This window comes from Oncorhynchus tshawytscha, linkage group LG34 (assembly GCF_018296145.1).
Source record: "Oncorhynchus tshawytscha isolate Ot180627B linkage group LG34, Otsh_v2.0, whole genome shotgun sequence".
In the NCBI taxonomy this organism is placed as follows: domain Eukaryota; kingdom Metazoa; phylum Chordata; class Actinopteri; order Salmoniformes; family Salmonidae; genus Oncorhynchus; species Oncorhynchus tshawytscha.
Window position 1 is genome coordinate 11,991,522 of NC_056462.1, and position 72,089 is coordinate 12,063,610.

General features: G+C 43.5%; 1 protein-coding gene across 2 annotated transcripts; it reads left to right on the top strand.

Annotated features, from left to right (window-relative positions):
• Positions 1–605: 605 nt before the first annotated feature.
• Positions 606–59,326, top strand: LOC112246255 (vascular endothelial growth factor C). 2 transcript variants are annotated; one of them, XM_024414552.2, is made up of 7 exons: positions 606–1,220; positions 25,366–25,585; positions 25,880–26,070; positions 39,024–39,163; positions 48,191–48,303; positions 54,542–54,932; positions 58,030–59,326. In XM_024414552.2, exons 1-7 carry the CDS (start codon positions 1,092–1,094, stop codon positions 58,139–58,141), a joined length of 1,296 nt encoding a protein of 431 aa, XP_024270320.1. In that variant the 5' UTR covers positions 606–1,091; the 3' UTR covers positions 58,142–59,326. The 2 variants fall into 2 exon arrangements, with proteins under 2 accessions (XP_024270320.1, XP_042167787.1); XM_042311853.1 differs by lacking the exon at positions 606–1,220 and adding an exon at positions 23,931–24,198.
• Positions 59,327–72,089: the final 12,763 nt, after the last annotated feature.

Genomic DNA, 72,089 nt, shown 5'->3' on the forward strand with positions numbered 1-72,089 from the left:
CCAAACTGCGCTGATCTCTCTGTCTATTCAATTGCAATTCAAGTGGCTTTATTGGCATGGTAAACATATGTTTACATTACCAAAGCAAGTGAAATTTCTAAACAAAAGTGGAGAAAAAAAAGAATAAAAAGTGAACAGTAAATATCACACACAAGTTCTCTCTCTCACGCTGATGACGCTATACTCATGTTGGACAGCGTTTCTGTAAATGATTTCGTTCTAAATTACCACACCGAACCCACACAAATCTGGTTAAATTAAGTATAAAGCTTAAGACATATGGCAGTGCCCCGTGGCGTGGATTACATAAATAACTCGTAAATATATTATATACTTAATATGTCAGGCTTGAGATTATAAAACCCCACTTGCATTATGAAATTGATTGTTATGGGTTAAATAAAATCTGTAAATCTTTAGTAGCGACCACAGAATGCACCTTGCAAAAGTTTGTAATAATGACAATACAGGGAAATGAATCGTATCCTTGGGGTTTGATAATTGGTAAAAGTGTTGACTCATGGCGATTTTTAGCATAGTTCTGCTATATAAATATGCAGTACAGTCAGTGTACAACCACTGAAATACAGCAAGGACATTTCACTCTGTATGTTGAGTCCACAAGGGATTCGTCTCCAAGAGAAGGTGCGCGTGTCCCAACTCATGTTTCTAGTAGTAAATTGCAGCTATTCGGTGGAGAAACAGACTGAGCTGCTGGAAAGAAAAAACGCATGCAGGGGGAGGAGGAAAATCTAGTGACACCGTGAAATTGCATTAAACATGCCATTCTCTGCTCCGAGGACGTTCATGCTGCCCAAACTCTCATCTGCTCGCTGGATGGATGCCGCCGCCGACACAGAAGTTTGACGCAGAAAGCTCTCCAGCAGCTTTCGTTTCACGGAGAAAAGAACGGCCTTATTTACCTGTCACCATCTCACCATCATTTCTATGACAGTGGTCTCACGAACATTCGGATATCTGATGCGCTATTAATTTTCTTTTGAGGAAAAAGAACTCGAGAAAGAGCGCTTGACCAAAAGAGGTCAATAAATAAGGAGTACGTTTTTTTGCTCCGGATAAAGACATTTAAAATGCACTTATTTGGAATATCTGTTCTCCTTGCCAATTCAGCGATTCTCTACGCAAATCTAGCCAGTGAATCGAGTCATGAATTCAGTCATGACTATTATGATTATGATCAGGATCAAGGGGATGCACCGGTACGTATTTGGATACAAGTGTTCTATTTAACGCATGCCATTTACATGACTATTATGCATTACTATTATGCATTACTATTATGCATTACTATTATGCATTACTATTATGCATTGTAAATTATTCAATTGATATTCAAACACACTTGAACATTATATTGGGGAATGTGGGAAGGAGTGGAGGGTAGGCAAGTCACAATATTTGACATAATAAGTCAAGCCATAATGCAAGTCACAATATTTGACATAATAAGTCAAGCCATAATGCAAGTCACAATATTTGACATAATAAGTCAAGCCATAATGCAAGTCATAATATTTGACATAATAAGTCAAGCCATAATGCAAGTCATCACCAGTAATAAGTTGGTGATGATGTAAGTTACTGAACATTCACTACCGTACAGCATGTAGTGAACATAGACATCACTGAAACAAGGGGGCACATCAACAGGAGGTCCTTTAATCTGAACTTTTAATGGGGAAATGGGGAAAAGGCTCAAAATACATGGCATTTGATTTACTAAGCATGTACCTTTTCAATGAATAAAATCATAGACAGGATAATATTTATCTCCAGTATGTTCCCTCTCACAGCTGAGGGGGAGGGGAGGGGGGGAGTCGGCTATCATGGATGAGAGGGAGCGAGAGAGCAGTGAGAATTCCTCACAGTGAAAGGATGAAAAGGAGATTAAAGAAAAGCACTTTCAAATTAGCAGAAGAAAGGGGGGTGGAGGCAGGTGTCACTGTGTGTGTGTGTGTGTGTGTGTGCCTCAGTGTGTGCCTCAGTGTGTGTGTGAGCCTCAGTGTGTGTGCCTCAGTGTGTGTGTGAGCCTCAGTGTGTGTGCCTCAGTGTGTGTGTGTGTGTGTGCCTCAGTGTGTGTGTGTGTGTGTGCCTCAGTAAGTGTGTGTGTTCCTCAGTGTGTGTGTGCCTCAGTGTGTGTGTGCGTGTGTGTGTGTGTGTGTGTCTTGGCGTGTGTTCCTCAGTGTGTGTGTGTATGTGTGTGCCTTGGTGTGTGTCCCTCAGTGTGTGTATGTGTGTGTGTTCCTCAGTGTGTGTATGTGTTCCTCAGTGTGTGTACGTGCGTGTGTGTTCCTCAGTGTGTGTGTTCCTCAGTGTGTGTATGTGTGTGTGTTCCTCAGTGTGTGTACGTGTATGTGTTCCTCAGTGTGTATATGTGTGTGTGTTCCTCAGTGTGTGTATGTGTGTGTGTTCCTCAGTGTGTGTGTGTGTATGTGTGTGCCTTGGTGTGTGTCCCTCAGTGTGTGTGTGTTCCTCAGTGTGTGTGTGTGTTCCTCAGTAGCAGTAGGAGATAAGGAGACAGGGATAATCTTAAACACGTGTCTATTTGATCCTATAATATGACACTTAGTTGGAGGGATTAACACTGCTACTAGTTGACTTTTAGTGTCTCAAATGAGCCTGCAGCTGTAGATGATGCACTGAAAACACAGGTTCTCATTCTTAAACTCTCTTCTCCTTTCTCTCTCTCTCTGTCTGTGTGTGTGTGTGTGTGTGTGTGTGTGTGTATTCAGTAATGATCTTGTTATGTACTCCCATTGGCTCATAAAGGTTATTTACAGTAATACGTCTGTATGACCTGAAAAAACAAGATTTCCTGTCAAGTAGTATCATAATGACTTATGAAATTCACTGTGTAAATAAATGACCTCATATGCCATACATTTAGAAAATCTAATGAAAACATTAAACACCTCCCATAGGGACTGGTGTGATTGGTCTGAGTGTGTGTGTGTGTGTGTTTGGGTGTATGTAATCACAGTTATGTTAACCCCCTGGAGTCGTTATTAAATTAAATGTAATTAAGATAAATTTCAGCGGAATTCAAGGACAACATGTTCAACCTTACTTTAAAAAAAATGCAAGTGGGAGGTATTTATCCTACGATGACTATGGTCAGGATACAGCGGTGAATGTTTGTCCAATAACTACACTGGAACCCAGACCATGTGTGATTTTATAGTAAGAAACACATCCTGTGCAGGTTCAGTGTGTCTACCTCTTCAGTATTGTAACTACACTTTAACTCACCACACGCACACACACACACACGTCGAAGTGAGACATCCACTTCGAAAGAGTACTGAGGATGAATGGCTGTTCTAATGGGGCTGGAGAGTAGAACAGGGCTGGGTTGAGAGGGTTGAGAAGGGGTACGCCCATGGTGGGTGAATAGGAGTAGGGTAGGTGCTGTTAGGGATAAGAGGGGCGGCTGTAATTTGTGGTCACCTTGAGGTTTGGATCAGACCTCAACCCAACCGTAGCGTAGACCTTTGTGCATGCCGGTGGGTCTGTCTCAATAGTCTGGTCTGGATAATTGGTCTGGAGCTATTTCATGTTGAAATGTTGATTGCTTTGTGACTGTTTGCTTTATCACACACACACACACACACACACACACACACACACACACACACACACACACACCTCTGTAAGGGGGGCTCTTGGTGGTGTAAGTACAGGAGGCCTGGGTGTTTGTGTTACAGTTGGTGAAGAATGCAGGGTGAAAACCTCCTGAGGCGATGAAGCGTACGGACCTGGAGTGTCAGAGTGGCTGTGGGATAGGGTCCATTACCTACTGCTCCCTAAGACAATGGACCTGACCTGGACTTAGCACTTAGCCTAGCTTCCCACTGTGTTGTTAAGGGGAATCCCTCTGGACATTGTAAGATAGGGCCCCTGTATAGACATCCCCTAGCTCCTAGCCCAACATTTACCCCCTAGGCCAGTACCCCCTGTATAGAGACATTCCCTAGCTCCTAGCCAAAACATTTCCCCCTAGGCCAGTACCCCCTGTAGAGACATTCCCTAGCTCCTAGCCCAACATTTACCCCCTAGGCCAGTACCCCCTGTAGAGACAACCCCTAACCCAACCTTCTTCTCCATGACAGTCAGTGTACTATGTGAAGAGACTAGGTAGGGAGTAGGGGTTAAAGGCTGTTTCCTGTCTTCTCCATGACAGTCAGTGTACTATGTGAAGAGACTAGGTAGGGACTAGGGGTTAAAGGCTGTTTCCTGTCTTCTCCATGACAGTCAGTATACTATGTGAAGAGACTAGGTAGGGACTAGGGGTTAAAGGCTGTTTCCTGTCTTCTCCATGACAGTCAGTGTAGTATGTGAAGAGACTAGGTAGGGAGTAGGGGTTAAAGGCTGTTTCCTGTCTTCTCCATGACAGTCAGTATACTATGTGAAGAGACTAGGTAGGGAGTAGGGGTTAAAGGCTGTTTCCTGTCTTCTCCATGACAGTCAGTATACTATGTGAAGAGACTAGGTAGGGAGTAGGGGTTAAAGGCTGTTTCCTGTCTTCTCCATGACAGTCAGTATACTATGTGAAGAGACTAGGTAGGGAGTAGGGGTTAAAGGCTGTTTCCTGTCTTCTCCATGACAGTCAGTATGCTATGCGAAGAGACTAGGTAGGGAGTAGGGGTTAAAGGCTGTTTCCTGTCTTCTCCATGACAGTCAGTGTAGTATGTGAAGAGACTAGGTAGGGACTAGGGGTTAAAGGCTGTTTCCTGTCTTCTCCATGACAGTCAGTATACTATGTGAAGAGACTAGGTAGGGACTAGGGGTTAAAGGCTGTTTCCTGTCTTCTCCATGACAGTCAGTATACTATGTGAAGAGACTAGGTAGGGACTAGGGGTTAAAGGCTGTTTCCTGTCTTCTCCATGACAGTCAGTATACTATGTGAAGAGACTAGGTAGGGAGTAGGGGTTAAAGGCTGTTTCCTGTCTTCTCCATGACAGTCAGTGTAGTATGTGAAGAGACTAGGTAGGGAGTAGGGGTTAAAGGCTGTTTCCTGTCTTCTCCATGACAGTCAGTATACTATGTGAAGAGACTAGGTAGGGAGTAGGGGTTAAAGGCTGTTTCCTGTCTTCTCCATGACAGTCAGTATGCTATGCAAAGAGACTAGGTAGGGAGTAGGGTTAAAGGCTGTTTCCTGTCTTCTCCATGACAGTCAGTGTAGTATGTGAAGAGACTAGTAGGGACTAGGGGTTAAAGGCTGTTTCCTGTCTTCTCCATGACAGTCAGTATACTATGTGAAGAGACTAGGTAGGGACTAGGGGTTAAAGGCTGTTTCCTGTCTTCTCCATGACAGTCAGTAACTATGTGAAGAGACTAGGTAGGGACTAGGGGTTAAAGGCTGTTTCCTGTCTTCTCCATGACAGTCAGTATACTATGTGAAGAGACTAGGTAGGGACTAGGGGTTAAAGGCTGTTTCCTGTCTTCTCCATGACAGTCAGTATACTATGTGAAGAGACTAGGTAGGGAGTGGGAGTTAAGGAGTGTTTCCTGTCTTCTCCATGACAGTCAGTGTAGTATGTGAAGAGACTAGGTAGGGAGTAGGGGTTAAATGCTGTTTCCTGTCTTCTCCATGACAGTCAGTATACTATGTGAAGAGACTAGGTAGGGAGTAGGGGTTAAAGGCTGTTTCCTGTCTTCTCCATGACAGTCAGTATACTATGTGAAGAGACTAGGTAGGGAGTAGGGGTTAAAGGCTGTTTCCTGTCTTCTCCATGACAGTCAGTATACTATGTGAAGAGACTAGGTAGGGAGTGGGAGTTAAGGAGTGTTTCCTGTCTTCTCCATGACAGTCAGTGTAGTATGTGAAGAGACTAGGTAGGGAGTAGGGGTTAAATGCTGTTTCCTGTCTTCTCCATGACAGTCAGTATACTATGTGAAGAGACTAGGTAGGGAGTAGGGGTTAAAGGCTGTTTCCTGTCTTCTCCATGACAGTCAGTATGCTATGCAAAGAGACTAGGTAGGGAGTAGGGGTTAAAGGCTGTTTCCTGTCTTCTCCATGACAGTCAGTGTAGTATGTGAAGAGACTAGGTAGGGACTAGGGGTTAAAGGCTGTTTCCTGTCTTCTCCATGACAGTCAGTATACTATGTGAAGAGACTAGGTAGGGACTAGGGGTTAAAGGCTGTTTCCTGTCTTCTCCATGACAGTCAGTATACTATGTGAAGAGACTAGGTAGGGAGTGGGAGTTAAAGGCTGTTTCCTGTCTTCTCCATGACAGTCAGTATACTATGTGAAGAGACTAGGTAGGGAGTAGGGGTTAAAGGCTGTTTCCTGTCTTCTCCATGACAGTCAGTATACTATGTGAAGAGACTAGGTAGGGACTAGGGGTTAAAGACTGTTTCCTGTCTTCTCCATGACAGTCAGTGTAGTATGTGAAGAGACTAGGTAGGGAGTAGGGGTTAAAGGCTGTTTCCTGTCTTCTCCATGACAGTCAGTATACTATGTGAAGAGACTAGGTAGGGAGTAGGGGTTAAAGGCTGTTTCCTGTCTTCTCCATGACAGTCAGTATGCTATGCAAAGAGACTAGGTAGGGAGTAGGGGTTAAAGGCTGTTTCCTGTCTTCTCCATGACAGTCAGTGTACTATGTGAAGAGACTAGGTAGGGAGTGGGAGTTAAGGAGTGTTTCCTGTCTTCTCCATGACAGTCAGTGTAGTATGTGAAGAGACTAGGTAGGGACTAGGGGTTAAAGGCTGTTTCCTGTCTTCTCCATGACAGTCAGTATACTATGTGAAGAGACTAGGTAGGGAGTAGGGGTTAAAGGCTGTTTCCTGTTTTCTCCATGACAGTCGGTGTAGTGTGTGATGTAATCCGTTGTTCTCGTAAGCCCAACAGTTAGAACCCAGGTGGAAGAGATTACCTCACAGCTGCTTTCCTCAGCTTGATGTTATCTCTAGGTTATCTCTGTTACACAACCCACCTGTCCCAACTCCTGGTCTTACGACTGGATATCACTTTCAGCACTTTATCCGTTTTCACCAAGAAAAAACACCGGGTCAGAGTATCAAATAGGAGCTAGATGAGTCGGTGACATACGGTTGTAGGGTTTGTATGTGGCTTAGGCAAAGGGAGAGAGGGTCAAAGTTCAGCCGTCCTTTGAGTTAGGACACTGTTGCAATTGAAGTCAGTATTACAAGAGAGCTGTCACTTTTATGGACAAACTAGCCATTTCAATGTGGTTATGAATTGTCTACAATGGCAAGTATTTGAGTGCCTGCCAAAATGAAGAGGGAAAAACCATGTCAAAGGTTCAGTGGAGTATATAGGAGTCCCAAGCACTGGAATACAATAAGAGGACAAACATATAAACACATACAGTATATACAAGGCATTTTTCTTTAGAGGATGTTGATGTTGCTTTAACAATTGAGTTAATGCTTAGACGCCTTAATGTATACATGCCTGTACCCACCCAGGAGTACAATGCTCTCACTCTCTCCATCTCTCTCCCACACAAACACGTTATTCGCCTCTCTCTTCTCTCTCTCTTTCTGCCTCATTCAGTCTGTGCTACTAAAGCGCCACTAACGACCCCCTCGTAAACCCAGGCCGTATGGTGAACCTTATGAACAACAAGCAGTCAATGATCCTCAGTTGAATCCTCAGTATGTCCATATGTCTGTGACAGTAGCACAGTGGGAAGCCTTTGACTACCAGTACTGTCTGCATGTCTGCTACTGAACCCTCCAGCTCCCTCACACAGCAGCCAGCAGGTGGTAGCTCATAACAAAACTAGAGCTGACATACCGTAAGCTAGGATCAACATCACTGTCAGATGTATAGCTGTGTGCTAACTCTGTCTGGTTAATGTAAAGCTGAGAACAGAGAGAAGAATGTATTCCCATGGTCCTCCAGGACAACTAATGGTGCCTCTCTGACACTCTCTTGCCCTCGCCTCACCAACTTCCTGGAAACAGTGCAGTCAAGAAGAGGCCAAATGAGTTCACGGTCCTCAGAAGAAGTTCTGGACGTTTTCAAAACATATTTATCTGCAGTGGAGACCCTTTAGTTCAGCTCACGTGAGCTGGAAATGAATGGTAGCCACAGTGCCAGGTGCTTAGGGTGTAATGTGACCAAACAATGCTTAATTCATATTGTTAAGATGCAACAACTGTTTCATGATTTAATGAAGGCTGAACACATTTTCTCTTGAAATGCCCCCTACAAATATGGTGCCTAATTGGTGCGACAACAAAAAAACAGCAAATGACTTTGTGTTTGCTGTTTGATGTTAGCACCAGCTAGCAGTGATGTTATGCAAGTCTCATTTCTTCCTAACATCAAACATCTGCCTTCGTGGGGTTACTGACAGGGGCTGTCACTGCGTACAGGTGTAATCCTATCAGGGCAAACATTAATTCACTAATCTGCCTCTTCCCCCACGTTTCCTGTACCGTGTTTGACAAAGAACAGAACATCCCATAATAATGGAGGTACTGAACCGCCAAGGACCGTTCCATTCTTTTCACAAGCTATTTGGATGAATGCTTTAACTAATAAACGCAAAATCTCTCACAACACAAAAACAACAAACCGGGGCTAGAGAGTGTCAGTATAAATATGGACCTTTTAGCACGGTATCACCTACCACAATACTACACCGCGTGTCACTACAAAGCTTCAGCGTTTATTTGTCACGTGCACAGGAGACAGCAGGTGTAAAACGGTACACTGAAATGGTTACTTGCGAGCTACTTCACAGCAAATCAATATCAAGGTGAGGGAAAATAATGTTAAGGAAATAATACAAGTCAGAATGAAAAAGGTAAGAAAACACACGAGAAATACAGAGAAAGTAACACAGCAATAGAAGCTATATTTGCCCAGTTAAATAAAGGTCAAATAAATATTAAATATATACATACTGAATGTACAAAACATTTAGAACAACTTCCTAATATTGAGTTGCATGGACTCTACAAGGTGTCTAAAGCATTCTGTAGGGATGCTGGCCCATGTTGATTCCAATGCTTCCCACAGTTGTGTCAAGTTGGCTGGATGTCCTTTGGGTGGTGGACCATTCTTGATACACACGGGAAACAGTTGAGCGGGAATAAAACAGCAGCGTTGCAGTTCTTAACACAAACCGGTACGCCTGGCACCTACTACCATACCCTTTTCAAAGGCACTTAAATCTTTTGTCTTGCCCATTCATCCTCTAAATGGCACACATACACAATCCATGTCTCAATTGTCTCAAGGGAAAGTAAAAATCCTTCTTTAACAGGTCTCCTCCCCTACATCTACACTGATTGAAGTGGATTTAACAAGTGACATCAAATAGGGATTCACCTTGTCAGTCTATCTCATGGAAACAGCAGGTGTTCTTCATGTTTTATACATTCAGTGAATTGAGCCTGTAGCTTAAAGAGACCGATTTTGATGGGGATTTCTGTATTATGTTACCTAGATTGATGTAGGGGTGTGTCAATAGACTCTTAATGATTAATTAGATATGGCAAAAGAGGAAATGTATTATAGTAAATGAAGCAAACACAGATTTTTACAATAATTCCAAATATTTATCACGAGCTGAACCATTTAGAGATAATTTAAAAAATGTTCCTAAGCACAATTGAACCAGGCGCTGTAGACTGGAGCGTCCGTAGAGTCAGTGCAGCAGGCTGAACGCTTGACGTTCCTAGTATACCTAACATCTTCAGACTGAAGAGTAAAGAGTTGGATTAGACTCACAAAGGACATACAAAACTCCCAACTCCCATTCTCTGCAGTGGGGAGATTGAATGGGGGAAAGTGAGGTTAGAATGCATCGTGAACAGGCTCAGTTCAGGCTACTTGTTGGTAGCAGACATTGTATAAAGCGGTGCTCCTGAGCTCTTCAGGTGTTAACATTTAACCTGTTTCTCATTGTTATACTGACCCTGGCTCTCTACAACAGGTCTTTTCTGACTAGGAAAATGAAAGCAGATTAAAGAGGACGTGAAAGGTGCCCAGTTTGTTTTTCTGTGGTGATTAGATAATCAGATCCAACTCTCTGTAGTCAGAAATGTGTGCTAGACATGGTCATGGTCCTTGATTTCAAGCAATTTTGCTACGATAACATCTTAGTGTTTGAGAATATCTTCTGGAACGAGATATTACATATTATGCAGCATTTCAAAGCTGGACAAATGGGACCAATTTCATATGGGAGACGAATTCTAACAGAATCACAACAGCTAAGATGAGAGACCGCGCTAGTCTACAGAGACCGCGCTAGTCTACAGAGACCGCGCAACTCTACAGAGACCGCGCAACTCTACAGAGACCGCGCAACTCTACAGAGACCGCGCAACTCTACAGAGACCGCGCAACTCTACAGAGACCGCGCAACTCTACAGAGACCGCGCAACTCTACAGAGACCGCGCAACTCTACAGAGACCGCGCAACTCTACAGAGACCGCGCAACTCTACAGAGACCGCGATAGTCTACAGAGACCGCGCTAGTCTACAGAGACCGCGCTAGTCTACAGAGACCTTGCTAGTAAGATGTAGCCGGAGCAGAAGGCAAACGTTTTACGTGCCCCCAACCGATTGTGTTTTTTTGTTCATTTATCTGCGTTGTTTGTAACTTATTTTTGCACTATTTTTGTACATAATGTACATAATGCTGCCGCTACCGTCTCTTATGACCGAAAATAGCTTCTAGACATACGGACTGCGATTACTCACCACGGACTAGCAGAATCCTTTTTCTCTTTCACTACTCTGACGGAGGATATACGGCTCCCTCGGGAACAGGCCCCGACCCCAGTGATCTGCGTGAAGAAGAGGTGGAGAAAGAGAGGCCGGAGGTCGGGCTTGCCTTCTGATGAGTCGGAGGCAATCGAACTCCCCTCAGTTCTGCTTGTTACATGCAATCTTTGGACAATAAAACGGATGAGTTATTGGGAAGATTAAACTACCAACGGGACATTACAAACTGTAAACAACAGCTGGTGCACAATATCTAAGGAAGTCTTGAGCTTGTGCTAGCCTGAGGTAGAGTATATCTCATGATAAGCTGCAGACCACATTAACTACCGAGAGAGTTTTCATCTATATTCCTTGTAGCTGTTTACTTAACACCACAGTCTTAGGCTGGCACTAAGATAGCATTGAATGAGTTGTATTTCGCCATAAGCAAACAAGAAAATGCTCACCCAGAGGTGGCGCTCCTAGTAGCCGGGGACTTTAATGCAGGGAAACTTAAATCAGTTTCACCAAATTTCTGCCAGCATATTAAATGTGCAACCAGAGGGAAAAGAACTCTGGACCACCTATACTCCACACACAGAGACACATACAATGCTCTCCCTCGCCCTCCATTCGGCAAATCTGACCATAATTCCATACTCCTGATTCCTGCTTACAAGCAAAAATGAAAGCTAGAAGCACCAGTGACTAGATAAAATAAAAATGTGGTCAGATGAAGCAGTTGATAAGCTGCAGGACTGTTTTGTTAGCACAGACTGGAATATTTTCCGGGAGTACACCACATCTGTCATTGGCTTCATCAATAAGTGCATCAATGACGTAGTCCCCACAGTGACCGTACATACATACCCCAACCAGAAGCCATGGATTACAGGCAACATCCGCACTGAGCTAAAGGCTGCTGATTTCTAGGAGCAGGACTCTAACCCGGAAGTTTATAAGAAATCCCGCTATGCCCTCTGATGAACCATCAAATAGGCAAAGCGTCAATACAGGACTAAGATCGAGTCGTACTACACCGGCTCTGACGCTCGTCGGATGTGGCAGGGCCTGCAAACCATTACAGACTACAAAGGGAAGCACAGCCGAGAGCTGCCCAGTGACACGAGCCTACTGGACGAGCTAAACTACTTTTATGCTCGCTTCAAGGCAAATAACACTGGAACATGCATGAGAGCACCAGCTGTTCTGGAAGACCGTGTGATCATGCTCTCCGCAGCCGATGTGAGTAAGACCTTTAGACAGGTTAACATTCACAAGGCCGCAGTGCCAGATGGATTACCAGGACGTGTACTGCGAGCATGCGCTGACCAACTAGCAAGTGTCTTCACTGACATTTTCAACTTCTCCCTGTCTGAAATACTGTAATACAAACATCTGTAATACAAACATGTTTCAAGCAGACCACCATAGTGCCTGTGCCCAAGAACACTAAGGTAACCTGCCTAAATAAATACCGACCCGTAGCACTTACATCTGTAGCCATGAAGTGCTTTGAAAGGCTGGTCATGGCTCACATCAACACCATCATCCTAGAAACAATAGACCCACTCTAATGTGCATACCGACCCAACAGATCCACAGATGATGCAGTCTCTATTGCACTCCACACTGCCCTTTCCCACCTAGACAAAAGGAACACATATGTGAGAATGCTATTCATTGACTACAGCTCAGCGTTCAACACCATAGTCCCCTCAAAGCTCATCAATAAGTTAAGGACCCTGGGACTAAACACCTCCCTCTGCAACTGGATCCTGGACTTCCTGACGGGCCGCCCCCAGGTGGTAAGGGTAGGTAACAACACATCTGCCACACTGATCCTCAACACAGGGGCCCCTCAGGGGTGCGTGCTCAGCCCCCTCCTGTATTCCCTGTTCACTCATAACTACATGGCTTGGCACAACTCCAACACCATCATTACATTTGCCGATGACACAGCAGTGGTAGGCCTGATCACCGACAACAACGAGACAGCCTATAGGGAGGAGTTCAGAGACCTGGCCGTGTGGTGCCAGGACAACAACCTCTCCCTCAATGTGATCAAGACAAAGATGATTGTGGACTCCAGGAAAAAGAGGACCGAGCACGTCAACCATTCTAATCGATGGGGCTGCAGTGGAGCAGGTTGAGAGCTTCAAGTTCCTTGGTGTCCACATCACCAACCAACTAACATGGTCCAAGCACACCATGGCAGTGATGAAGCGGGCACGACAAAACCTATTCCTCCTCAAGAGACTAAAAAGATTTGGCATGGGTCCTCAGATCCTCAAAATGTTCTACAGCTGCACCATCGAAAGCATCCTGACTGGTTGCATTACTGCCTGGAATGGCAACTGCTCGGCCTCCGACCGCAAGGCACTACAGAGGGTAGTGCAAACGGCCCAGTACATCATTGGGGCCAAGCTTCCTGCATCCAGGACCTCTATGCCAGGCGGTGTCAGAGGAAGGCCCTAAAAATTGTCAAAGACTCCAGCCACCCTAGTCATAGACTGTTCTCCCTGCTACCACATGGCAAGTGGTACCCGAGCGCCAAGTCTAGATCCAAGAGGCTTTGAAACAGCTTCTACCCCCAAGCCATAAGACTGCTGAACATCTAGTCAAATGGCTACCCAGACTATTCGCATTGCCAACCCCGTCCCCGTCCCCCACAACACTGCCACTCTCTGTTGTCATCTATGTATTGTCATTTAATTAACTCTACCTACATGTACATACTACCTCAACTATCCGGTGCCCCCACACATTGACTCTGTACCGGCACCCCCCTGTATATATTGTTATTTTTTACTGCTGCTCTTTAATTACTTGTTACTTTTATCTCTTATTCTTATCTGTATTTTTTTAAACTGCACTGTTGGTTAAGGGATAGTAAGTAAGCATTTCACTGTAAGGTCTTCACATGTATTCTGCGCATGTGAATAATACAAATTTGATTTGATTAGTCGACAGAGACCACAATAGTCTACAGAGACCACACTAGACTACAGAGACCACAATGGTCCCGGAAAACATCAATAGCAGGTGACGAGATCTGTCTTTCATAACTGCACCAGTTTTCAGCCCGTCTCATTTTCTTCTCTTCCCTGTTCAGCCTGTTCTGTTCACATATGGAAGTACATCTAATCTCCTACATGTGTTTTACCACTTCTCAAACAGTAGCGTAGAAGAGCATCCATCAGCTGAAGTTTAATTAGAAAAGAGAGAGCCTAGAGAGGGAAGGAGAATGAGATGTGGACTTTAACCTCCCAGCCTCTCCTCCTAAACTCTTGGCCTCTCTGCGTTGACTTTGTGCACGCGCCTTTATATGCAGTCCTACAGAACCGAGGTGATTGGCGGTTTTATTCATACCGCCAACATAAGGACTTGCCATTTGGAAGTGCACAAAGGTGGTAGAGGTGCAGAGAGAGGAGAAATCCCCCATTCATTCTTAGCCTGGTTTCCTTAAGCTCTGCCGGCTTAAAGAAAGGGTTCATTTCAAATGTCCTGGACCTCAAACAGAGGAACGGAGCAGTCAGAGGCAAAAGATTTACCGGTCGACTGGAGAAGACCCAGGCTCATATTAGATAGTATCTCTTGATTGTGGCAGTATTACTTTCGAAATGGAATTCAACCAATAATTTCTCTGTCTACTGCTTTATAACCTAAGCCTGTCATGGTACATGTGACATACGAAGTCCTCCATAGTGATAATTTCAGTGGGTACACCAATTTGATTGACTTTTGTTACAAGTTTCACAATCAACTGTTCTGTTTGACTAATCTCTATTGTTCTGTTTGTCATACCCCTCAGAAAGCAAAGGGTCCTCACAAGCTTCCCTGTTTGTCATGGGTACATGTTTAGGGGCCCCAGTAACTCTGAATGCACTGACACCGTGACTAAACAAGAGGGCTAGATAGGTGGTCTCCTCATCAGGAGTAGCAGAGTGTGCATATAGACTATCTGTAAACTGGTTTGGAGACAACAGGTTAGCTTAGAAGTCTTTGATTAATTGAGAACTCACTGAGGCAAGACGTTTGTTTAGAAGAGGAGTGTGAGCTGCATGCCTTGTCTGAAGTTACGACAGTGACACACCCGTACTCACAAATGAGCGCACACACACAACAACACACACACGGCTCTGCGCTCCTAAGTCAGCTTACACCACGACTGCCGGCGTGCAACCGCAGCACTCCAAGCGCTAAAACAACAAGTCGTGACGTAATGCCCTCGCAGCCAATACCGCTAAAAGCGATGAGCTCTGGGGAGCGGGCTCCCTCTGTACTGTATCAGCTTAGCGCTTCCAACTGCTCTGTGAAAACAATTACAATTAGACATCTGTGAGTGTAGTTCAAATTTTCACACAAGTCTCTTGACAATACACGAAATTCAAGTTATTCAAGTGTATCTCAAGGATTTGCACATACAGGACCTGCCCTTTCAAGCGAAACCAACAGGTTAACTCTCAGAATCGAACGAGGACAATTAGCATAGAACAGTGCAGGCTAGCTAACCCAGTGCAGGCTAGCTAACCCAGTGGTGGCTGGAGGCTGATGTGTGGGGATGTAAAGTCGGCCAGGCAGAACACCCTGGAAGGGGAGCTCAAAAGGTGGGCTATGCTACATCAGGCTCTAGTTCCCGGTGGTCTTATAGAGCCAGATAAATAGGCTGAGCTGATTGCTTTATTGCTCCGCAGAAACCCTAAAGCAAGCAGCCATTCACAGATAAACATGTCTAATCCCACTAAAAACACATCCCTCATGTCTGTCAGATATCTGCGAAACGAATCTGCAAATCTGTCAAAGAGGAAGGGTGACAAAATGGAAGCCAGTTGAGGATTACAAGATCAGTGTTCAAAATCCATTTTCCTCCAAGTTCTTCTGCAAAGCTGATTGTATCTGGGCAATTACTCAATAATAGTTTATTGGGGTTTTCAAGGCTAATCCTATACTATGTACATTAACACTGACTATGATATTTGATTGGCTCAGACTTTGCACAGTGCCAGTTTTACATCTAATGACTATAGCAGCTCTAGCGCTAGGAATGGCAAAGCCATTCCCCCAAGGAAGAAGGCAAGTGGGTGAGAGAGTGTGGAAGAAGGAGGGTGGAATGATGCTGGCCTTGGGATGAGCTGTAGCGTGATGTACATGAGGAATTGTTGGAGTCTTCCTACCTACCGGGAGACATTTCAATCACGCCAGGTCTGCATCCCAAATGGCACCCTATCACCCAGTGATGACAGGGTTCCCATAAGGCTCTGGTCAAAAGTAGTGCACTAAAAAGGGAGTAGGTGCCGTTTGAGATGCAGCCCAGGAAACGATTAGTGATGAATAGCATTATTCAAATGAAACCTGCGGTCTGTCTGGGTTCAGGTCTGCTGAGCGGTCCCTACATGATGATTTGTATCTCAGTTCATTTCGGGTCCATATCAGTAGAATAGGACAGATATCCCTGATATTGGCTAACCCTGCACACCAGATGGATGGAGGCATGGCGGTGCATGGGGCCCTCTCTTCCCCTTCCAACTCCTTCCATCTATATTGTGGTGGGAGTCTGCTCAGCCATCCAGAGCTGGTGTTTGTGCTGTGTAGCTAGGTCAGTGGAGTCTGGTGTGTGTCCTGTCTTACTGTAGCAAGGTCAGTGGAGTCTGGTGTTTGTCCAGACTTACTGTGGCTAGGCCAGCTCCCCCAGTGCAGTGTTCTCTAAACCTGTCCTGTCTTACTGTAGCTAGGTCAGCTCCACCAGTGCAGTGCTCTCTAAACCTGTCCTGTCTTACTGTAGCTAGATCAGCTCCTCCAGTGCAGTGCTCTCTAAACCTGTCCTGTCTTACTGTAGCTAGATCAGCTCCTCCAGTGCAGTGCTCTCTAAACTTGTCCTGTCTTACTGTAGCTAGATCAGCTCCCCCAGTGCAGTGCTCTCTAAACCTGTCCTGTCTTACTGTAGCTAGATCAGCTCCCCCAGTGCAGTGCTCTCTAAACCTGTCCTGTCTTACTGTAGCTAGATCAGCTTCCCCAGTGCAGTGCTCTCTAAACCTGTCCTGTCTTACTGTAGCTAGATCAGCTCCTCCAGTGCAGTGCTCTCTAAACCTGTCCTGTCTTACTGTAGCTAGATCAGCTTCCCCAGTGCAGTGCTCTCTAAACCTGTCCTGTCTTACTGTAGCTAGATCAGCTCCCCCAGTGCAGTGCTCTCTAAACCTGTCCTGTCTTACTGTAGGTAGGTCTGCTCCGCCAGTGCAGTGCTCTCTAATCCTGTCCTGTCTTACTGTAGGTTGGTAAGCTTCCCCAGTGCAGTGCTCTCTAATCTTGTCCTGTCTTACTGTAGCTAGATCAGCTCCCCCAGTGCAGTGCTCTCTAAACCTGTCCTGTCTTCCTGTAGCTAGGTCAGCTCCCCCAGTGCAGTGCTCTCTAAACCTGTCCTGTCTTACTGTAGCTAGATCAGCTCCCCCAGTGCAGTGCTCTCTAAACCTGTCCTGTCTTACTGTAGGTAGGTCTGCTCCGCCAGTGCAGTGCTCTCTAATCCTGTCCTGTCTTACTGTAGGTTGGTAAGCTTCCCCAGTGCAGTGCTCTCTAATCTTGTCCTGTCTTACTGTAGCTAGATCAGCTCCCCCAGTGCAGTGCTCTCTAAACCTGTCCTGTCTTCCTGTAGCTAGGTCAGCTCCCCCAGTGCAGTGCTCTCTAAACCTGTCCTGTCTTACTGTAGCTAGGTCAGCTTCCCCAGTGCAGTGCTCTCTAAACCTGTCCTGTCTTACTGTAGCTAGGTCAGCTCCCCCAGTGCAGTGCTCTCTAAACCTGTCCTGTCTTACTGTAGGTAGGTCTGCTCCGCCAGTGCAGTGCTCTCTAATCCTGTCCTGTCTTACTGTAGCTAGATCAGCTTTCCCATTGCAGTGCTCTCTAAACCTGTCCTGTCTTACTGTAGGTTGGTAAGCTTCCCCAGTGCAGTGCTCTCTAATCCTGTCCTGTCCTACTGTAGCTAGATCAGCTCCCCCAGTGCAGTGCTCTCTAAACCTGTCCTGTCTTCCTGTAGCTAGGTCAGCTCCCCCAGTGCAGTGCTCTCTAAACCTGTCCTGTCTTACTGTAGGTTGGTCAGCTCCCCCAGTGCAGTGCTCTCTAAACCTGTCCTGTCTTACTGTAGGTTGGTCAGCTCCCCCAGTGCAGTGCTCTCTAAACCTGTCCTGTCTTACTGTAGGTTGGTCAGCTTCCCCAGTGCAGTGCTCTCTAAACCTGTCCTGTCTTACTGTAGGTTGGTCAGCTTCCCCAGTGCAGTGCTCTCTAATCCTGTCCTGTCTTACTGTAGCTACGTCCGGAGTGGTATACAGTTGAAGTCGGAAGTTTACATACACCTTAGCCAAATACATTTAAACTCCTGTTTTTTCACAATTCCTGACATTTAATCCAAGTAAAAATTCCCTGTCTTAGGTCAGTTAGGATCACTACTTTATTTTAAGAATGTGAAATGTCAGAATAATAGTAGAAATAATTATTTATTTCAGCTTTTCTTTCTTTCATCACATTCCCAGTGGGTCAGAAGTTTACGAACAGTCAATTAGTATTTGGTAGCATTGCCTTTACATTTTTAACTTGGATCAAACGTTTTGGGTAGCCTTCCACATGCTTCTCACAATAAGTTGGGTGAATTTTGGCCCATTCCTCCTGACAGAGCTGGTGTAACTGACTCAGGTTTGTAGGCCTCCTTGATCGCACACGCTTTTTCAGTTCTGCCCAGACATTTTCTATAGGATTGAGGTCAGGGCTTTGTGATGGCCACTCTAATACCTTGACTATGTTGTCCTTAAGCCATTTTGCCACAACTTTGGAAGTATACTTGGGGTCATTGTCCATTTGGAAGACCCATTTGCGACCAAGCTTTAACTTCCTGACTGATGTCTTGAGATGTTTCTTCAATATATCCACATAATTTGTTCCCCTCATGATGCCATCTATTTTGTGAAGTGCACGAGTCCCTCCTGCAGCAAAGCACCCCCACAACATGATGCTGCCACCCCCGTGCTTCACTGTTGGGATGGTGTTCTTCGGATTGCAAGCCTCCCCCTTTTTCCACCAAACATAACGATGGTCATTATGGCCAGTTCTATTTTTGTTTCATCAGACCAGAGGACATTTCTCCAAAAAGTATGATCTTTGTCCCCATGTGCAGTTGCAAACCGTAGTACGGCTTTTTCTATGGTGGTTTTGGTGCAGTGGCTTCCTTGCTGAGCGACCTTTCAATTTATGTCAATAAGGGACTCATTTTACTGCGAATACAGATACTTTTGTACCTGTTTCCTCCAGCATCTTCACAAGGTCCTTTGCTGTTGTTCTGGGATTGATTTGCACTTTTCACACCAAAGTACGTTCATCTCTAGGAGACAGATCGCATCTTCTTCCTGAGTGGTATGATGGCTGCTTGGTCCCATGGTGTTTATACTTGCATACTATTGTTTGTACAGATGAACGTGGTACCTTCAGGCGTTTGGAAACTGCTCCCGAGGATGAACCAGACTTGTGGAGGTCTACAATTGTTTTTCTGGGGTTAATTTATTTGTATTTTCTCATGATGTCAAGCAATGAGGCACTGAGTTTGAAGGTAGGCCTTGAAATACATCCACAGGTACACCTCCAGTGGACTCAAATGATGTCAATTAGCCTATCAGAAGCTTCTCACGCCATGACATATTTTTTCTGGAATTTTCCAAGCTGTTTAAAGGCACAGTCAACTTAGTGTATGTAAACTTCTGACCCACTGGAATTGTGATACAGTTAATTATAAATGAAATAATCTGTCTGTAAACAATTGTTGGAAAAATTACTTGTGTTATGCACAAAGTAGATGTCCTAACCGACTTGCCAAAACTATAGTTTGTTAACAAGAAATTTGTGGAGTCGTTGAAAAACAAGTTTTAATGACTTCAACCTAAGTGTATGTAAACTTCTGACTTCAACTGTATATGTAGATATATGAATATGGTTCTGGCTAGGTCCGTTTCCTCAGTACAGTGTTCTCTAAGCCTGTCCTGTCCTACACTAGCTAGGCCTGTTCTAGGTCCATTACCTCCTGTTCTCTGTCTCTAAGCCTGTCCTGTCCTACACTAGCTAGGCCTGTTCTAGGTCCATTACAACCTGTTCTTTGTCTCTAAGCCTGTCCTGTCCTACACTAGCTAGGCCTGTTCTAGGTCCATTACCTCCTGTTCTCTGTCTCTATGCCTGTCCTGAGGGTCTAATAAATATGGATCAAAGTAATGGCTGTAACAGATGCTACACATGTAATTCCTGTGTTTGTGCAGGTAGCTAGTAGTGGGATCAGGCTATGGAGAAAAATACCATATCCTGCTTTAGCAGCCTTCTGTTCCACCTTGCCTTTGGCTACATGCCATTCCATAATCTCTTATCCCCATTTAGCAGTAATGGTTCCTCCTCATGTACAGACCGTGGATGATATGCAGACATCAGAGATATTATGGTTCGTCATGGATCTGTTTTGGTTTGAATATTTAGTGGTTTCACATCTGGGGCTATAACATAATGTCGTCAGATCAAACTACAGATGACTGAATGTTGGATCTGACTTGACCCAAAGAGGATATGCCTTGGTTTTAAAGGATCTGTTTTGTGAGTTTTGTCCTGATGTACAACAGCGAATACAATTCTTTGTTTGGTTTCAAATAAAAATACTTTTATTTGGGAAGTCGAAGACTATTCAGTTTTAAATTGTTGGATGGAGTTAACAGAGTAAGTTACTATCACAAGTTAAGGACAGGAATAGTTTGAGGTTTTCCTGTCACTCCGTTGACATCAAATACATCATTGTAAATAAGCATTTGTTCTTAACTGACTTGCCTAGCTAAATTTAGGTTAAATTTTAAAAATTACAGAATAATTTGTTGAGTAACTATCAGACCTATTACTTATTGGCCACTGCTATAGCATTTTTTCCAAACCAGGATGCTTGTTTGTTCTTAAGGGAACCATTTTCAATTGGTTATTTTACTTTCAATATGACTCATATCATTAGATTATGCGGTTTGGACATATTAGGAAATCTTTAATTCACTATTTTTGCAATATCGATGAGTCACTGTCTGACTTTGGCAGTATTTTGACTGTGTTTTTATTGATTATGACATCACTTTTGGGAATGGATAAATCTTGTCAGGCGGTTTGCTCACTAAATGTCACTCTAATGCAGAACATGCCATCAGGCTCCGTCTTTAGGCAGTGTTAAACAGATACAAATGGACTATACAGTATCATATACTCCCCATGGCAATACATTCATGGTAATATATTTGAAGAGGTAGATTCTAGTTGATTCCTGGCAACACGGATTAAATCCTTGGCCCTGCAGGTGAAGGGAAGAGAGGAATTCCAGGCTCAGATTGAAATGATTGTTTTGGGCTGCTGGATCCTGGATTTTAGAGGGGAGGGGGGACAGGGGCTTGCCTGGTACCCATAAACCTGCTCTGCTCTGCTTAGTCAGAGGAAGCACACACACTGCTCCTTCACCGTCCAGCCCAGGCTCAGGCTGTGGTTTATACCTGTCATCATAGGAAATACCTAGAGCCGTACTGTACAAGATGTAGCAGCCTTCCAGTAACTCAGTACTGAGGCCATTACTTCGGCCACAGGTTGCTCCTGTTCGTTACAGAAAGTAACTCCCACGCATATGATTCCATCTTGACATTGTTTAATTGTCCATTTTCCCTGACTAGGGGAATCTCACAGCCCTGGTTGTAATCTATGCAACCAGGGACTGGAGTTTTTCCTGGTCATATCACATGGTCAGGGAAAACTCCTGGCCCTAGCCACTCCCTCCTAATGGTGTCAATTGAACAATTGAAAGTCAGTTAAATTTGCAATACTGTTAAGAGGTAATTCAAGTGAAAAGACAACAGCTTTTATGTTTGCCTGGTAATTGGAACCACACATGCTGATGATTAAACCACACTGGCATGTTATTACTGTCATAGTGTTCAGGAGGATTTCCTGTGCCTGCTTGTAGTGTGGCAATACTGTTCCATGACCATCCCTCAGTCATACATTCACCTTCCTGTGCCCGTGGCAGTGCATTCCACTAACAGCAGAGATTCGTCCAAAATGGCACCATATTCCCTATATAGTGCACAACTTTACTGCACTATGAAGGGTATACTGTGCCATTTTGGATGAAGACCAGGACTGACAAAAAATGAACTTTGGCTGAGGTTTTATGTGTTACATTTTGAACATTCTTTTATCCGGACTGTATGTCTGTCCGAGCGGTCATTCATATCCTGTGACTTCCAACTTTCACCGCATGAACCCTAGTCAAAAGTAGTTAATGTAAGTGTCATCAGTGGGATTGTTTGGCAGATTTCTAAACTGCATGGAACAAATGAAAGTGATGTGTTTTGTGGTGGACATGATTCATTTGAAGCTTTTTACTGCAGTGGGCTAAATCAAGGTCACACAGTGTTTCTTGGTAGTCTTAAACAAATCTACTTTGAAACAAAGTATACACCTCACACACATGGTTATGGGCTTAAAAAAAAGAAGTCACCTGTACCATGTCAGATATAGAGTTGAAACATATTACATTTTGAGTTTGCATCCCAATAATATACTTTATATACATCAAAATAGACTGAAATATAACACAACTGTTTGACATAGAAACACCGGAATTATTGGCGTGATTTAAAAACAAAAGTGTATTAATTATGAAAAATAATAATAACAGTCCACCCATGAGTCATTTGACTGCAGGAAAGGGCTACCTAACGAATGTTCTGCCTTTCTACTGTACTATACTGTCAAGTGTCTACTGCCTGGTGGATGCATTCCACTGTGGATCCTTACTCTCTGTTTCCATATTGGTCTTCTGTACTCTGTGCTCCCAAGTCAATAGTAAAACAACAATAGGTTATATTTCTAGGTAACGGAATGTTTAGTTGGAGATACGTTTGTTCATTGTTTGCCTTACTTAAAATTGATTTAAGACGTCAGATGCCTCTTTCCCTAGCGAAAGAACGTGAGGGTGGACCAAGGTGTGAATAAGCTTACACACACACGCACACACACACACACAGTGTCTATTGTTTCTGTTAGGAAACAGACCATTGCGTGTTATCTCTAGAACCATTGACAACTAACACATGAAAGGAGTCTAATACAATAGTCTTGTTCAGGCTTTCTCTGGTGTTTGAGTTTCCTGAATAAATCAAGGGGAAAATGGCCGCTTCCTACAAGGAATTGAATTCTACCTCTTCAACTGATACTTTGATGAGGAAGCAGTGCTCGGGAGAGAGATGTTGCATGTCTAGAGGACCAGAGTTGAGCACCACCCGCTGTACAGGCGGTACACTATAGATTCCAATATATGAACGACTCTAAGGTTCCACTTTAACCTGATAGAAAGGTCAAGCTCTTTCGCTCTTTGTTTCTGGATAATGTCAATTACAGAGGAGCTGAGGTCGTATTGTCAGTTAACTGTTGGCGATACAGGAGTAAAAGATGGAACTACCATCCCGTCATCTGCTCTGCCTTGTTTATTAAGTCATGACATCTGATGTCAAAGCAAAGGCTTGAACCCGTGTCTTAGATGGGTATCAGAGTCCAACAAGCATTCCCTGGACTGAATAATACAGCCAGTATGTTTACAATCTGTCAATTGTCTGCGAACTGCAAAACACGTCCCCTTTCAGTTCAACCCTCTTCCTTATCGTTTGGGTGAAATGTTTGCAAACAGCGCATGGCTCATCTTCCAAGACAAGATGAACTAGACAAATCAACATATTATTAAGTAACCTTCTCTGGAAACAACTCAACTAGGGAAAACATAATGGTTCATGTCTTTGTTGAATTTGCCTATCCTGTCAACGTGTTTTAAAACACTCAACATCCCACAAGCTTTAAGGCAAACACATGTCATGTGTATTTATAATTTATCATGTTCTCCAAGCCAAGCATTTAAGAGACGTGTTCTCTATAAATTCAAGAACCTTACATATCCATGGTTGTCAGCACAGAATAAAATGTAATGTCTATTTAATAATCCCAGCTCGTTCTTGGATAATAAACTTTGATGAATTACCCAGATAGTCTGTCTGAAATTTTAAAAAACATTTATCGTCCGCTTTTTTTCTTACTTTCGCTTTTTGACACCTTGAAGGGAGACGAATGTGAGGGAGGGAGGGTTTCTCTTTCTCTCTCTTTTTCGGTTATCATCGGGGGTGATCAGTCATGACTCATGAGGGTCACTGGGCATGTTTCCTGGAATGTTCCAGGCAGCAGTATCACTTTTCATCTGCGACTCCTGTACACTCTGTTAGACAGTGCTCATGTTTTCACACTTTGCAAACTCGTATCCCCCAAGGAGTGGCTGGGTGGAGGGAGGGTTACGTGAGAGGGGGAGGCACGGCTGCACGATGAAACATTCTCGCTGCGGACGCTGCTTCAGCTCAAGATCTCAACTCCCGGGCCGCGTTTAACACCCTGCTCGGCTTACTGAGTAAGCAGCCTGTCAATTGTTTGGCCGGTGAGGGACGACCGGGTGCTGAAGGTGTCCTAGACGATTCGGATACAGATGTCTTCCCGGGGTTGGTTGTACTGTTGAAGGAGAACAGGTCATTAGCTATAGTAGCGCCTCCCTACCCGTTCAGACTGTATTGGCCTGCCTCTCCACTGTGTAGACACCCCGAAGGCGTAACCGATACGTGTTGGTGTATTTTAATCATGTCTTAGCCCGTACGTTAAAGGATTTTTTCATCGCACCTATTTGTGGTTATCATTTTTATTTATTTTTTCATTTCAATACTGGTCTGTGGTTTGATACAACTGATAAAGGCGGCGCAATACAAAGGGATTCTCAGCATTGAATGAGAATTATGTTTTGGAATGAATAGTAAAACTGATAAAACTGTAATTGAACTGATTCATGGCAGGTCATGGCAGATCAACAAGTACAGGAGCCTACTAAGGCCTGGTTTGCAGTCCGTGAATGAATGAGTGGCTGATTGTTCAAAGAGCTTACATACGGTGTGGCAGGTAGCCTAGCGGTTAAGAGCATTGGGCCAGTAACTGAAACGTTGCTGGTTCGAATCCCCGAGCCAATTAGGTGAAACATCTGTCGATGTGCCCTTGAGAAAGGTACTTAACCCTAGCTGCTCCAGTAAGTCACTCTGGATAAGACTGTATGTAAAATGCATATCACCTGATTCCACTGCATCTTTGTTGGCCGTCAGGACAGGAAATGCTTTACCAATGCAATTGAAATGGTTTAATCTAAAAGGCCAACACCAGCACACAGCCGAACCCAAACTATATCAACCAATGAAAAGGCTCAATATGGCTAAACAAGCATGTATTGCACTTTCTAGGGGGTTAGTGACATGTCTATGTCCGTGAGCCAAAACCATCACCATGAGATTCCTTTCTAAAACACTCTTCCTCCTCCTAACAAATAACAATAAGATCTAAGTCAATTCATCAGATCATAATATTGTCTCCGACTGAGTTGACTCTGGTAACACAGTTCCTCGTGAACTATCATTCACCACACTATTGTGGGAGGTCTCCTCAAACCAAACAACCTTCATGTCTTCTCCCCAGTCCTTAATGTGTGATAACGGTACCAGTACATCAGTCCTTATAGGGTCTCTCTGTTCTTTCCATCCAGGAGCCGTCGGAGCCAGACCTTGAGCAGCAGCTGCGCTCCGTGGCCAGTGTTGAGGAACTGATGAGGATAGTGTACCCTAACTACTACAGAGTGCTCAGTTGCCGGTCGAAGCGGGGCGCACGCTTCCCCCTGAGAGAGGAACACACAGCCACGGAAACGCGGTCGCGCAGCGAACTGCCGGCGTACGCTGGTGCTCCCTTCAACCCTGACACACTGAAAAGTAAGTGTCTGTTTTCAGGAGATGCTTTTTCTGTCACTGTTTGGCCTGTCTAGATTTGTTGGGTGTTGACCAACTGACCTTGTAGGATAGTAGCACTTGACTATAACAATTAGATCAGTGCTTAGTTTTAGCGAACAAATTTATATCACCTAAAAAAGAAAAGACATTTGATTGGCCACTTGCCTTGACTGACGTCAATACAGGAAGTGCAATACAATACATGGTTTGTCGAATGATGATGTCATTTTAATGCTCTGGTCTTCCTGTCTGATTTTCTCAACGTGCATCCAACAGGTATTGAGTCAGAGTGGAAAAAGACCCAGTGCATGCCACGAGAAGTTTGTTTAGATGTGGGGAAAGAGTTTGGGGCGGCTACAAACACCTTCTATAAACCACCCTGCGTGTCTGTCTACAGATGTGGGGGCTGCTGCAACAGCGAGGCGCATCAGTGTTTGAACATCAGCACCTCCTACATCAGCAAGACGGTGAGTTACACACTGGGGACGGCAAGAGGGAGGGGTGGACTGTGGTGTGTGTGTGTGTGTGTGTGTTGGCTAGTATGTTGGAGTGGGGTTCTTAAACAGCGGCGGCACTCAACTTCAGTCCTCACAGGCCACAGTATCGTCAGGTTTGCTTTGTCCCCAGGGGCTTAATCAATCAATCAAAGTCATTGATTGACCACAGATCACCTCACAGATCATCATTTTACTAGTTGAACGGCAAGACCTGAAAACCGTTAGACACACAGGCCCCTGAGGACTGGAGTTGGGTTAAAGCCTTGTTTCATATGATTTAGAAATGGTTTAGTTGATTTGCATGAAAATGCCAAAACAACGCATTGTTTTTACCGAGTGTGATCTGTGGAAATTCCGATGACGTACTGGATGTACTCTGATGTGCTTATAGCTTCTTTAAAGCCTGCGCTTAGTTTTTCTCTACTAGACTTAGGGCAGTAAGGGGTTCATTCTCAGTGTCCCACCTTGATTCAGGGGGTAAACGGCAGGCAGGGGGTCTTCCACGAGGTTGTGTGTGTGTTGGAGTTATTAGCGGCTAGGCCTCTTTTAATTGTCCACTTATTTTGGGTGGGCTGACCCCAGCCTGGCTGTTCTGAGTCTGTGTGATTTAAAGCATGACACACTCACAGTCAGGGGTTTGAGTCTGAGTCCTCCTGGTCAAGGCCATAACATTTCAACTGTTGTTAGACTGCTAATGTTGCTATGGAGACTTACCACAGCCTCTTTAAGTGTAGCTCAATGACCTACGGGACTTAATCCTGGTCACCCCTGGAACCTAAGGGCTTCGCGTTCCTAGGAAACTATGCAGTTTTTTGTTTTTTTACGTGTTATTTCTTACATTAGTACCCCCGGTCATCTTAGGTTTCATTACATACAGTCGAGAAGAACTACTGAATATAAGATCAGCGTCAACTCACCATCAGTACGACCAATAATATGTTTTTCGCGACGCGGATCCTGTGTTCTGCCTTACAAACAGGACAACGGAGTGGATTCCATGCAGCGACCCAAAAAAATGACTCCAAAAAGATGGAAACGAGGCGGTCTTCTGGTCAGACTCCGGAGACGGGCACACCGTGCACCACTCCCTAGCATTCTTCTTGCCAATGTCCAGTCTCTTGACAACAAGGTTGATGAAATCCGAGCAAGGGTAGCATTCCAGAGGGACATCAGAGACTGTAACGTTCTTTGCTTCACGGAAACATGGCTCACTGGAGAGACGCTATCCGAGGCGGTGCAGCCAGCGGGTTTCTCCACGCATCGCGCCGACAGAAACAAACATCTTTCTGGTAAGAAGAGGGGCGGGGGCGTATGCCTTATGACTAACGTGACATGGTGTGATGAAAGAAACGTATAGGAACTCAAATCCTTCTGTTCACCTGATTTAGAATTCCTCACAATCAAATGTAGACCGCATTATCTACCAAGAGAATTCTCTTCGATTATAATCACAGCCGTATATATCCCCCCCAAGCAGACACATCGATGGCTCTGAACGAACTTTATTTAACTCTCTGTAAACTGGAAACGATTTATCCGGAGGCTGCATTCATTGTAGCTGGGGATTTTAACAAGGCTAATCTGAAAACAAGACTCCCTAAATTTGATCAACATATCGATTGCGCAACCAGGGGTGGAAAGACCTTGGATCATTGTTACTCTAACTCCCGCGACGCATATAAGGCCCTGCCCCGCCCCCCTTTCGGAAAAGCTGACCACGACTCCATTTTGTTGATCCCTGCCTACAGACAGAAACTAAAACAAGAAGCTCCCACGCTGAGGTCTGTTCAACGCTGGTCCGACCAAGCTGACTCCACACTCCAAGACTGCTTCCATCACGTGGACTGGGAGATGTTTCGTATTGCGTCAGACAACAACATTGACGAATACGCTGATTCGGTGTGCGAGTTCATTAGAACGTGCGTTGAAGATGTCGTTCCCATAGCAACGATTAAAACATTCCCTAACCAGAAACCGTGGATTGATGGCAGCATTCGTGTGAAACTGAAAGCGCGAACCACTGCTTTTAATCAGGGCAAGGTGTCTCGTGACATGACTGAATACAAACAGTGCAGCTATTCCCTCCGCAAGGCTATTAAACAAGCTAAGCGTCAGTACAGAGACAAAGTAGAATCTCAATTCAACGGCTCAGACACAAGAGGCATGTTGCAGGGTCTACAGTCAATCACGGACTACAGGAAGAAATCCAGCCCAGTCACGGACCAGGATGTCTTGCTCCCAGGCAGACTAAATAACTTTTTTGCCCGCTTTGAGGACAATACAGTGCCACTGACACGGCCTGCAATGAAAACATGCGGTCTCTCCTTCACTGCAGCCGAGGTGAGTAAGACATTTAAACGTGTTAACCCTCGCAAGGCTGCAGGCCCAGACGGCATCCCCAGCCGCGCCCTCAGAGCATGCGCAGACCAGCTGGCCGGTGTGTTTACGGACATATTCAATCAATCCCTATACCAGTCTGCTATTCCCACATGCTTCAAGAGGGCCACCATTGTTCCTGTTCCCAAGAAAGCTAAGGTAACTGAGCTAAACGACTACCGCCCCGTAGCACTCACATCCGTCATCATGAAGTGCTTTGAGAGACTAGTCAAGGACCATATCACCTCCACCCTACCTGACACCCTAGACCCACTCCAATTTGCTTACCGCCCAAATAGGTCCACAGACGATGCAATCTCAACCACACTGCACACTGCCCTAACCCATCTGGACAAGAGGAATACCTATGTGAGAATGCTGTTCATCGTCTACAGCTCGGCATTCAACACCATAGTACCCTCCAAGCTCGTCATCAAGCTCGAGACCCTGGGTCTCGACCCCGCCCTGTGCAACTGGGTACTGAACTTCCTGACGGGCCGCCCCCAGGTGGTGAGGGTAGGCAACAACATCTCCTCCCCGCTGATCCTCAACACTGGGGCCCCACAAGGGTGCGTTCTGAGCCCTCTCCTGTACTCCCTGTTCACCCACGACTGCGTGGCCACGCACGCCTCCAACTCAATCATCAAGTTTGCGGACGACACAACAGTGGTAGGCTTGATTACCAACAACGACGAGACGGCCTACAGGGAGGAGGTGAGGGCCCTCGGAATGTGGTGTCAGGAAAATAACCTCACACTCAATGTCAACAAAACTAAGGAGATGATTGTGGACTTCAGGAAACAGCAGAGGGAACACCCCCCTATCCACATCGATGGAACAGTAGTGGAGAGGGTAGCAAGTTTTAAGTTCCTCGGCATACACATCACAGACAAACTGAATTGGTCCACTCACACAGACAGCATCGTGAAGAAGGCGCAGCAGCGCCTCTTCAACCTCAGGAGGCTGAAGAAATTCGGCTTGTCACCAAAAGCACTCACAAACTTCTACAGATGCACAATCGAGAGCATCCTGGCGGGCTGTATCACCACCTGGTACGGCAACTGCTCCGCCCTCAACCGTAAGGCTCTCCAGAGGGTAGTGAGGTCTTCACAACGCATCACCGGGGGCAAACTACCTGCCCTCCAGGACACCTACACCACCCGATGCTACAGGAAGGCCATAAAGATCATCAAGGACATCAACCACCCGAGCCACTGCCTGTTCACCCCGCTGTCATCCAGAAGGCGAGGTCAGTACAGGTGCATCAAAGCTGGGACCGAGAGACTGAAAAACAGCTTCTATCTCAAGGCCATCAGACTGTTAAACAGCCACCACTAACATTGAGTGGCTACTGCCAACACACTGTCAATGACACTGACTCTACTCCAGCCACTTTAATAATGGGAATTGATGGGAAATGATGTAAATATATCACTAGCCACTTTAAACAATGCTACCTTATGTAATGTTACTTACCCTACATTATTCATCTCATATGCATACGTATATACTGTACTCTATATCATCGACTGCATCCTTATGTAATACATGTATCACTAGCCACTTTAACTATGCCACTTTGTTTACATACTCATCTCATATGTATATACTGTACTCGATATCAGCTACTGTATCTTGCCTATGCTGCTCTGTACCATCACTCATTCATATATCCTTATGTACATATTCTTTATCCCCTTACACTGTGTATAAGACAGTAGTTTTGGAATTGTTAGTTAGATTACTTGTTGGTTATTACTGCATTGTTGGAACTAGAAGCACAAGCATTTCGCTACACTCGCATTAACATCTGCTAACCATGTGTATGTGACAAATAAAATTTGATTTGATTTATAATATTTTCTGCCCTAACACATTTTTTTTGTATAGTATTAACATGGACCATCAATATATTTGAATCTCTATTTTAGGGGATCAGAAAAAAATACCGTAATAGTTGAGCAATTGTTTTCGTGCAAATCAACAGTGTAGTGTTTTTTATGACCAGTGAACTAGACTCATAAGGCCCTGAGATGTGATCTGCTGGGGGGGGTGTTCTGCTCTGTGTGGTACAGTAACTGATGTCTCTGTTTATGCTGTGTTTGCGTCAGAGAATAAGTATGTGTCAACATTCAAGGAGACACTGGGGGAGCATAGATGTTAGATTAGGACCCGTCTGTACAATTCAGTTGAGTGCTGGTGTGCCCTGATCTATGCAGATAAAACATATGTTCTCCATCCAAAGGGTTCTATATTTCTACATAGCTCTCATTAGCAAGACGCACGGCACCAAGAATGAAATTGAAACCTGCAGTTCAATAACACAGCTAAGTAATATAGCCTACATGTGTTTGGTAACGTAACTACTTGTTAAACATTGGCGGTTGGATACAAACTAAGTTTCATTGGATTCAGATTGAAAATTGAAGCATGTATTTTCCATGCTATTCTGTCCATACAGATTTGATTGATAACATGCCCAACTACAGCTCCCATGACTCTTTGATAGGCTTACTCAGCGACTCATAGCTAAATCACTGACTCATGTTACTACTGGGTATCCTCAGAGAAAGGCTAGCTTGTTGTGTTTACTCCCCGACATCACCCACAACCTTTGGATTATCTGTCGGTCTGTAGCCAGGCAGGCTGGTCTGTGGCCAGGCGGGTTGTTCTGTGGACAGGTGAATTGGGCCTGGCGGGTTTGTCTGTGACCAGGCGGGTTAGTCTGTAGCCAGGCGGGTTGGTCTGTGGCCAGGCGGGTTGGTCTGTAGCCAGACGGATTTGTCTGTGGACAGGTGGGTTGGTCTGTGGACAGGTGGGTTGGTCTGTGGACAGGCGGGTTGGTCTGTGGCCAGGCGGGTTGGTCTGTGGCCAGGCGGGTTGGTCTGTAGCCAGGCGGGTTGGTCTGTGGCCAGGCGGGTTTGTCTGTAGCCAGGCGGATGTGTCTGTGGACAGGCGGGTTAGTCTGTGGCCAGAGGATTTGTCTGTGGCCAGGCGGGTTAGTCTGTAGCCAGACGGATTTGTCTGTGGACAGGCGGGTTGGTCTGTAGCCAGGCGGGTTGGTCTGTAGCCAGGCGGGTTGGTCTGTAGCCAGGCGGGTTGGTCTGTAGCCAGGCGGGTTGGTCTGTAGCCAGGCGGGTTGGTCTGTAGCCAGGCGGGTGGTCTGTAGCCAGGCGGGTTTGTCTGTAGCCAGGCGGGTTTGTCTGTAGCCAGGCGGGTTTGTCTGTGGACAGGTGGGTTAGTCTGTAGCCAGAGGGATTTGTCTGTGGCCAGGCGGGTTAGTCTGTAGCCAGACGGATTTGTCTGTGGACAGGTGGGTTGGTCTGTGGACAGGTGGGTTGGTCTGTAGCCAGGCGGGTTTGTCTGTAGCCAGACGAATTTGTCTGTGGACAGGTGGGTTGGTCTGTAGCCAGGCGGGTTTGTCTGTGGACAGGTGGGTTGGTCTGTAGGCCTACTGTTTGATTTCCACTACCAGATCTAATGGCCAATCAAAAGTCTCTCTAGATACCTCAAATTTTATGCCCACCTTATTTAATGCTCACCAACTCATGTGTTTGACAGATCCGGCAGTCAGACAGAATAACTCGCTGAATAATTAAGATTAACTTAATTTAATTAACAGTTTACCTGACTTTTACTTTACATGACCTGCAGTATCATGGCGCCGACAGAGATGGTCTCCTCGCTTCAGGTCCTTAAAAAACTATGCAGTAAATAGTTTTTTATGTATTATTTCTTACATTGTTAGCCCAGAAAATCTCAAGAGTGATGTTGTACCCACTGTGACTATTGAAACCTTCTCTAACCAGAAACCGTGGATTGATGACAGCATTCGCACAAAACTGAAAGCGCAAACCACCGCATTAAATCATGGCAAGGCGACTGGAAACGTGACCGAATACAAACAGTGTAGCTATTCCCTCTGCAAGGCATTCAAACAAGCAAAGCGTCAGTATCGAAACAAATTAGAGTCGCAATTCAACGGCTCAGACACGAGACGTATGTGGCAGGGTCTACAATCAATCACGGATTACAAAAAGAAAACCAGCCTCGTCGCGGACATCGACGTCTTGCTCCCAGACAAATTAAACAACTTCTTTGCTCGCTTTGAGGACAATACAGTGCCACTGACATGGCCCACTACCAAAGTCTGCGGGCTCTCCTTCACCGTGGCCAACGTGAGTAAAACATTTAAACCCTCGCAAAGCTGCCGGCCCAGACGGCATCCCTAGCCGCGCCCTCAGACCAGCTAGCTGGTGTGTTTACGGACATATACAATCAATCCCTATCCCAGTCTGCTGTGCCCACATGCTCCAAGATGGCCACCATTGTTCCTGTTCCCAAGAAAGCTAAGGTAACTGAACTAAATGACTATCGCCCTGAAGCACTCACTTCTGTCATCATCAAGTGCTTTGAGAGACTAGTCAAGGATCATATCACCTCCACCATACCTGATACCCTAGATCCACTCCAATTTACTTACCGCCCCAATAGGTCCACAGACGACGCAATCGCCATAAGACTGCACACTGCCCTATCCCATCTGGACAAGAGGAATACCTACAGTGCCTTGCGAAAGTATTCGGCCCCCTTGAACTTTGCGACCTTTTGCCACTTCTCAGGCTACAAACACAAAGATATAAAACTGTATTTTTTTGTGAAGAATCAACAACAAGTGGGACACAATCATGAAGTGGAACGACATTTATTGGATATTTCAAACTTTTTTAACAAATCAAAAACTGAAAAATTGGGCGTGCAAAATTATTCAGCCCCCTTAAGTTAATACTTTGTATTAATACTTTTTGCTGCGATTACAGCTGTAAGTCGCTTGGGGTATGTCTCTATCAGTTTTGTACATCGAGAGACTTGCAAAACAGCTCGAGCTCAGTGAGGTTGGATGGAGAGCATTTGTGAACAGCAGTTTTCTTTCCACAGATTCTCGATTGGATTCAGGTCTGGACTTTGACTTGGCCATTCTAACACCTGGATATCTTTATTTTTGAACCATTCCATTGTAGATTTTGCTTTATGTTTTGGATCATTGTCTTGTTGGAAGACAAATCTCCGTCCCAGTCTCAGGTCTTTTGCAGACTCCATCAGGTTTTCTTCCAGAATGGTCCTGTATTTGGCTCCATCCATCTTCCCATCAATTTTAACCATCTTCCCTGTCCCTGCTGAAGAAAAGCAGGCCCAAACCATGATGCTGCCACCACCATGTTAGACAGTGGGGATGGTGTGTTCAGGGTGATGAGCTGTGTTGCTTTTACGCCAAACATAATGTTTTGCATTGTTGCCAAAAAGTTCAATTTTGGTTTCATCTGACCAGAGCACCTTCTTCCACATGTTTGGTGTGTCTCCCAGGTGGCATGTGGCAAACTTTAAACACACTTTTTATGGATATCTTTAAGAAATGGCTTTCTTCTTGCCACTCTTCCATAAAGGCCAGATTTGTGCAATATACGACTGATTGTTGTCCTATGGACAGAGTCTCCCACCTCAGCTGTGGATCTCTGCAGTTCATCCAGAGTGATCATGGGCCTCTTGGCTGCATCTCTGATCAGTCTTCTCCTTGTATGAGCTGAAAGTTAGAGGGACGGCCAGGTCTTGGTAGATTTGCAGTGGTCTGATACTCCTTCCATTTCAATATTATCGCTTGCACAGTGCTCCTTGGGATGTTTAAAGCTTGGGAAATCTTTTTGTATCCAAATCCGGCTTTAAACTTCTTCACAACAGTATCTCGGACCTGCATGGTGTGTTCCTTGTTCTTCATGATGCTCTCTGCGCTTTTAACAGACCTCTGAGACTATCACATTGCAGGTGCATTTATACAGAGACTTGATTACACACAGGTGGATTGTATTTATCATCATTAGTCATTTAGGTCAACATTGGATCATTCAGAGATCCTCACTGAACTTCTGGAGAGAGTTTGCTGCACTGAAAGTAAAGGGGCTGAATAATTTTGCACGCCCAATTTTTCAGTTTTTGATTTGTTAAAAAGTTTGAAATATCCAATAAATGTCGTTCCACTTCATGATTGTGTCCAACTTGTTGTTGATTCTTCACAAAAATACAGTTTTATATCTTTATGTTTGAAGCCTGAAATGTGGCAAAAGGTCACAAAGTTCAAGGGGGCCGAATACTTTCGCAAGGCACTGTATGTACGAATGCTGTTCATTGACTACAGCTCAGCATTTAACACCATAGTATCCTCCAACCTCATCATTAAGCTCGAGACCCTGGGTCTCGACCCCGCCCTATGCAACTGGGTCCTGGACTTTCTGACGGGCCACCCCCAGGTGGGGAGGGTAGGAAACAACATCTCCAGCCTGCTAATCCTCAACACTGGGGCCCCACAACGGTGCATGCTCAGCCCTTTCCTGTACTCCCTGTTCACCCACGACTGCGTGGCCATGCACGCTTCCAACTCAATCATCAAGTTTGCGGACGACACTACAGTGGTAGGCTTGATTACCAACAACGACGAGACGGCCTACAGGTAGAGGTGAGGGCCCTTGGAGTGTGATGTCAGGAAAATAACCTCTCACTCAACGTTAACAAAATAAAGGAGATGATCGTGGACTTCAGGAAACAGCAGAGGGAGCACCCCCCCATCCACATTGACAGGAAAGTAGTGGAGAAGGTGGAAAGTTTCAAGTTCCTCAGTTTACACATCACAGACAAACTGAAATGGTCCACCCATACAGACAGTGTGGGGAAGAAGCGCCCTTCAACCTCAGGAGGCGGAACAAATTTGGCTTGTTACCGAAAACACTCAAACTTTTACAGATGTACAATCGATAGCATCCTGTCCTGTCGGGCTGTATCACCTCCTGGTATGGCAACTGCTCCGCCCACAACCGCAAGGCTCTCCAGAGGGTAGTGCGGTCTGCACAACGCATCACCAAAGGCAAACTACCTGCCCTCCAGGACACCTACAGCACCCGATGTCACAGAAAGGCCAAAAAGATCATCAAGGACAACAACCACCCGAGCCACTGCCTGTTCACCCCGCTAACATCCAGAAGGTGAGGTCAGTACAGGTGCATCAAAGCTGGGACAGAGAGACTGAAAAACAGCTTCGATCTCAAGGCCATCAGACTGTTAAACAGCCATCACTAACATAGAGGGGCTGCTGCCAACATACAGACTCAAATCTCTTGCCACTTTTATAAATGTAATTCATGGATATTAAGAAATGTATCACTAGTCACTTTAAACAACGCCACTTTAAAAATGTCTACATATCCTACATTATCCATCTCATATGTATATACTGTATTCTATAACATCTACTGTATCTTGCCTATGCCGCACGGTCATCCCTCCTCTATATTTATATGTACAGTTGGAAGTTTACAGAAGTTTACATACACTTAGGTTGGAGTCATTAAAACGTGTTTTCAACCACTCCACAAATTTCTTGTTAACAAACTATAGTTTTGGCAAGTCGGTTAGGACATCTACTTTGTGCATGACACAAGTCTTTTTTCCAACAATTGATTACAGACAGATTATTTCACTTATAATTCACTGCATCACAATTCCAGTGGGTCAGAAGTTTACATGCACTAAGTTGACTATGACTTTAAAAAGCTTGGAAAATTCCCGAAAATTATGTCGTGGCTTTAGAAGCTTCTGATAAGCTAATTGACATCATTTGAGTCAATTGGAGGTGTACCTGTGGATGTATTTCAAGGACTAACCTTCAAACTCAGTGCCTCTTTGCTTGACATCATGGAAAAATCAAAAGAAATCATTCAAGACCTCAGAAAATAAATTGTAGACGTCCCAAGTCTGGTTCATCCTTGGGAGCAATTTCCAAACACCTGAAGGTACCATGTTCACCTATACAAACAATAGTACGAAAGTATAAACACCATGGGACCACACAGCCATCATACCGCTCAGGAAGGAGACGCGTTCTGTCTCCTAGAGATGAACGTACTTTGGTGTGAAAAGTGCAAATCAATCCCAGAACAACAGCAAAGGACCTTGTGAAGATGCTGGAGGAAATAGGTACAAAAGTATCTACATCCACAGTAAAACAAGTCCTATATCGATATAACCTGAAAGGCAACTCAGCAAGGAAGAAGCCACTGCTCCAAAACCGCCATAAAAGAGCCAGACTACGGTTTGCAACTGCACATGGGGACAAAGATCGTACTTTTTGGAGAAATGTCCTCTGGTCTGATGAAACCAAAATAGAACTGTTTGGCCATAATGATCATCGTTATGTTTGGAGGAAAAAGGGGGATGCTTGCAAGCTGAAGAACACCATCCCAACTGTGAAGCACGGGGGTGGCAGCATCATGTTGTGGGGGTGCTTTGCTGCAGGAGGGACTGGTGCACTTCACAATTAGATAGCATCATGAGGAAAACATTTTTGCTGGATATATTGAAGCAACATCTCAAGACATCAGTCAGGAAGTTAAAGCTTGGTCACAAATGGGTCTTCCGAATGGACAATGACCCGAAGCATAATTCCAAAGTTGTGGCAAAATGGCTTAAGGACAACAAAGTCAAGGTATTAGAGTGGCCATCACAAAGCCCTGACACCCTTCCTATAGAACATTTGTGGGCAAAACTTTAAAAGCGTGTGCGAGCAAGGAGGCCTACAAACTTGAGTCAGTTACACCAGCTCTGTCAGGAGGATTGGGCCAAAATTCACCCAACTTATTGTTGGAAGCTTGTGGAAGGCTACCCAAAATGTTTGACCCAAGTTAAACAATTTAAAGGCAATGCTACCAAATACTAATTGAGTGTATGTAAATTTCTGACCAACTGGGAATGTGATGAAAGAAATTAAACTTGAAATAAATCATTCTCTCTACTCTTATTCTGACATTTCACACTCTTAAAATAAAGTGGTGATCCTAACTGACCTAAAACAGGGACATTTTTACTAGGATTAAATGTCAGGAATTGTGAAAAACTGAGTTGAAATGTATTTGGCTAAGGTGGATGTAACATTTTGACTTCAAGTGTACATATTCTCATTCATCCCTTTACATTTGTGTGTATAAGGTAGTCTTTGTGAAATGTGTTAGATTACTTGTTAGATATTACTAATATTTCGCTACACTCGCATTAACATCTGCTAACCATGTGTATGTGACCAATAACATTTTATTTTATTTTATTTGAGCATCGCTAGTTGATTTTACGGATAGTTGATTTTAAGCATTTCTTTCCTCTGCCCTCAATTAACTATTCTGTGGGTACAGTGGGAGTGTTCTTTAAGACAGCTCTTTGGTAGTGCTCACTTTCTTTCCCCAGATGTGAGTAGAGTCCATTGTTAGGTACAGTACATCAAGACGCCTTAAGGAATTTCTCTCATGTACGTTTCCAGCCTAACGAGGAGTTAGTGTGTTGTCTTTAGAACGGTGAGGGGGGGTGTGTGATGCAGTGTAAGTGCATAAGCACGGCTGTAAGGAGCCGGGTGTGGATGGGAAGGAGGGGCGGGTAGGGGAAGGTAGGGAAGCACCCCTCCCTGTCCCCAGGGAGGACTTTCTGGGGCGACGTTAGGGCATGGGGGTCAGATCATCCCGTCATTACAGTATTTTTGGTATTCCCGGGTATTCCCCTCACATATAAACCATTCCCAATCTCATCAATGTATTGGGATAAGGGTTGCAGCATTTATTGCGGGGGCATTTGTCAGGTTTTACCGCTTTCTTAAAAGGAAGCTGGAATGGCCTCCGCCAAAGCCCATGCCAAGGTGCTGAGACTAATCAGACTTGGCTGCCTTGGTAACATGTCTGCCAGGTGGAGGATCGGGGTGATTGATTAGGTCAGTTTTAATCATCCTAAAGGACTATAAGTCCTCATTGAGTGGTCTGTTATTTTTTTTGAGTGAATGTGGACTGACTTGAAACGTTGAGGGGAAGTAAAGTCTGGATTCAAGTCACAGAGACATTTGTTTGCTATTCATGCTTTGGGGACCAATGGCCATTCAGAGACTCACTCTCAATCACTGCTTGAGTCTACTCTATTCCTCCCTATGCGGCCCTAGGACTGAGTAACCTCAATGAATAGTGTTTAATTGATCAAGGCGTGATACAGAAAGCTCCTGCCGACACTCATAAAAACAAGCTCTCTTACCTCATTCCCTCTTTCATGGCTGCTATCCCATGCACTTCAATGTTGTCTGTAGTTGTGATTAGAGAGTTTATACACAGTGTGGTTGTGTGTCAGGGGTCTGCGAATTTAGGGTTGCACAACATGCCCCATTCTTAGCCTCACTTATCTGGTTGTTTTTAGATTTCCTCTTCAACCCTCAAATGGTTCTGACTAGAATGCTGCAAAGAAACTGTGGCAAAAGGTTGATCATCAAGTTTGGTTGCGCTGTGACATCAACTAGACAAATACAGGTCCTACAAAGTACCTATTATCTATGTCAGTTGCTTGATAATTGTTTTTTTTTCTCTCAAATGTCTGAAAACCACTATTCATTGTAGGTTTCACCATTATGTTGACTAAAGAAAACTGTCTAAACGTCCCACTATCTGTTACTTGACTCATTTTCTCTCTGTTTCTCCTAGCTGTTTGAAATCACAGTTTCCAGCAGTACAAATAACAACCTAGTGACTATCAGCTTTGCCAACCACACCGTGTGCAATTGTCTGTCCAAACTGGACGCCTACAGACAAGTACACTCCATCATACGACGATCTCTACCAGAGTAAGTGTTCCTTTTCTTAATCCAGTCCTCTAACTTAGCTATGTTGATCTGCTCCTACCCCTGTAGGAGTTAGGGGTAATAGTGATAGTAGGAGGAGTTCTGTAATGTATCTTCTTATATAGGCCTCTTCTAGTGCCTTTTTCTGGATTCCTAATCCAGTCTATGCCTTGTGTTTTCACATCCAGTACATTGGGTCCGTTGAATTAATTGCTAAAAGCGTTCTAGCAGATATCTGTCACAGGGACTTTTCCAAATGCCCAGAAAGTGAGAAGGAAGCATTGTCCACCACAGGACAGGAAATACACTTCAAGAACAGTTTGCAAGATGTTGCGGATGTATTTAAGCCTGCAAAGAGCTCGTTCCCGCACCAAGAAACTTAGGATAGCCTCTCCGCTGTCAGCATGCTAACCAAAAGTCCCCAGTTCCAACAAACTCGCTCAGTTTTTCCAGTCAGTTCCTGGATTCTGGTTCTCTTTATTGGGAGTATATGTGGTGAAAGGGTTGTGTGTGTTTTGGATACAGTGGGAGGTTCCCTTGAACGGATATAGAGGTTCATATTGGCCAATTTAATGTGGACACCTATTGTTCCTGTGCTGTGAAGGCTTCCTGTCAGTGTGTTGATATAAGAGGTGCTACTACAGGAAATCCCAGCAGTGAACCGTGATTAACTTTCCATTTAGGCAGGGCAGTGCACTGTGGAGCATTATGGACTGAGTGCATAGTCACTACGTGGGATGAGGACAGTTTAAAGGATTGCGTTTCTGTCACCAGACCTGAAATCACTTTTACATAATTAGATTTAGTGTCATTTCCTCCATCATACACACACCTGTGCAGCACCCACTTGGTTGATGTAAAGATGAGATGTTGCTACTCCTGCAGTAAACGTCCAGAAGCATAACTTAACCTGCCTTACCTTATGAAAACTGCAGTATATTGTGAGCAAGAGGTTACACAGGAGATGTATCTACAGACAGCTTCTCGTCTTGTCTGTCTGCTGTGTTTACGTCAGAGGAGCAGAGGAGTGTAGACTTGGCCCCGGACCCGAACACCTAGCCCGGCCCCCAGTCTCACGCCCCCACATGTACTGTACATTAAGCAAACAGGCTTAAGAGCAACACTCCATAAACACTTAGAATATACTATAGACAATGAGCTCATAGCTAAAAACTCAGGCCCAATGTATAACTCTGGAGCCTAGGTATACTCAACAAGGGCCCAGAGTTTGACCTGTTTCAGTTTACGTGTTCAGGAAAAACTCCTCGCCCCAAAATTGAGTGGCTCATTTCAAACCGAAATAAGAAACTCAACACCAACCGACGTGTTCACTGGCCTTGTCATGTCATGTACTGTCAATTCATAGTCTCTAATGTGACACAATGTTTAGATCAATTGTAAATCTCTGTAAGTCTCATACGTGCGCTTTGTATACTAACAAGGGATCTTGCTCTCTATTTCTGCTCGGCATTGCGCTGTTACAGTGCGAATAGTGTAAATGTTTATTGCCCTTGTGTCAACCCCACAGACTGAAGGATTAGCCTTTCGTCCATTCTTGACATGCGCCGGCATGCCGAGAAATGACTCATTCCCCAAGGTGAAAAACTCTTCTAGCAATATAATGGCAATTGGAACACCATTGATCTGTAAGCCCTAATATTCTCCATGTCCTAAAGCTGTGATGTTGTTGTGACCGACCAGGGAGGACAGTATTGCCAAGAGAGAGCTGCAGATCGATCCCAGATGAGAGACCTGCTACAGCCAGATCCAGGGCTGCTTTACAAATGGTACCCTATTCCTTTTATAGTGCTCTACTTTTGACCAGGGCCCATAGGGAATAGGGTGCAATTTGGGATGGAGACCAGAGGTCCAGGTCGTGACTACCTGGCTGAAAGATCCATGGCAGGATATGAGCCATGCTACAAGGCTGTTTTGCACGAGCCGTGTCATAGGGGCCAATCAATAGGATAGGTTGAAGCACAATGAATTACAATGTAGGTATTTTTGGTATGGAAAAGTTTATTTGTGTGTGATTAATGGATAGCATTACCTGACGTAGCAGGATAGCATTACCTGACGAATCTTACCTGACATGACTAATTGAAATGCTTGGTCCTCTTTATGCCATTGCTGTAAATAAGAATGTGTTCTCAGTCAATTTACCTGGTAAAATAAGGATTAAGTCAAATAAGGCTGAGAGTTCATATTCAGGATGCCTATGATGTTATGACTTATCTGGCTGTGACATCACTACATATCAAATGATGGAATAAAGGTCTTATTTCAGAGGGAATGAAGTTGACAAATGATCAGCGTTCGTCCCCTAAGACCCTGAGTTGGTCCTGGAGTTGTCAGAACTATCCTTCCAGAGAGAGTCAGCAGACCAGTTTATTATTATGTGATATTTTACAGCAGGGGAAGGGGAAAACGCATCATCCCTCGGCGAGTAAGCTGCTCTCTCTCTCATACATAGCCAGGCTTCGCTCAGCGCTTCGCGTAAGAAAAAGCAGATATGTTCCTAAGGCGAGCAGAACTTTGTTCTGCTAGGATGCATCCTAAATTGCACCCTTTTTCCTTTATAGTGGACTACTTTTGACCAGGGCCCATTTGGCTCTAATCAAAAGTAGTGCCCTATATAGGGAATAGGGTGCCATTTGGGACACATCCCTTGTGTTTTTCTTCTTTGCCTTGACACTAAGGGGTGTCTCTTTCCACCATTCCTTTCTGCCTGTAGCTCTAGTGGGGGTATGGTTACATAGCAGCAACAGTTTATGTTATGATTGTGGATATAGAGGCATTAAAGCTGTATACAACGTCTAAAAGTGACCTAATGGAGTCTAGTCTAGACCAATCCATCCCCAGAATTATTCTGGATCACAGAAATAGGACCAAATCAAGCTGTGAGGGCATATAATAATTGATTAGTTTGGTCTGCGGATTCAGCTAGCTGCTAAAGACTGATACAGACCCGTGGGTCCAGTAGTAGAGCTCTGATCTTTCTCTGGTCTGTTTCTCTGCGGTTCTTTTCCATGGACCTTTACTCTTAACTGTTGTGAATGCTCAGGACAAACAGACCATTACAAGCACAGGTCTCTCAACATGTGTAAGGATCTCACCTACTGATATCAGTAGAAAAATCACAAGGAGATGCTACGGAATGGTAGTCTAATACATGTTGGCCAGTTCTGTCGTCATATAAATAGACACGTATCAAAACCTACGGAGAATGCTGTTGTCTGAATGGCAACATCTCGTGATCATATAGTAGTCTGTAGGCTGCCAGCGTTAACACAATGTGATCTAATGTTACTTATCAAGACCCAGGGCTAAGTGCCAAAGAAGGAGCTCTCTGCCCTCACACATACTGGACATAATAAACCATTAGAGAGATGAGCACCTCTTCAGAATGAAGAGAAATGCTTTCAACTTGAGGTCATCCCAATTCCTCAAATGTCAAATAATAGAGTGTGTGTGAGGTGAAAAGACTGGTAATAATTACGACAAGTTGGCTAAGAGTTTCACGCTCACTTGCTTGTTCTTTGGGATGGAGAATTTGGGAGTTACTCACAGGCGTAATGAAAATAAAAATCTCTCTCTGGGATACCGCAGGATAAACAGTTAGCCGTTACCCGAGCGAGAGGAGCGAGGAGGAGCTCAAAGGGCACCCCATCCGTTATCTAAAATGACGTTTATCCTGGCGTGCGGCTGTCCGTCAGTCGGTGGGGAAAAAAACTCAGTGCCAAGAAAACGCTTGATGTCAAGAGACGTAACACAGATGTGCTGCTGAAGCTTTTTTCCTCCCATTTTAAAAGATAAATATCTTTGCTTGAGCTTGTACAGTATGTGTGGGTATTTTTTTTTAAATTAAATTTATTGTACCTTTATTTAACCAGGTAGGCAAGTTGAGAACAAGTTCTCATTTATAATTGCGACCTGGCCAAGACAAAGCAAAGCAGTTCGACAGATACAACGACACAGAGTTACACATGGAGTAAAACAAACATACAGTCAATAATACAGTATAAACAAGTCTATATACAATGTGAGCAAATGAGGTGAGAAGGGAGGTAAAGGCAAAAAGGCCATGGTGGCAAAGTAAATACAATATAGCAAGTAAGACACTGGAATGGTAGTTTTGCAATGGAAGAATGTGCAAAGTAGAAATAAAAATAATGGGGTGCAAAAGAGCAAAATAAATAAATAAATTAAATACAGTTGGGAAAGAGGTAGTTGTTTGGGCTAAATTATAGGTGGGCTATGTACAGGTGCAGTAATCTGTGAGCTGCTCTGACAGTTGGTGCTTAAAGCTAGTGAGGGAGATAAGTGTTTCCAGTTTCAGAGATTTTTGTAGTTCGTTCCAGTCATTGGCAGCAGAGAACTGGAAGGAGAGGCGGCCAAAGAAAGAATTGGTTTTGGGGGTGACTAGAGAGATATACCTGGTAAAATGTTGAGTGAAGCTAGTCTTTCTACTCTGAAAGATTAAGGCTTTTTGCAACAGATGCGTAGCTAGTTTTACAGATGGACATTTAATGGGGGACCTATTCAAGAAGAGGACGTTTGGTTATGGAATGGTGACGTACGTACTCTGTAGACCTGTGCCATAAATTGGAGCAGGAAAGGACAATGCAGCAGGTACCGCCAAGACTGCAGAGCTATAATATATCACATTATGTACAGTGATGCTCTATATCACCAGATCAATTTAACATAAGAAAAGCTACTAAATCATGTTGATAGCCCGCTAACATGTAGTCTACCTTCTATTGTATGCACACAGTTATTATTAATTTCAAATTCATCACATTCCAGAGGAGGCCCTGAACATACCAATCCATTTCTCATAGGAAATATAGACAGTATTTGATTTGCTATATGAATCAAAACAACACATACCAGAGGTCTGCACATACCACATGCAAATCCCATCTTGATATGACGTATAGACAGTAGTTGTACTATATTAATCAAATCACATGCAGTAGTTCTTCTTTCTTGCTGAAGAAGAACTAACATGTTCCTGGGATTACCCCAGCCTATGTATTATCAAGGGGGGTGACACCTTGGCTGTCTAAACGGACACGTCTGTTGTGTGTTATGAAAGGTGCACAGTGCACGTGTTGTTAATCGGATTACGCGTCTTCCTACGAAGCCACGAACGTGTCAGGAGGGTGATTTTCGTTCTTTTTTCAGCCCTTTGGAATGTGGTGTCTGCTTAAGCCACTGCGTGTATGGTAATCGAAAGCACATTGACAGTCCCTCAAACGTGTGTAGAGCTGACACTGGGCCGTTTCATGGCAGCTTTTATTTCAAATAAATAGTCAAAAGGATATGTTGTTGTTTTCTGTAGATAATCAACACAAAACTTTAATTTAGCCAACATCTGTTTCCATTGTTGCATTTGAAACGAATGCTTTTGTGAATTCAAAACAGTTGATTTTTTCTGAAGTGCTCTAACCACTAACTGTAATTTGTTATCAGGTCGACTAAGCTCACTCTTCACTTTCAAGCAGGGGCACAACTTTCACTGGGGACGGGGGGGGACATGTTCTGAAATTGCATTTTTGTCCCCCACAGTTTTATCATTGGAATGTGATACAAAACAAGGCAACTGTGTGCTTTAGGGCCATGCGGATGCTGCCGAATGGTCGGGTAAGCTGTTTGGAGTGTTTGTCTGACTGGATAAAAAATGTAATGAATTATGTCCCCCCCACTTCTAAAACGAAAGTAGCGCCCCTACTTTCAAGCATGTAGATGCTTACTGTGATTAGCACACCAATTGTGGAATGTCTCAGATATGTTTTTGGAGTTTCAGAGGTTCTGACCTCAGAGGCCTGACAAATGTTATTGCGGGGATTTCCATAATGAAAGTGCCCCCCCATCCCCCTTACTCACCCCAATGCCCTCCGTTGACAGAATGTTGTACCAGGGTCATATATCAGACAGGACCTCCATTTAAAGACAGGATGATCTTAGACCTGGGGAGAAGAAGGCAGAGAGAAGGAAAGAGGTGAGAGGGCAAGAACGTGAGATGGGGAAGTTGAAGGAGGCTTCATGCCTCCCTACCCGACTCCCAGGCCTACCTGAACGTTTGTGTATGATAAACCCCTGACCGTGCCACTTGTCTCACCCCATCACCCCCCGACAAAGGGGGCTCAATCAATCGCAGAGAGGGGGTAACCTTAGCTGTTACACCTGTCCACTTTCTCAGTGGGGCTCGGTGCAAAGGTGAGGGGGTGCTTCTCGGGGCAGGGATTGGCGGCTTGGAGCGGGGCATGGGTCTGGGTCCTCCTGTCCCTTATAGTGGACTCAGTCAGCTTGAGGCTGAACCCCTGCACCCCTGCCTGCTGGGGCTGATATTGGGGTGATATATTAGAGATCAGGTCTGATATTGGTGTGTAACAGTATATTTGAGATCAGATCTGATATTGGGGTGATATATTAGAGATCAGGTTTGATTTTGGGGTGATATTTTACAGATCAGGTCTGATATTTGGGTGATATTGAGGGTGATGCCCTGGTCGTTCGTTGAGCTGCCATGACTGGACCATTTAAATCAAACTGCCAGAGCAGAGGGGGAGACGGAGGGGGAAACGGATGTAGAGACTGAGGGGGAGACGGAGGTTGAGATGGAGAGTCATAAATCACTACCAGAGAAGGGTAAGACCTGCTTTTTCACTTCCATGAGGAAACAAATGGTCTACATTTTCATGGAGAAAAAAAGTTTAAGTTCCACTGTCAAGCCATTAGTTTGCCTCTCGCACAGCTTGTGTATGGTTGGCATTTCCTCAGGACAGAGTTATAGAAAAAGGATATATTACTGAACCAGAGGCCTGTTTTTTAACAGTGGGTTTGACCTTATGGATGCCTTTTCAACTGCACTGACCAGCTGAATGCACTGTAACACTTTACACAGTTGTACTGCACGTCGAATGAAGCCTTAGACCTGCATGCACTCACAGTACGGTGGCTAGTTACGGAAGTGTGCGTCGAATGAAGCCTTAGACCTGCATGCACTCACAGTACGGTGGCTAGTTACGCAAGTGTGCGTCGAATGAAGCCTTAGACCTGCATGCACTCACAGTACGGTGGCTAGTTACGCAAGTGTGCGTCGAATGAAGCCTTAGACCTGCATGCACTCACAGTACGGTGGCTAGTTACGCAAGTGTGCGTCGAATGAAGCCTTAGACCTGCATGCACTCACAGTACGGTGGCTAGTTACACAAGTGTGCGTCGAACGCAGCTTTATCAAACTGTTTAGGAATGTTCCATGCTGAGGGTAGTAGAGTTTGTTAGCATTTTTGCACCTAAACACATGAAGCTTCGAGTGTGAGTTCCAGGAGCTACAGCGGAAGCCTCAGCTCTAGCACAGCACCTACCCTGGTGTGTAGCACACCGGGAAGTCAACGCAATCATTCCTTTCATACACTTGTTTTCTTTACCGTTCCCACCTGCTCCATTCATATTCTCCACCCTCTTGAAAAGATGACAACAACGATCCCCCGTAGAGGCGCTAAGTGCAATTTGTTGGCTCTCTCTTCAGAGGCTGAATGGAGCTAATGTGGTTCTCTTTTCAGTGCAGTTCCTATAAGTAAATTCATCAATTGAAATAAATGCATTAGTCCGTAATCTATGGATTTCACATGATGGGGCAGGGGCGCAGCCATGGGTGCAGCCAATCAGAATTCGTTTTTCCCCACAAAAGGGCTGTAAAACAGACAGAAATACTCAGTATGTTCAGTGTATATACCAATCCACTTCAATACATTTTAACTGGATATACTGCCATTTTATTTTTGTGTCCAAGCTCTTGCAATTCTACTGCTGTTGCATTCATGTGGGTTAGATGTCGCATAGCAACAGTCCTTCTCCATATGAAGCTTATATAGAGTTGACGTGTTTTAAATGCATCTTCGATAGTGCAAACATTTCACTCCACCCTGCTGAGAGCTATCCCTTTTCTTTCACAGCAGTTGAAGCAGCCAGAATCAAGTTCAGCTCGGAATGTGGCCGTGAGCCGCGCGTTTGTCTCAGAGCAACAAGGCAGATGGATGCAGCATGACACTGGCTCTGATAAAGTCCATGTGGGTCGGTTGCCAGTATGTGATTTCAACTGGATTCTCAGCAGTGGTCTAGCCTCATGTGTAACAGTACGAGAAAAAGCAAAGCACTGGGCTCCGAAGTGGATGATATCAGAAATGTCAAAAACTAAATAGACCCATATTGGTCTGGCAAGTGTCAGATGTGCGTGTGAAACACGATGGTCAGTCATTTGTCGAATGTGTTTTGTCAATGGAAAGTGTGTGAGTAGGGAGAGAGAGAGAGAGTCAGAATCAGAATCATGTGGCGTGTGTGCCAGCCTCACCGTGTGCTTCGAGTTAGAGCGACAGACAGTGTCTCCGGTTTTGATCCTTTTCACTTTCCTCCCCCTAAATGATCATCCTCGTTGACAGATCCAAAGGGCGATTGAAGTGCTACGTTCTGAAGTATTACTCTGTGGAGTGGAAGGAAGCTCAAGAAGAGGTGAATGCAGTTCTAATCTAAAGTGAAGGGTCTTAATGCTGACCAATGTTTACTAGGCTACCAAATATATTCTTACTTTTTTCCCATTGCTGTCCATTGATGTCTTCCCGAGAGTCCTCTCTTTGATGGTTGTTTGTCTAAACTCAGCCAATCAGCATCCCTCTTATCTTTAAGGGGGCAGAAATGTTTCATATCATCAGACCCAATTGGCTTGTTCACTCAATCTAAGATGTGCTGAAAACCCTTAAAATAGCCCTATCAGTCCAGCCCTGTCACATTTCATCCAACAACCAAAACAACATCAAATGCTACATAGCTTAGTGTCATTTGGGCCAGGTTAATGAATGTCGATGAAGTGAGGAATTCCCTCTCCAGCTACTGGCACCCAAATGGCACCCTATTCCCTATATAGTGCACTACTTTTGACCAGGGCCCATATGGCTCTGGTCACCAGCCTCTGTCTGTCGGTTTCTTCCTCTTCTAATGCTAATAACTGTTTTCCCCTTACAGATGTCTGGTAGCCAATAAAACCTGCCCAAAGAACCACAGCTGGAGCAACCGCTTGTGCAGATGTATGGCGGTGCAACGTGACACCCCTCCCCCGCCCCAGATACAACACTCGGGTGAGTAGGCCCTCGTACTGATGCTGAGACTGCACTTGTTGCACAACTGAATTACCGCTTATTAGACTGAATTACCGCTTATTAGACTGAATTATCGCTTTTTCGACTGAATTAGCTACCACTTATTAGGCTGAATTACCATTTATTAGATTAAATGAACACATATTAGACTGAATTAGCTACCGTTTATTAGACTGAATTGCTGCTTATTAGACTGAATTACCGCTCATTAGACTGAATTACCGCTTATCAGACTGTATTAGCTACTGCTTATTAGACTGAAATACCGCTTATCAGACTGAATTAGCTACTGCTTATTAGTCTGAATTACCGTTTATCAGACTGTATTAGCTACTGCGTATTAGACTGAATGACCTCTTATTAGACTGAATTAGCTACTGCTTATTAGACTGAAATACCGCTTATCAGACTGAATTAGCTACTGCTTATTAGTCTGAATTACCGCTTATCAGACTGAATTAGCTACTGCGTATTAGACTGAATGACCTCTTATTAGACTGAATTAGCTACTGCTTATTAGACTGAAATACCGCTTATCAGACTGAATTAGCTACTGCTTATTAGTCTGAATTACCGTTTATCAGACTGTATTAGCTACTGCGTATTAGACTGAATGACCTCTTATTAGACTGAATTAGCTACTGCTTATTAGACTGAAATACCGCTTATCAGACTGAATTAGCTACTGCTTATGAATGACCTACTGTCTGACTGAAATATTACTGAATTAGCTACTGCTTTTATCAGACTGACTGTATTAGCTACTGCGTATTAGACTGAATGACCTCTTATTAGACTGAATTAGCTACTGCTTATTAGACTGAAATACCGCTTATCAGACTGAATTAGCTACTGCTTATTAGTCTGAATTACCGCTTATCAGACTGTATTAGCTACTGCGTATTAGACTGAATGACCTCTTATTAGACTGAATTAGCTACTGCTTATTAGACTGAAATACCGCTTATCAGACTGAATTAGCTACTGCTTATTAGACTGAAATACCGCTTATCAGACTGAATTAGCTACTGCTTATTAGACTGAAATACCGCTTATCAGACTGAATTAGCTACTGCTTATTAGGCTGAATTACCTCTTATTTGTAACGGTCTTCTTCTATCTCCTCTGACGAAGAGGTGTAGCAAGGATCGGACCAAAATGCAGCGTGGTGGTTATTCATGTTTTTAATAAAGACGACTATACATGAACAGACTAAACAAAACAAGAAAAGTGAAAACCTAAACAGTCCTATCTGGTGCAAACACAGAGAGTTGGAACAAGGACAATCATCCACAAAACCCAACACCAAACAGGCTACCTAAATATGGTTCCCAATCAGAGACAATGACGAACACCTGCCTCTGATTGAGAACCATATCAGGCCATACATAGAACTAGACAAACTAGACATGTAACATAGAATGCCCACTCAGCTCACACCCTGACCAACCAAAACATAGAAACATACAAAGCAAACTATGGTCAGGGTGTGACATTATTAGACTGAATTACCGCTTATCAGACTGAATTAGCTACTGCGTATTAGACTGAATTAGCTACTGCTTATTAGGCTGAATTAACTACTGCGTATTAGATTGAATGACCTCTTATTAGACTGAATTAGCTACTGCGTATAAGACTGAATTACCTCTTATTAGACTGAATTAGCTACTGGTTATTAGTCTGAATTACTGCTTAATGTGGTGAATTATGTTTCTCTTTGAGTTCAATATTACTAAGATAGGCTTATGCTGTTCTGAGGGTGTCCTAGTTGTGGTATGGATTGAAATGTGGAGTCAAGAGAATGTGTTGTGCACAATTTAACTGTCTTTTAATGGCCTCTTACAAGACTGTGACAGAGTGAAGCAACATGCTAGAGTATCATAAAGAAACAAAAACGGACACAGAGAAGGACAATGTGCTCTTGGTTTTCTACAACAGCCCTCAAAATCCTCACAGAGACACAGACCAGCACTTGAGTCTCTTCAACAACTCACCAACAAGAGAACAACTCATTCCACTCCACTCAATGTGACGCGAGAACGTACCCGTGATCCCCATACACTATTTACAACCCAAGTCCACTTTTTCTCTAAGGCAGATGTTGAAAGCACCCAGTGAGTTGTCACTATGAAAACACAACATGGCAGTTGTTTTTCAGAAGACGTGGCTACGCAGTAGAGAGAACAAATGAGAGACAGAAGAATTCAAAAAGAATCCCAGAGCTCTGGATTCCATGGCTTCGTCCCAAATGCAACCCTATTCCCTTTATAGTGCACTACTTTTGACCAGGACCCATAGTGGACTATGTAGGGAATAGGGTGCCCTTTGGGACGAAACCCATGGCTCGCGCCACTCTACCCCAGCCACAAAATGTTTATGAAGCACTGAAAGCAGGAAGCCAATCAAACAACTCTGTTGTTGCATGAAAGTTAATCTCTCTTAACAGACCTTGGCTTCAAAGTTTACTTACTCATATTAAAAAGTGTCTGGATAAATTGGGAACATCGAGCCATCAAGATTTGGTTTAATGGGGGATCACCCTTTTTCATCAGCTGATATTGACTTTATGAATCAAAGCATAGCTTTCTCATGCAGTTACCAGATTAAAGAAGGTGTTGGTCGTCTGTAGGTTTATTGTCCAGTCATACGATGACATTTACTGGCTGACAAGTCATTACATTTCTCATTGATTATCATTCAACCCCATTGCCATGTTCTACAATTTGATGGAACCCAAAGAAACATTTAGCTAGGCCTATATCTTCCACATTACAGATGAATAATTCAACGGGAGGACTTGATAGCAATAGTCATATGAGAGCAGCAGAGATAATTTGGGTTTCCTCTTCACACTAACCAACTTCGACAGGCCCAATCAGAGGTAGATCTAGAAGCTTAGAGGTGCGTGCTCTGCTCTACTCCGCTCACAGGGACAGTTTATCCCAAATGGCCACAACACCAACTGAAGTCTTCAGAGGAACAGACACCAAAACCCTAGAGCTGGACAGTTATAGCGCCTGTTTAATATACAGTTGGGGTCATTACTCCTATAGAGGATTAGGACTTTGATTTAAGGGAGACAGATACGTCATTGTGCCGTGGTTAATGTCCGTCCGGATTTAACCATCATCTAGAGTGCGGTATCATTCACAGAGGGAGGTGAGGTAGCTAGAGGTGAGGAGGAGGTGAGGTAGCTAGACCTGGGTTTTGTTTTTCATTGGTTCGACTACATCAGGGTTGTCACTAATGACTAATAGAGGGCTCTCTCTCCTATTTCTCTGCGGTCACATCCTCTTGCATGAAGAGAGTGAGTGATTGAGTGAGAGTGAGAGTAAGGTAGAGCGAGAGAAAGAAAGAGAAGAGAAGAGAGAGCGTGTGTGAAGAGGTAATGAACGTTTTATTTTTTTCCTACCACATCTCAAGGTTTGTGGTGATCTCATAAGTCACATAAGTAATGGTAGTTATGGGTGACTCCCTCTGCAAATCAACCAGAGTTTGGATGTCAGCTAGATCCTTACTCCCGCCTGTCTCTCTGTCTTATCTCTTCAGATAAGCAGAACATTGGCTTATAATGATCTCTACCCAAGACAGAGGAGCTGGAGATCCGTGAGAGACCTTTCTAGCTCCATTAACTACAGTACACTACCTCCCTGACGATCACAGAGACACCGTCGACACATCGTTAATTGCGGTCGACGTCAGAGGGCACAGTGTCAATCTTCTGTGAAAAACTGTTTCAAGAAAAAAGTTGACTTGGATGCCACTGAAAATGTGGTGATTATTTTCAGATGGCGAAGTTGTGGGACCGTTCCAAATCAAGCCAAACTTGATGAATGATTTACTGTAAATGCAACTCAATAATTGAGAACTGACATTGATTCATGATTCATGATAAACCACAGTGCAACATTATGCATATTCAAGCATACCCCATAAGGGATACTTGACCAATTATCGGATGTGTTATTGAATAGCATCAATCACTAAAGTCTCATGAATTATGAATTGATAGTTTGTTCAAAGTGGAAATGTATTTTTCTCTTTGTCTGAAGCACCACAACAGCCCCATATGCAAGCAAACAGTCCATTAATGTGTTGGGGTTAGAAAACCTCGCTGTGGTAAACATCTCCACGCGTTGCCATCGCAATCTGGGTCTGTTCATCGGCAAACACATAAACACAGAAACGACAGGAATTTAGTTTCTGACTGCAGCCAAATCTCTCTCTCTCTCTCTCTGGACAATATCCCATTCGTTTATTCGCCCGTGTTGTAAAGAAAACATCTGTTTGCTCCACTGGGGGGAAAATATATTGTGAGGAATTTAGGGCAGGAATGCTCATGCTTCTATTCAATCTATCTCAAATAGTTTGCTGCTGTGATGTCAAACAACATCTCTAGCTTTCAAGTCTGCAGAATACTGGTATGTTCTTCTTATGTACAGATACAGGATCTAAATTTGACCAGTTTCTCACAGCAGGAAAATAATCCTGCAGCAACAGCAAATATAGAGGTTGACATTTTTAGTTAGGGCAAATCAAGTCGGACATTTTTAAGTGGGAATTACAAACTTTAGAAGCTTTTAAAACTTTGAATACATTACGAGTTTGCATTTCCTGCTGTACAGGAAATTTCCTGCAACAAGAGGGTGATCAAATTAAGATCCTACATCTGTAAGCTCTTGAGAAAAGTGTTCCATACCATCCGATCCAGGGGGTTACAACATCAACGTCTCCACATAGACGACTAGCCGAAAATAGAACATTTCAAAATCTGTTAACAAGTGCTGACAACTCACAAATGATAGCAACCAGGGATATAAAACACATCTGTCTTTAGAACATGAACATTTGTTCAGATCAGATCACATCCTGCCTCTTCCTGGGTTGGGGTCAATTCCATTCCGATTCAGGAAGCGCCTCCTGAATTGACTGAATGGAAATATAACTGACCTCAACCCTGGTCTCTCAATAAGAATATGGTGAACTGACATGGAAATGCTAAATTTGTGTAATGTGTATGTTTTTATGCTTTTAATGTATGTTTTTATGTCTGTTTTTATCCGTTCAATGCCAAGAGTGCCAAAGCCAATTTTCAATTTTGTGCAAACCTAATGGGCAATAAAGTTTTGTAATGTACACTGAACAAAAGTATAAGTGCAACATGTCCCATGTTTCATGAGCTGAAATAAAAGATCCCAAAAATGTTCCATAATATTATGCATAAAAAGCTTATTTCTCTCACATTTCTTTGCACAAATTTGTTTATTTCCATGTTAGTGAGTATTTCTCATTGCCAAGATAATCCATCCACTTGACAGGTGTGGCATGTCAACAAGCTGTAGAGGTTCACTCTAAAATGTGCAGTTTTGTCACACAACACAATGCCACAGATGTCTCAGGTTCTGACTGCAGGAATGTAAACTAGAGCTGTTGCCAGATAATTTAATGTTCATTTCTCGACAATAAGCCATCTCCAATGTCGTTTTAGAGTATTTGGCAGTACATCCAACCGACCTCACAACCGCAGACCACGTGTATGATGTCGTTGCTCATGTCAACGTTGTGAACAGAGTGCCCTATGGCATTGGGGCACTCTGTTGGGTTATGGTATGGGCAGGCATAAGCTACGGACAACGAACGCAATTGCATTTTATCAATGGCAATTTGAACGCACAGAGATACCGTGATGATATCCTGAGGCCCATTGTCATTCCATTCATCCACCGCCATCACCTCATGTTTCAGCCTGATCTGTACACAATTCCTGGAAGCTGAAAATGTGCCTACTCACCGGACATGTCACCCATTGAGCATGTTTGAGATGCTGTGGATCGACGTGTACGACAGCGTGTTGCAGTTCCCGCCGAATTACCAGCAACTTCTCACAGCCATTGGAGAGGAATTGGACAACATTCCACAGGTCACAATCAACAGCCTGATCAACTCTATGTGAAGGAGATGGTTTGCTCTGCATGAGGCAAACGGTGGTCACACCAGATACTGACTGGTTTTCTGATCCACACCCCTACCTTTTTTTAAAGGTCTGTGACCAACAGTCACGTGAAATCCATAGATTAGGGCCTAATGAATTTATTTCAGTTGACTAATTTCCTATGAACAGTAACTCAGTAAAATCTTTGAAATGTTTGCATGTTGTGTTTATATTTTTGTTCAGTATAATTCCAATCTAATCTCCTCCTCTGTGTCTCTCTAGACTCGTTTGAAGTGGATGTCTGCGGGTCAGATAAGGAGTTGGACGAGGAGACGTGCCAGTGTGTTTGCAGGCGACAGCTCCGGGCCTCGGGCGCATGCGGACTCCACCGCTACCTGGATAAGAACACGTGCCAGTGTGTGTGTAAGACGCTCCCCTCGTCCTGTAGGCCGCACCAGCTTTTCAATAAAGACACGTGCCAGTGTGTGTGTAAGACGCTCCCCTCGTCCTGTGGGCCGCACCAGCTTTTCAATAAAGACACGTGCCAGTGCTCCTGCGCCAGGACGTGCCCCAAGCACCAGCCACTCAACCGCACCAAGTGTGCCTGCGAGTGCAACGAGTCACCCAACAGGTGCTTCCTGAAAGGCAAAAGGTTCCACCAGGCCACCTGCAGGTAAATACAGCTGATGATGATGATGATGGTGATGATGGATGAGAAGGATTGTTAAAAAGGAGGAGGAGGACGACATGGGGAAAGGTAAAGAATGGAGGATAGGGATGATGATGACATTCCAAATTGCTACTGGGACAGCCTTTTCTGGTCTTTTCAGAGCATATTTCCATAGCAGACCATATACATTAGCATAGTCATTGGTCATTCAGGTAGCCAGTCAAGACGAAGGACTGAAGGGGGGGATGAACATCTCCTCCGTTGAGCAATGTGGAAAGAAGAGACAAAGTGACTTAGAGGAGAGTGTGGTTTGGAGCGTTCCTGACTTATTAATGGCATTCCAGTTCCAGTTGAACCCAGTACTCTGCTGGAGACGAGACTAGGGCGTAGGGCTCTTGGCCAAAAGTAGTTCACTAAATAGGGAACAGGGTGCCATTTGGGACGCATCCTAGGTAGAAGTCCTGTTAGATCCATGCCGCGAAGCCACAAGGCTGTACCACAGCTGTGTTTGCCAAACCCTAAAATGACATGGCCTGTGTAAGACTAACCCTCTCCAGCTGGTGTGTAGCAGAGCCATGCTTCCAGACTCTGGGTAACAGAGAGAATGTATGCGGCCGCACATCCAGAGCTGTGGCGTGTTCTATCACTGACGCCAACAAAGCGAGAATGACGGGCTCAAATAGAACATGAAGAGTTATAATGTCAGCAAACCACTGGAATATATGAATTATGTTAACTGATGACTACAATTGAGGACTCAAAAACATGTCTATTTGCACACAGGGAAACTCATATGAACTGCTATACTATATAGACTAAAAGTATGGTCAAAAGTATGTGGACGCCCCTTCAAATTTGTGGATTCAGCTATTTCCACACTCGTTGCTGGCATGTGTATAAAATTTAACACACAGCCATGTAATCTCCATAGACAAACATTGTCAGTAGAATGGCCCGTACTTAAGAGCTCAGTGACTTTCAACGTGGCACCGTCATAGGATGCCACCTTTCCAACAAGTCAGTTCGTCAAATTTCTGCCCCGGTCAACTGTAACTGCTGTTATTGTGCAATGGAAACATCTAGAAGCAAAGTGGTAGGCCACATAAGCTCACAGAACAGGACCGCCAAGTGGTGAAGCGCGTACTGAGTAAAAATCGTCTGTCCCTGGTTGCAACCCTCACTACTGAGTTCAAAACTGCCTCTGGAAGCAATGTCAGCACAAGAACTGTTCGTCGGGAGCTTCATGAAATGTGTTTCAATGGCCGAGCAGCCGCACACAAGCCTAAGATCACCATGCACAATGCCAGGCGTCGGCTGGAGTGGTGTAAGACTTGCCGCCTATGGAGGAGTGGAAACGTGTTCTCTGGAGTGATGAATCACACTTCACCATCTGGCAGTCCTACGGAAGAATCTGGGTTTGGTGGATTCCAGGAAAAGGCTACCTGTCCGAATGGATAGTGCCAACAGTAAAGTTTGGTGGAGGAGGAATAATGGTCTGGGGCTGTTTTTCATGGTTTGGGCTAGGCATACAATGACTTTCTAGACAATTCTGTGCCTCCAACTTTGTGGCAACAGTTTTGGGACAGCCCTTTCCTGTTTCAGCATGACAATGCCCCAGTGCGGCCCAGAGCCATGACCTCAACCCCATCGAAGACCTTTTGGATGAATTGGAACGACGACTGCGAACCAGGCTTAACCAGGCCCAACATCAGTGCCCGACCTCACTAATGCTCTTGTGGCTGAATGGAAGCAAGTCCACGCAATGTTCCAACATCTAGTGGAAAGCCTTCCCAGAAGAGTAGAGGCTGTTATAGCAGCAAAGGGGGGACCAACTCCATATTAATGCCCATGACTTTGGAATGAGATGTTTGACGAGCAAGTGTCCATATACCTTTGGCCATTTAGTGTATATATGTTGGTGACATGACATCGCATGACTGGTAGTCATACATGTTTATTTTCCAGATGCCCTCATACACAAATTGGACATAAATCATTTTCATTTCAAAGGTGACAACTGCTTTATTTTTAAAAGTCTGCAAGGAGAGAAGTCCTGTGAATACAAATCCGCCCAGGGTTGTAAATGAACTTGCAGTCCTGCACATTACACTGAGATAAAAACACTGGAATAAGGGCAGCCCATTTACCAGTGATCTCACTCAGGTTACGCTGCCAGTTCTGCTCCTGTGGTCTTAAACCAGTGCCAGGGTGATAAACTATACCCAGTTAGTCAATATGAGCCCTCGTTAAGGGCTTGGTGTTCATTGGTTACAGTACAACATATTTCACTGGCAAATAAAAGGTTTCACTGCCTCACTGCTGTAAGTTAACTGCTAGTTCCCTCTGCCTGAAGGAACAACCCACAACCCACTACGGTGACTCCTTGTAAAACCACGTTAATATGATTTATGACTACCCATCTGCAGTAGGGATCCAATGTCGGGAACACGGCCGATAGAAGATAATCCGTTTTCGTTTATTCCTGTTTTTATTTGATACCAAACTTACTAGAAAAGGTGAATTTCCCGAAGAAAATGTGTGTTATTGATTCCGACCCCAACTGAGGGAGTTTTTGTCAGACACCTGAGGGACTTCCTTATATCGATGCCATACCATTGACATATACTGAGTCAGAGGTTGTACCTAATAGGACAAATATTAAAAAGACAGAGTATGCCAGAATTGAGTAATAAAAATGTGTCTTTATACATATTGTTAAAACTCCTGCATATTACACGATTTAAAGGGAAATTGACAAAAAATGAAAATTCATATTCATCCTCTCCAGCACCACCCCAACATTAACATGTCTGAAAATGGCGCATTTCTGTGTTTTGTAGTAAAAAATATAGAGGGACGTAAGTGTTTTCAATGAAATCTTCGGTGTGCATCATGTGATTTTAACCAACTATGAGCATTCCCTACTATTTGCCTACTAATTGTCCACTAATAGTCATCTAATTGGACTACAAAACATAGAAACACGACATTTTCCCATAGGTTGGGGAATTGATGTTGATGTTGGGGTGGTGCTGGAGATAATGAATTGTTTTAAAATGTCCCTTTAACATGAATGGTCTTTGTCTTCCCCCTACTGTAGTTGCTACGGACCACCTTGTGACGTGCGGAGGAATCGGCGCTGTGCATCAGGTTTTTACTTCAGTGAGGAGGTCTGCCGGTGCGTACCGACATACTGGAGAAGACAGGATTAACTTTGAGTTCACATTATGCAGGTGACCTGCTAACCGATTATAACGATTAGAATCTATTATGCTAGCCGCAATCGTGTGGAGAACTACCTAGCCTGGACCTAGGTCGCAAAATGGTTGAAAGGACACCGAACTTGTGGGCTACTTTGGAATTATAAAGTGGCACTTGGGACATATTATGGACATATTGATGTGAACCCCAAATATCATGAGAGGAGCTAATGAAAAGACTGAAGGATGGGGAGCAATTTTGTATTTGTTTGTTATTCGTATGTCAGATATTGATGATATAATTTATTGCCACTAAATGTTTGCCACCTCTTTGTTTCTTGCCTTTTCAATCTTTCCAAGAAAATACACTGTGATCAATATGTGTGTATCATGCGATGCCTCTTTAAAATTAAAGTTGTATATTGTTAACTTATTTCTAATCTAGTTTATCATATTGAATTGGAGTTACTGATTGTAAATAACAAATGTACACACTTATCTTACAATTATGATCTTATGGCAGGCTATATTCACACAACAGAAAACGTCATTTAAATTTCCATGATGAATTAACGCAAAATAGCATGTCATTTCTGAACTGCCATCCACAGCATACATTTATGTTAGATACTTGAAAATATACTATATATCACTTTTATCTTTGGTCAAACCACCTCACCAGCAATACTAACATTGGACTCTCAGTTCTAGGATCATGATGATGGGGCCACAAGTTTTCCCAGGTTTGGCCCATTTTATGACATGATGAGGATATCCTATGAATGTAAGTCACCAGTAGGAGACCTCCAAGGAAGGGATACCGTGAACTAATACATGTATCCTGCCTTGTCAATGAATGAATACTACTACTATAGAAAACCCTAATCATCCAAATGGACAAGGATATCCAATCTACAGTACAGCAGTATGAAGACCAGTATGAGAATGCTCCTAATCGTCTGACCAAAACTCATTGGACAAGTGAATGAATGTTTCAAAGTCTACCATGAAAGAGACAATGGTCTAAGGACAATTGGTTACTAAGATATGTTTCTAAGGTGCTGACTCCGTATGGGTTTAAACAAGAGCGAGTTCTTGTTATAGTGTTGAAGTATGTCATGGTCATTTTCTACATCAACTGCGTTTGTATTGTTCCTATGTTTTTCTACTGGAAAATAAATCACCAATTTCGCAAGACGCATAGCTATTCTGAGTTCAGTGTTTGGACTGATGTAACTGACTGTTGAAAGATTATGTGGAAGCAAATAGTTCCTTTTTACTTGTCCTGTCTTTTGTCTTGTGTGCAGAGAAACTAGAATTGGACGCAGAAAAGCGTTTGGGCGGAAGGGCAATGAAAGAAGGCAAGATAGATGGACTGTGGGTTTTGGCTTATTTCAACTGGAGAGTTGGAACGCTTTAATCTTGACATGGATATGCAAGCTAGCCACCGGGTTGGTACGTGAAAGACCACAGATGGCACTTAATAAATGTGTATTTATGAGCTTTGGAACTGGCCTGGGTCCACCTGATATTCACGCACACTTTTCGTCTGAGCACTGTAAATATAGTAAATCATTTGCTGCTCTTGTCCCTCACCAATACTTCTGTGTTTAGTGTGACGTGTATGTTTTTTTTGTTGCTGTGCGTCTGTGCCTGTGCCTGTGTGTGTGTGTGTGTGTGTGTGTGTGTGTGTGTGTGTGTGTGTGTGTGTGTGTGTGTGTGTGTGTGTGTGTGTGTGTGTGTGTGTGTGTGTATGCCATATTCCTGGACATTCCCATTTTGGGCCTGCCTCAACTACTAGAGGTACCGCTAATTACGTTATAAAGTATTTCAAAGTGCATAGCCCCCCAATAATGCCATACATTCATAGTTCCATTGGGAGGGGAGGGGTGAGAGGTAGAAAGGGACTTACTGCTGGTCTCCCCAGTTAAACAGAGCTCCACCTCTTTCTTATTTACACACCAGGTGGGCCCTTGTCCTCTTGAACCCCCAACCCTCACCCCTTAATCATTGTTCACTTCACCAGTGTAAAACATCTGGAGCACTTCACCTCCATTACCTCCAACTATTCACTCTCTGTTACACTTTATCCAGACTCTTTATCTTCCACCCAGAGTCTTTATCTTCCACCCAGACTGTATCTTTATCCAGACTCTTTATCTTAATCCAGACTCTCTACCTTCCACCCAGACTCTTTATCTTCCAGCCAGACTCTTTATTTTCCACCCAGACTCTTTATCTTCCACCCAGACTTTATCTTTATCCAGACTTGTTATATTTATCCAGACTCTTTAACTTCTATCCAAACCATTTATCTTCCACACAGACTCTTTATCTTCCACCCAGACTTTATCTTTATCCAGACTCTTTATCTTCCACCCAGACTTTATCTTTATTCAGACTCTTTATCTTCCACCCAGACTCTTTATCTTCCAGCCAGACTCTTTATCTTCCACCCAGACTCTTTATCTTCCACCCAGACTCTTTATCTTCCACCCAGACTCTTTGTCTTCCACCCAGACTCTTTATCTTCCACCCAGACTCTTTGTCTTCCACCCAGACTCTTTGTCTTCCACCCAGACTTTATCTTTATCCAGACTCTTTATCTTCCAACCAGACTCGTTATCTTCCATCCAGACTCATTATCTTTATCCAGACTTTTTATATTTATCCAGACTCTTTAACTTCTATCCAAACTCTTTATCTTCCACCCAGACTTTTTATCTTTATCCAGACTCTTTATATTAATCAAGACTCTATCTTTAACCGGACTTGTTATCTTAATCCAGATGCTGGTTGAGAGAATGCCAAGAGTGTGCAAAGCTGTGATCAAGGCAAAGGGTGGCTACTTTGAAGAATATGAAATCAGAATGTTATGTGTTTAACACTTTTTTGTTTACTATATATATACTATACTATTTCATATGTGTTATTTCATAGTTTTGATGTCTTCACTAGTATTCTACAATGTAGAAAATAGTACAAATAAAGAAAAACCCTTGAATGAGGAGGTGTGTCCAAACGTTTGACTGGTACTGTATGTATGTCTGTTCAAAGTATGTCTGTATGTTCAAAGTAAGTTCCTTCCTTTCCAGAAACAGGGCTTTCCAATGACATGGTAGAACACGCTCTGTCTCTGAATTCCGTCCAAATGGTTTTCCCATTGGTTCACCTCAGAAGGAGTCGGACAGAACATGTGTGACTGTGGACCGTGAAACAGACAGAAAACCAGAAACAGCCATCACATCAATAGAGGAAAGAAAGAAAGCTGAAAGAGAGAAAACATTGTCTCACTGATTTAACCCTTCTTTGACTTTTGAGGTCAACGATTAAAGTTTACATTCCACTGTATTAAAGTGGGTCGCCACGGGAACGGGGATCAGGCCTTTGTTTGGTATTGGTGTGTTCCGCCGAGCGGGAAACAAAAACACTTTGCAGGATGGAACAGACAGCCGTCTAAACAAACCAGGGTCTTGTTTAGTCAATTTGTTCTACAGTTCCAGACATTGAACACGGTGTGTTTAGGTAGATTTTTGTTTTTAGGTAAATTTGTTTAGGTAAATTTACTAAGACTGTGGTAAAAAAATATATTTATATTTTTTTCTATAATCGTATAGGAAACATACATTGATATGAATTAGATTACATTGAGAATAAAAAATCTCAGGGTAGTCTAAAAAACAAATAACATTTATACAAGCATGCGATATGTGACACCGTCTACATCGAGGTCTCTCTCTGTGTGTGGTCTGTGTGGAGTGTGGTCTGAGTGCAGTGCTCATGGCCTAAAATCATTATGAAACAATTCCAGTCTCATTGTCAGGCTGCATAGTAGTTATAACACACCTGAGTGACCTGGCTACATCTGGGCTGAGTTATGTGTTCTGTGTCTGTCTGCTGTTAGTCTCAGGGCCAGGTCTCCTGTGGTGAGCACGGCCTGTGTTAGTCATGTTATTTATTGTTGCTCTATTTAGCCACTCTCACTAATCCAGTGTAATGTATGGTACATGGCTGTCAGGTGTGGTGCACTGTGGTGTATACCACTATATATAAACGGTGTGGTTCCAGCCCTGAATGCTGATTGGCTGACAGCCATAGTATATCAGACCGTACACCACAGTATGACAAAACATACATTTTTACTGCTCGATTTATGTTGGTAAACAGTTTATAATAGCAATAAGGCACCTCAGGGTTTGTGATATATGGCCAATATACCACGGCTAAGGGCTGTTTTATGTGCGACGCAACGTAGAGTGCCTGGGCACAGCCCTTAGCCGTGGTATATTGGCCATATACCACAAACCCTTGAGGTGCCTTATTGCTATTATAAACTGGTTACCAACTTAATTAGAGCAGTAAAAATACATGTTTTGTCATACCCGTGGTATTACGGTCTGATATACCACGGCTGTCAGCCAATCAGCTCTCAGGGCTCGAACCACACAGTTTTTAATACTATATACAGTAGAAGTCAGAAGTTTACATACACCTTTGCCAAATACATTTAAACTCAGTTTTTCACAATTCCTGACATTTAATCAGAGTAAAAATTCCGTCTTAGGTCAGTTAGGTTCACCACTTTATTTTAAGAATGTGAAATGTCAGAATAATAGTAGAGAGAATGATTTATTTCAGCTTTTATTTCTTTCATCACATTCCCAGTGGGTCAGAAGTTTACATACACTCAATTAGTATTTGGTAGCATTGCCTTTAAATTGTTTAACTTGGGTCAAACATTTCAGGTAGCCTTCCACAAGCTTCCCACAATAAGTTGGGTGATTTTTGGCCCATTCCTCCTGACAGAGCTGGTGTAACTGAATCAGGTTTGTAGGCCTCCTTGCTTGCACTCACTTTTTCAGTTCTGCCCACACATTTTCAATAGGATTGAGGTCAGGGATTTTTTTGTTCTAGACCAGAGGACATTTCTCCCAAAAGTATGATCTTTGTCCCCATGTGCAGTTGCAAAACGTAGTTGGGCTTTTTTATGGCGGTTTTGGAGCAGTGGTTTCTTCCTTGCTGAGCGGCCTTTCAGGTTATGTCGATATAGGACTTGTTTTACTGTGGATATATATACTTCTGTACCTGTTTCCTCCAGCATCTTCACAAGGTCCTTTGCTGTTCTTCTGGGATTCATTTGCAGTTTTCGCACCAAAGTACGTTCATCTCTAGGAGACAGAACGCGTCTCCTTCCTGAGTGGGATGATGGCTGCATGGTCCCATGGTGTTTATACTTGTATACTATTGTTTGTACAGATGAATGTGGTACTGTCAGGCGTTTGGAAATTGCTCCCAAGGATGAACCAGACTTGTGGAGGTCTACAATTTTTTGGTAAGGTCTTGGCTGATTTCTTTTGATTTTATCATGATGTTAAGCAAAGAGGCACTGAGTTTGAAGGTAGGCCTTGAAATACATCCACAGGTACACCTCCTTTTGACTCAAATTATGTCAATTAGCCTATCAGAAGCTTCTAAAGCCATTACATAATTTTCTGAACTTTTCCAAGCTGTTTAAAGGCACAGTCAACTTAGTGTATGTAAACTTCTGACCCACTGGAATTGTGATACTGTGATTTATAAGTGAAATAATCTGCCTGTAAACAATTGTTGGAAAATGTGATTGTGTTATGCACAAAGTAGATGTCCTAACCGACTTGCCAAAACTATAGTTTGTTCACAAGAATTGTGTGGAGTGGTTGGAAAAACGAGTTTTAATGACTCCAACCTAAGTGTATGTAAACCTCCGACTTCAACTGCACGTCATGTTGGTCAGGTGTGGTGTAATACTACCAAATTGTCGTATGTTATATAGCAACAGAACCTTGTAGAAGGTTTTAACTAGAGGGGGTACTTGAATAGTGGTTCCCTCTTTCACAGGAAGGTACGGACAGAGGAACTGCTGAGCTTTAGGTAAGGTTAAGTCTACCTTATGGGTCTTACACCTTGTACTTCTTCTGTTCCCCTAAACTTCTATCAGTCACCGGCAGATCTTCCACCTGTCTAAGGTTTCAGGATGCAATGTTAGTCTGCCAATAGTTACAGGCTACATCGATAGCCAGCAAATAATTCAACCAAAAAGCCTTTTGGTCATAAGGGGATGTGTTCCTCAAAATTCATTTTAATTCGACAATCAACTAGAAATGATCCTAAAAACGATTATTCATCTTTGTAACGCACTGATAACTAACCTCTGGTGCATTACTGAGGCCAAATGGAACACTGTCAAAACTGTACGGCCCGTAGCCAGTAACATACTGTACGAGAGTTGATGTCCACACATATATCCATTATGATTTACTTCTTAAGTAACTCATTCTCAGATTACCGTTAAACACAAACTGGATTATGGTTATGGAGTTATTATGGCATCTGAGGGGTCTGTTGTCTGTACTGTTTGCCTTTAAAACAGCTGTTGAGGTGAAGCTTATTTTCACATCTGATTAGGGAACACACCTCCCCCTCAGCCCGCCAGAGAGGTCTGGCTTTCACCTCAGTCCAAACTCTGTGGTCTCTCCTTATATTTTCTTTATCTGTAGGATTATCCTAATGTCTACAACACACACACACACACACACACACACAACAATGCACGCGCACACACACACACACACACACACACACACACACACACACACACACACACACACACACACACACACACACACACACACACACACACACACACACACACACACACACACACACACACACACACACACACACACACATAGCCACATTGACTGCATTCCAGTTACAACAACAATCCTGCCATTTGGTATTGTCCACTACAATGCGCTGGTGTGAACGTGTATCCCAGTGACATGTACTTGGAATCAGATATAGACTGAGTGACAGGTATGGGAAACAGACTCTGTGTCTTTCTGTCTTCTCAGAACTCATAAATCATGTTAGTGTTTGGCTGTTATGTGACGTGTTGGAAAAAACCATTGTTCTCTATGGGTGCGTACCAAATAGCACCCTATTTCCTATATAGTGCACTACTTTTGACCAGGGCACATAGTGCTCTACCTAGAAAATAGAATTCCCTTTGGGACGTATCCTCTGTCTCTCCATAGGTTTATGGATCTGGCCGGGATGTGTAGCTCTGCTATTGTTTTATGGTTCACGTTCTTCTTTTTTTAGAAAATGAGTGACATAAACGACTCATAAGGTTGCTCTAATATTGATCTCTCTCAAGCTGATAGTGTTTGGAATTTGGATCAAAATGGGACTTTTGTGTTGTTATTGTAAGAAACGGTACATTTCATGTGGAACTGGGCCTACCACAATTAGTCAGCAATATCCACAGGGGTCTTATAGAAACCGTTTGGAATTGAAATGAATTGTACGTTATGAGGAACAATGCCCGGCCCTCACTTCTCCTCTTTCTCTCCTCTGTTGAATAGTCCAGGGCCTCTATTCTAATAGCGTAGGAGTGCTGATTTAGGATCAGGTCCTCGCTTTCCATATAATCTTATTTATTATGATCTAGATCTGATCCTAGATCAGGCCAACATTTCCTCCACCCCCCAGTGGTCTGACTACATATGTCTCTGCACCTCACCCTCTTCCTGCCTTAGTACTCTGACCACAGTCCTTTTCTTCTACACCCGCTCAACAATCAACAGGAGAAATGTACCAGTCTATACTAGCTACAATCGCCTACCAAGAGGTTCCCAGGCGAAAGAAAGCTATGACCGCATGGACATACTGCTGTAGAACTTCAACCCCCATCCTTTTTTCTCACACACCTCATAACAAAAACAACATATTCTCCCATCCCCTGCCAGTCATAAAATAACTTGGATTGAAATCAATTGAGAGAAAGATATATGTTGAACGCCAACAGGTACAAGTCAAATCAAATGAAGAGAGAACCTTGTGGGAGAATTCCAACGCCCTGAAAGTCAGAGTACCTTGAGCCCGATCAGAGGGTGTGTGTGTGTGTGTGTGTGTGTGTGTGTGTGTGTGTTGAGGCCAGCTAGGGTGAACATAAGGTTTTTCTAATGGTTAGTGTTTATTTAGGCTGTGGGAAAGGGAAACCATTAAGTAGTAATGAAAAATGGATCTAAAGGCAAGAAAGGGAGGATGTGGAAATTACCAAGTGGGAGACTGGGTGTGTTTTTCTCTCTGCAATGAAAATGTCCATACGTCCACCTGCAAAGAGAAGAAGTCAATAATTGCAACACACTCCCTCCCACCAGCACACATTCTCGGATTACCTGACCTCAGAAAGCCTACCGCTCGGGACCCATTCCTACAGGATGTGCCTGGTGAATCTGGATGTTGTATGTTGTATGTTGTATGTTGTATGCTGTATGCTGTATGTGTCATATGCAGAATTCTCAAGGTGCTTGACGTTTTCCTTGTCTTCAGGTCAACTTGGTTGTTAAAATCTCAGAGGCACAGTTTCCTTTGGTAACTCGGTCATGTGATTATGACATTTAAAACCTGCAGTAAATTATGACTCACAGTTTCACTGTGAAAAGACTTACCAGAAACTGAAGCTGCACAATTCGCCCTGACAATTTAGACCCTTGACCGACAGTTGGTGTGCTGTTTTTTGCTCCATCTCTAAAATCCGCTGTCTGAAATGGATAATTATTGTTAATTTAGTAGTATTATAGACTAATAACAGTGATTGATGCCAGATGTGGGTCCCTCAGAAACAGAGTCTAGACAGAGAAACCAAATCAGAGATGGCTAGTAAAACCAACAGAGGGGTATTCAAGGACCTTGATTAGGGACACTCTTTGGGTGACTGGTTGACTGAGTAACGGACTAGGCATGCTAGTCTCTCTAAAAACCCACAGGGATGTGTTGTTATGCTGAGAAGGAAAGGTCCAGCATGTGAGGAATGGACAGAGACAGAGAGTTGGTGGTCCACGCCAAGCATGAGCCAATAGTTGGGTTACAAAGCAAACAAAAACACGAGTCACATCAAGACGAAGAGGGGCAGCACCAAATTCAACCCACAAGGCACACAGAACACTGTTGAAACAAGTAAAAGAAAATGTAAACAGAGTATTAATCTAATTTTGTGTAACAGTAGTTCTTCTGCCCTGTCTTGACATATTTTTCCCAACTGTTAGATTGTTTGATTTGGCTGCAATTGGTTGTTTTAATCTTATACATGTTTCCTTTATAGACTTGGAGCTTTTCATGATAACAATATAATATATTTTGGACATTTTTCAAATGAGACTTTCTTCATCTTCTTGGAATACCTGTCACTTAAATACATTCGATCTCGCTATTGCTGTGTAAACTGAAAAACAGACATTTTTCATTGGAAAGCATAAGTGGAATCAAAAAGATGTCTTGTCATTGCTTAGCAATTAGTAGCGGGGTAAAGGATGAGTATTGAAATGCATCGTTACTGGTCCAATATTCACTGTGTGTACTGCTACGTTTCCACCATAGAAACAATACACTACATCTGTTTAGTATTTCCCACCATGCACAGCTTTTTAAACAAGACCTCCGAGGGGAGGAGGCAGAACCTCGGTTGCACTACAGGCAAACCGTTTTCTCAGAGTTTCTGTCCATTTAAAGGATGCTCCTCAACGTAAATGGCTCCAAGAGACAGCTGAGGAAAACCACTGATTGTTTAGACCAACTAGAAGAGAATAGAGACAGAGACATTATTCTGTTCCAACCTTACTACTCAGACACAGGCACTACTGTTTCTCACAGGCACTAAAGTCACTGGAGCCCGATTTTGGTATAATGTAAGTAACACAAGTTAAGCAGACAAAGTTGGAACTGAACATGTTTTTATTTTCACTTGCAATTCTCGTTTGTGTCAGAGTAAAACAATTGTGGTTATGAATTTAATCAACCATTGCTTTCATAGGGGAGAAAACCAGCACAGGGCACTTAAAAAAGATGACTAGAAAGTGTATTTGTGGCACGGCTAGACAATCACAGCAAACGTTCAGTTTTCTTCCAAAACATACATCTTTCATCAAATTCAAAAATCTTCTGTCCACTCAGCTCTGATTCAGTCTTACTTCCTCTCAAGGTGTAAAGCCATCTGACCATATCCTCAAGTGGTCCATAGATCATGCAGACGGAGTTATACCCAACAGACTCCCCTGTGTTTATGGGTGGTTTGTAGCTCTACGTTCTCATAGGCCACACACTGGTGATGCTGACTGAGATGACCTTCTCAGCAATGGATCCTTGACCCCTGACCTCTAGGTCAACTCCAGCAGTGTGCCTGCCTGACTACAGTGAGGAACTAGTGAGGATCCAGCTTTTTCCAATACTACTACTAAAGACTGAGAAAAAAAACTCTGATATAGCAACAATTCATCCAAAGAATGGGCACCAATTAGAATATATGAATCCTAATCCTAGCCATAAAGAAAGCCTATACAGTAGTAGGTTCTATTGTATATGTAATGGGGTGTGTGCTGGTGGCAGAGAATTCAGGCGCAGGAGAACGAAATTGGTATAAACTGAGTTATTTAATAAATGCTTACAAACTCCGAAAACCAACACAAAATAAAGAAAGTGTGTAAAAACCTGTCGCACACCATAACATACTTGGCACCAATACATACAACTAACAATTCCCGACAAGGACATGGGGGAAAGCAGAGGGAAAATATACAACATGTAATTAGGGGGTTGCAACCAGGTGAGTGTGAAAACAAGACAAAACAAATGGAACATGAAAAATTGATCTGTGATGGCTAGAAGGCCGGTGACGTCGACCGCCGAACACCGCCTGAACAAGGAGAGGAACCGACTTCGGCAGAAGTCGTGACAGTATAGTTCTTCCATTATATCAGTAACGTCACTCACTAAAGCAAGAGGGTATGAACATGAGTTTAGAGATTGGGGCTTAGCTCCGTGTATCAGTTGCTCTTGATTTGAACCGTAATTGCCACCCACAGTCCCAGATAAACATGTCCTCCAATCATTTTATTTCAACTACCAGCATACAAAATTCACTGGCACCCATATTAGGACGAAAAAAGTTCTCAAAGTTCTCAAAAAAAGTGAATATTTTCTCTTTGATTTCTCCTCGTTCCATGACTCAAGCGCTTGTAGACGTTGGGATGCATCGTAGTCCTCTCTAGCTGAGTTATGACCCAGCGTTTCCACATCAATCTGATAGCTTCCATCTGTCCACAACACTGACGCTCCTTTTTTTGGCCCTCTCTGTACCCCATCAAGGATGATCTTTTTTACACTTGGAATGAAATTCAAACAGAATCAATGGCAATCGCCCCATTAACTAGTAAGTACAATTTAAGCCATAAACACGGAACGCTACCTAGAAAGGAAAGGCTCTTGTGTCTCTGCCTAAAGATGGCTTTTCTCACGTTTTAGAACTGCTTAATTGTCACAGACACTTGTTGTATGCTGTTTTTGAAAATGAGAAAATGCTTTAACTTTCTTTTTTTAAACAAACATGAGTTGTACTATGTCTCCCTTTCTAAGGTTCATGGTAAGCTTAAGCAATAGTGAATTTATAAGAGGTTCATGAGCACCCTATTAAGTGTCTAAATGTATTTTGGGAATTGTGGAGATGTCCACTATGTTGAAGACTGATTTGCTACAGCGTTTAAAATCTAATTCTCACACTCCTTCTGCAAACCATGAAAGACTGAGTAGGCCTTGGCGTACCAATATCGCCACGGGGAGACACAGACGCGTTTATGTTCATCACGGCCACAAACTGCAACACCCAAAAAAATACTGCTGGTCTGTGTTAGAATTTGAACTTCCAGCTCAAGAGACGAAGACTAGAGGCTTGGCACAAGCTTGGTACGGCTAACTGGCTCCAACTATCTAACTGAGTTACCTTTGACGACTTTGTGTATGCCACAGGCATAGGTCGGATTTCCATTCCTAGTCTAAATCCTAACACACACCTTGGTCTAAGCTTCCATACAGATGGAGAACCTTAATTTGAGCCAGTTTCCTATAGCAGGAAAGTTATCCTGCAGCAACAGGAAATGTGAAGTATTTATGTGGATTATTATTCATGAACATTTTTTGGTAGGGGTTGATTTGACCTTTGTAAGGTAAAATCAAGTCTGACATTTCAAAGTGAGAATTATAAACTTCAGAAGCCAATTTAAACCTCAAATACACTACAAGTTTTACATTTCCTTCATTGTAGGAAAGTTCTCTAATTAAGATGCTACATCTGTGCTTCCTCTTCATATTTTCCTCCCTTTGCTCCTTTCCACACTGCAGAAGAGGGCCATCCATTCTAATCAAGGGGAACACGCCGCCCAAGCTTTGTCAGCGTTTTGGAGGAAATTGTGACAGGTTTGTTATACAAATCATCCATGTTCCTTTATGTTTCACAGGTCTCTCTCTCTCCAGCCAAGAGACAGACGTCCTACTTTCTCTATGGAACACAAATACAAATCCCATGAGACATTGAGTTTAGAGACAAGTCTCCAAGTCCTCTTAGTTACCAGTAAAGCCTGCAGTTTGTTTTTCAGTGCTATTCAAACTTTTGTCGCAGCATTGAACTTCAAACTAGAAAGGGCAATACGGCATCAAACCTTATAGTCCATAATTGTAAAACCAGCATTCTTAGTTTCGCTGTTTGACAGTAAGACCTTTGCCACAGAAGAGCTGCAAAATTAGGCTGCATCAACAAAAATAATATATTTGATGATTTGTATAATTTGCTGAAAATGAAGTTTGGTGTTGATGTTTTGCTTTTCATTTAAATTCTCAACTTCAATATTTTGCAAGCACCTTGTAGGTTACACAGAGGTCCTGAAGAAAAATATACCAGTCTCAAATTAAAATTATATGATATAAAACAAAGCAAATCTTTTCAAATGTGAGAGATAAGCACCATTGCAACTAACCAACCCACATCCTGAAACCAATGAATACATCTAACTTCACAGGATGTCTTTGGAATATAGGTTGTTGTCTGGGTTGTCCCCTTGGATACGGTTTGACAACAACAAACGCCTTAACCACTGAAAAAGGTTCTTAAAAGGATGATCGATATCCTCCGCCAAGGGAAGGAAACCGTGTCAATTTGCCTTGGTCTTACTGATGGTCAGATAAGCGTTCGTGGCACAGTCGAAGCGTTTACACCGTATATTACATCATTGTGCCCATTATTTACTATGATGCGCTCTTCCTGCTATTGAAATTGTGGATGACTTATGACCTCTGTGAAGGGGTGAGGGTGTAGGGGTGTGGGGGGTGTAGATTCCCATTATAGGTGTGTGTCTCTGTGCTAGGAACGGGGGGTGTCTTTGACTCAGTGGACAACAATGGAGAGGGTGGGTGTAAGGGTATAAATTCACAGCCCTCACAAAGCCTTTGCGTTCAGAAGCCAGTCGTTGCCCTGCATGCGTCTGTTTAGTGTGTTAAACAAGCAAATGTTGACTTGTTTTTATGTTATTTCAGTTACTTGTAGCTCCATAAAGTACTGAGTGACTGAGGAATACAAAGTCAAACCTGTCAATTCAAAACTAGAACTATTGGCCACCTATCCAAAACAAACTATGGTTTGTTACCCGTGTCCACAGCAGAAACGCCAAGAAAATCATCAAAAGCTGAATGAGATATAATACAAAGTAAATACAATTGTGTTTGAGAAATATTGTTTTATACGAAACACACTTAAAGATAGAGGTTTCAATTATGTTCACATCATAATTCGATCATTTGTGTAAATATCACAGTCATAATGGTACAAATTCATTTGATACTGGATATTTAAAGTGCTTTTAGAATCCCTTAACAGGAAGATATTAAAATTGGACAAGAGAACCCTGCCAAATGGAACCCCTTTCCCTACATAGTTCACTACTTTTGACCAGAAGCCCTTTGAGACCTGGTCAACCGTAGTGCATTATATAGGGAATAGGGTGCAATTTGGAATGTAGCCCAGGTTTGTGAATGTAGCTGGAACTAAAGTTATTTTGGCACCGTCTGTCCAATGGACTGGTGGTGGGGAAAA

What these genes read in the sequence shown, in the direction of transcription:
- LOC112246255 (XM_024414552.2), top strand. Translation starts at nt 1,092, where the DNA reads ATGCACTTATTTGGAATATCTGTTCTCCTTGCCAATTCAGCGATTCTC. An exon ending in CAACCCTGACACACTGAAAA is followed by an intron (nt 25,586 to 25,879) that starts GTAAGTGTCTGT and finishes TGCATCCAACAG; the next exon opens with GTATTGAGTCAGAGTGGAAA. An exon ending in TTCCACCAGGCCACCTGCAG is followed by an intron (nt 54,933 to 58,029) that starts GTAAATACAGCT and finishes CCCCTACTGTAG; the next exon opens with TTGCTACGGACCACCTTGTG.